Below are 70,484 nucleotides of genomic sequence, written 5' to 3' on the forward strand. Positions count from 1 at the left end.
CGCGCGGGAGGAAGCCGCCGTTCCGCTCGGGGACTCCATCTCCCGGCGTGCCTCGGGCGGCGGGGCGCATGCGCGCCGCGCGCTCCCGGGGCTGCCATCTTGGCTCCCTTCAGCTGGCGCCGCCGCCGCCAAACAAACCCCCGGAGGTGGCCGGCCGAGCTCGGGGGGTCTCCGCAGGCGACGCACCGGGGGAGGGGGTCGATGGTGGCTCCGGGGGAGGACCGGCAGGTAGGCCCCGGGGAGGGGGTGGGGAGGGGGGAGTGCCTCGTCCTCCCAGAGGGGCCCCTCCCCCACCCGGCTGGGGGGAGGGGGACAAAAACGCCCCCCACCCTTAATTCAATGGCTGCTGCCTTTTTGCATCCTTTCCCCTTTTTGGAGAGGGGGGGGAAGACTGCTTTTCTCCCCCCCCCCGACCTAGCAGTTGATACCTCTTTCTTCTTGATATGCCTTCTGACCTGATAGGGAATAATTATTGCCCTTTATATTCCTCCCCCCCCCCATATGAACTATTGCTGCTGCCTCATAGTCTTCCTATTGATATTCTTTTTTTGGGAGGTGGAGCTGCAAGAATAACGGCCTTGTAGGGGTTTTTTTTAAAGGGGGGAGGGCTGGCAATTGTCTTGTCTTAATTAGGGAATGATTTTTGCCCTTTATATCCCCCCCCCCTTATGAACTGTTGCTGCTGCTTCATAGTCTTCCTGTTGATATTCTTTTTTGGGGGGTGGAGCTGCAAGAATAACGGCCTTGTAGGGGGTTTTTTTAAGGGGGGAGTGCTGGCAATTGTCTAAATTAGGGAATGATTTTTGCCCTTTATATCCCCCCCTTATATATAGTTTTATATCCCTTTATATCCCCCTTATATATAGTTCATATTGCTGCTGCTTCATAGTTCTTCTAATTGATATTCTTTTTTGGGGGAGGGGGTGGATGGAGCTGGAAGAATAACGGCCTTGTAGGGTTTTTTTAGGGGGGAGGGCTTGGAATTGTGTTGCTTCCCCCCCCCTTTTGATTGGCTGCTGCTTGGCTCTCCCCCCCCCCAAGCATCCTTCCAGAAAGTGGGGGACGAGAAAGCAACTGCTTTCTGATGGAGGGAGTCCTGCTTCACCCCCTTTCCAGCATTCCTCTCCCCAGCCTTGATTTTTTTCGGGGGGGGGGGAGGATAGAGAGAGGGGGAAAGTAACTGTTTTCCCCTTCGTGTGTGCCCCCCCCCCCCCCGCTGATCTCTTACAAGCCTTCCTGCCTTCATTGGCAGAGAAAAACACCCCCTTTCCCCCATGATTCCTTGCTGCTTTTACATTTCTCCCTTCCTCTCCCCCCCCCCCAATCTTTTTTTTGAGGGAAGGAATTTATATTCTCCTTTATTCTCTCAATCCCCACTGATTGGCTGCTGCTTTACTTCTCTGTGCTTTGTCCCCTCCATCTGTATATATTCGCACTCCCAGGTGGAGCCATTATATATTCCTTTTCCTTCCCACCAAAGATTCTTTTGCTCCGCTTTTCACTACTTCGTTCCCTCTCTTTTTTCCCCGTCTCTCCCTCCCCCCCCCCATTGCTGGCAATGGAATCACTGCATCCGCTCTTCCTCTCCAGGTTCATGTTCGGTGTCGCTGCTGCAAAATCCGTCAGAAGATGCTGCTCGACTTCCCCCTGCCCTCCCACCCACCCCCCGTGTTTGGCGTTTCGGTCGAAGGTGGCAGGCCATTTTGAATCTCCCTCTTTTTGGTGGCAAACGGGTTGGGGGCCGCAGTCTTGTGAAATTGGGGGCGATCGACTTCGGAGAAAATACAGATGGGCTGCCGCTCACGGATCAGGAGCCGCCAACACTGGGGGCGGGGCGGGGGGAGTCAGCAATTTGGTGAGCTCCCCTTCCCTGGAGGTGTTTAAGCAGAGGCTAGATGGCCATCTGACACCAAGGCTGATTCTGTGACCTTAGGCAGATGGTGAGAGGGAGGGCATCTTGGCCGTCTTCTGGGCATGGAGTAGGGGTCACTGGGGGTGTAGTGGGAGGTAGTGAATTTCCTGCATTGTGCAGGGGGTTGGACTAGATGACCCTGGTGGTCCCTTCCAACTCTAGGATTCATGTCCAGTCCAGCCTAATATAATGGAAGTGGTTGGGCTCACTTTCGATTGTCTCCTCCGTTTGTTCGTCCAGATGCAGTTTGGTACCCTGATGCAGTCACTAATAGGCCATGGTTGCCGAAAGACAGGCAGACCTAGATTCTGCTAGCGCCTCTTCATCTTTTTATTTTGTGTGTTGGGGGAGGGTTGAAACTCTGGTGTGCTTCTTGGATCCCTTCGAAATGGAACGTCAGGGAATTCAGCTTGGCCGGGGAAAAGACCCACGGAGCTTTTCCATTGGTGGATCTAGTGAACCGAAGCTTTAGTTGATTTTGGGAGTCTGCATGTGTGTCTTGGGATACACCTTTTAATTGGTAAGACACAGAATTAAAGGCGCGCTTGTTTAATTTTGGCTGCTGTTTGAGTTGTGGTTTCTTACTGTCGTTGGAAATGGAAAAAAACCCACTACCTACGAGGTTCCCGCCTCGCTGGGAATGGTTGCTTTTATTTATTACTTATTGTCTTGCTTCCTTTTAATATCTCAAGAAGGAAGCACTGGGGAACGCGCAACTCGGTTTTGGATTTTTATTGCTTTGTGAGCGACAGTGCAGCGGCCCAGCGACTGAAATCTTTCGCCGGTTAGGCATCTCGTATTTCCTGGCCTTTGGTGCCCTGCAATTACTGTTTTCGTGGTGCCAAATCTGAAACCTTTATCCATGCCCTGTGGCCTCACGCCTGTGTTTCCAGGTTGCAATGCTCAGAGCACGCCCTGACATAAGTGGAGTCGCTTTTTGGCCTGTGGTGCGGGGTGTGTTCCTTTCTACTGGCAATGATGTGCGTGAAAGGGAAAGGCTTTAGAAAAGCTGTAATACAACGGCTATTGGGATCAAGCTGGGTGACTCCAATCAGATGTAATTTCATTATTTTATTGGCAGGTTGCAAAGCGAGATGTGTTCCGGTGTGGGTGTGAACTTTTTTGATTTGTACAGCTCTGGGATGGCTGCTGCATGCAGGACTGAATTAACTGTGCTGTTTACTCAGTGGAATAGGTCCCCTGACGTACTTGTTACAGGTTCCTGAGAACTGTGTTGCATTCATGCCTGCATAAATCAACATGAGCTGTGGCATGGATGCAGAGCGTGCATATTTGCACAGTTCTTTGCAAGGATTTAATGGTTTGTGCATAATCTTGAAATGTGCCCGGATGCCCTACTCTCAGGCAATCTGGTTGCATCCAACCCCCCCCCCCCGCCCAAATTTGGCTAGTGAGTTTTTTGAAAACATTATTTAACCATACTAACTTTTGATAACTTAGTAACAAATCATTGCTATTCCATGAGCAAAGTCATGTAATTATTTAGTTGGGATCAATAAATAGTAGTGAATCATAAGAACATAAGAAAGGCCCTGCTGGGTCAGACCAAGGCCCATCAAGTCCAGCAGTCTGTTCACACAGTGGCTAACCAGATGCTTCTAGGAAGCCCACAAACAAGACGACTCCAGCAGCATTATCCTGCCTCTGTTCCACGGCACCTAATATAATAGGCATTCTCCTCTGATCCTGGAGAGAATAGGTATACATCATGACCAGTATTCATTTTTACTAGTAGCCATGGATATCCCTCTCCTCCATGAACATGTCTACTCCCCTCTTAAAGCCTTCCAAGTTGTCAGCCATCACCACATCCTGGGGCAGGGAGCTCCTCAATTTAACTATGCATTGTGTGGAGAAATACTTCCTTTTATCTGTTTTGTGCATAATCTTGAAAGGTGCCAGGGGGTGGAGTGGGGACGGGGACCAATCATCAACCAGTTAACAAATAGTCCATCAGCAACACAATCTTGAACTATAATCTGGCTTTGGGCCGTACTTCCAGGTCTCTTTGCAATCAGAAAGGGTGAGCAGCATTTTTAAAAGACCTGAAAGTAAAGCTCAGGAGAGGAATTTTGTACCCAGACCTACTTTTTGGTTTTGAACAGAGTTGCACAACATGTGCCGTCCTTGAGTTTGGAGACAGCCTCTTTTTTACACGTTCCATTGGACTTCCTTCAGCATAACAGGAGCATGTTTCTGGTTGTCCTCTTAGTACAAAAATGTCGGCAGCCACTGCAGATTGCCCCTTTGGGGGCAAGGAAGGACTGCTAGCTTTGCTGGCTAGAGGAGGGCGTTTCGGGATGGGATGAAGAGGGCAACAGGAGACCGTGTGTGCGTGTGTTAACCTGTGCCTGTTTCAGTCCAGGGAAGGCTGGCCGTTTCTCCGGCTAGCTATGCAGCAGCTTCTGAGTTCTGCAGCCTCATTTAGCCGAGTCACCAAAAAAGCGGTCCAAGTCAGAAGACAAGTCAAATGGGGCCAAGCTTACTTTTCACATCTGATAGTTTCAAACGTCTTCTTATTTTGATGGGCTGGGAGTCTGTGCGGCTGTATATTTAAGGACTCTGATTTGCTTTCCCAGGCAATTTGCGGTATGGTAAGCGAGTTTGTTTTGCATGCAGAGGGTCCCCGGTTCAATCCTCAGTTAAAAAGGACCAGGCAGTAGGTGAGGTGAAATATTTCTTCAATCTTCAGTTAAAAAGGACCAGGCAGTAGGTGAGGTGAAATATTTCTGCCTGAGATCCTGGAGAGCCACTGCCAGTTGAGTAGGCAATACTGACCTTGAAGGACTGATGGTCTGATTCAGTAGAAGGCAGCTTCATGTGTATTCCTCCTTAGGGGAGGGGCCGTGGCTCGGTGGCAGAGTCTGCCTTGCGTGCAAAAGGTCCCAAGTTCAATCCCCAGCATCTCCAGTTAAAAAGGACTGGGCAGGAAGTTGTGACCATCTACCTGAGACTCCGGAGAGCTGCTGCTAGTCTAAGTAGGCAATAGTGACCTCAATGGACCAAGGTTCTGATTCAGTATAAGGCAGCTTCGTGTGTGTGCGTGGGGTGATTGCTTGAGGTGCGACTCGCCTGCTTAGCATTGATCCACCATTTAACTATGCGCTGTGTGAAGAAATACTTCCTTTTCTCTGTTTTGACTCTCTCACCCTCCAGCTTCAGCAGATGACCCTGTGTTCTTACGTCTCTCACCGTGAGCCCGTGAAGCTGCCTGGTTATCAGCTCAGTATTGTCCTCTCTAACTGGTGGATGTTTTCCAAGGAGAAGTCGTTTCATATCACTAAATCCGGCAATACTGGGAACTGAAGCTAGGACCTTCTGTACGTAAAGCAGGAGCTCTGCCGCTGAGGACTTTTTTTTTTTAAATCCACCTCCAATCCTGGCATCATGACATCATTAGACAGGTGTCGTTGATCTGTGGTCCTTCATTTCAGCAGCTCCCCTGCAGATCCTGTGATACTGGGCAGGATTCTAGTCATTGCCTACTTTCACAGTCCAGTGATCTTGAGGTCAACCTGACGTCTTTTCGCCCTCTCTCTGACCTAGCACCAAGAGAGATTTTTTCATAGAGTCATAGAGTTGGAAGGGGCCATACAGGCCATCTAGCCCAACCCCCTGCTCAATGCAGGATCAACCTAGAGCATCCCTGACAAATGTTTGTCCAGCCGCTACTTAAAAACTCCCAGTGAGGGGGAGCTCACCACCTCAAAAGGTAGCTGATTCCGCTGTTGAAGAACTCTTACTCTAAAACATTTTTTCCTAATACCCAGCCGGTACCTTTCCTCCCACAATTTAAACCCATTATTGCGAGTCGTATCCTCTGGTGCCAACAGGAACAGCTCTCTGCCCTCCTCTAAGTGACGGCCCTTCAAATTCCTAAAGAGAGCAGTCATGTCCCCTCCCCTCAACTTCCTCTTCTCCAGACTAAACATTCCCGGGTTACAGAATCATAGAGTTGGAGGGGACCACCAGGGTCATCTAGTCCAACCCCATGCATGCCCCTCAGTGTTTCCTCGTAGGGCTTGGTCTCCAGGCCTCTGATCATCCTCGTCACTCTCCTCTGCACCCGCTCTATCCTCTCCAGATCCTTTTTGAAGTGAGGCCTCCAGAACTGCACACAGCACTCCAGGTGTGGCCTGATCCATGCAGTGTAGAGCAGAACCGCGACATCTTGCGATTTGGATGTTATTCCCATGGTGATGCACCCCAAGATCGTATTAGCCTTTTTTGTCGCTGCATCACACTGGCTGCTCATATTTAACTTACAGTCCACCTGTACCCCTTACCCTTTTTCCTCTGGTCTGCTTTCCTGTAGCTGGTATCTCCTTTCATGGTTCTAGCGAGTTGAATCTGGGGTTCATTCTCCACATGTGATTGATCTCAGAAGGGGTCAGAATATTGTTCTGCCTTTACTTCATTTAGGAGCAAGCAGCCTGTTCTCTGTCCTATGTGGCACCTCTTCAACCTCGCCTCATCTCTTAGAGTTTTATGCATTTAATTTCCTTAAGAAAAATTCTGAAATGGTTGGTGCTTTCCAGATAAAGGTCAAGAAGAGGTATTAAGTCTGTGTGATCTTGTTTGCATCCGTTACATATTTTCTAAACATTGTTAGCTGTAAATGATTGACTATTTGCAATGTAATTTCTTGGTTTTAGAATTGAATTTAGAATTGGATTGCTTGGTTTCTTAGCAACGTCGGTTTCCGGCCGTTGCAGTTCTAATACGTTTAAAGCATTCACTGTCTGACCAATGCTTAGCCTGATAAAGTAACTGGCTCTTTTGTGTTCTGTTGTTAAATGAATGCAAGTCCGCCAGACAACTCCTCAAGCCAAGGGTGCATTGTTTTTCTGGAGAAAAAACCAAGAAGCCTTTTGGTTTGATCAGTCCCTTTCTCCAGCAGAACAAGTTAAAAAAAAGAGGGTGTCTTTGCTATCTTCCCTTTTAAAATGCAGCCGTCTGAAAATATCTTCATTAAAAAAAATTATAGATTGCCTTTGGTCTCCCAGCACGCTCAGGGTGGTTTCCAAGTCTGTGCAAATAAACATAAGTAGCATTCAGTCCGCCTAAATCATTGGTATCACGAAATCAGCATTGTTAGATGGCCGGTAAAAAGCAAACGAGACCCCTGGGTCCTGATCCACAGTCCGCACAAACGGCAGTAACGCCAGTGGAAAGTCGAGGGATCACACAGATCCTTTCACCTAACAGAGGTGCTTTCCTCTGGTGTAGAAAGTGCCTTCGTTAGGGGAAGAAATTTTGAAGGCTCAGACCCATTGAATTCATGCTTTCTTAAAAAGAGGTAAGGAGGGAGCAGCTTGAACTTTCAGCGGCGGCTGAAAAAAGCCCCAGCAGAAGCTCTGGTGACCCTTAGGGACAACCGTCCTGAGAGCCAGCGTGGTTTGGAGCGGCGGGCTCTGATCTGGAGAACCGGGTTCAATTCCCCACTCCTCCACAAGAGTGGCAGAGTCTAATCTGGTGAACTGGGTTGGTTTCCCCACTCCTCCACGTGAAGCCAGCTGTGTGACCTTGAGCTAGTCACAGCTCTCCGAACTCTCTCTCACCTCACAAGGTGTCTGTTGTGGGGGGAGGAAAGGAAGGAGATTGTAAGCCGGTTGGATTCTCCTTAAAATGCAGAGAAAATTAGCATATAAAAGCCAACTCTTCTTCTTCTTCTTCTCCTCCTCGGTAGACAATCTATGGATTGCAAGTTCCCTCCTACCGTGGTGTAGTGGCTAGGTGGTTTGGAGTGGCGGACTCCAATGTGGTGAACTGGGTTTGCTTCCCCCCTCCTCCACATGAAACCAGCTGGGTGACCTTGGGCTAGTCTCACTCTCTCAGCCCCACCTACCTCACAGGGTGTCTGTTGTGGGGAAGGGAAGGCGATTGTAAGCCAGTTTGATTCTTCCTTAAGTGGTAGAGAAAGTCGGCATATAAAAACCAAATCTTCTTCCCCACTCCTCCACATGCAGCCTGCTGGGTGACCTTGGGCCAGTCACAGTTCTTTCCGAACTTCTCTCTCAGCCCCACCTACCTCACGAGGTGATTGTGGATTTATCACGGGTTGATGTACCCATATCCGGAAGCACTGTTAATTCTGATGGGTCAAGAGTTTACATCAAGCCACCCAAAATATGAGATAAAAATATCTCATAAGATTTATTTCCGGATGTGTTTTTTAATAACTTTCTGTATTTATGACTACCAAGGCAGGTCTGTTCAAGCCGAAACGCGTCTGGTCTAGCATTGGTCATTTACATTGATTGTGTATAAGAATTTTACAATGGATATTTTTATATGTAGCCTGTATTCCAGGCCCTGTGTTTTTAACAATTTTATAGCGCACACCTCGCAATACATCTAATGATTTTGTTTTTAGCTCAACCTTGGAAGCTCTCAGCCCATTCCACAGAGCCTGACGGGCCACCCCGAACGGCGGGGTAGCCACCAGATGGCTGCTCGACGGCCCTCGGAACTGTGGTTTGGCTGGCCTGGGTTTGAGGCCGGCCGACGGCGGCTACAGCCTCGGCAGTTCAGCGTTCCGCTTTCCTCTTGACGCTTCTTTTCTCGCTTGTGCGTGTGTCGGCAGGGAGGCTGAGCTCCGCGGGAGCAGACCGCCGGAGGAACGATGCCTGTCGTGTGGCCGACCCTTCTGGACCTCAGCAGAGATGAATGCAAGCGAGTCCTTCGCAAGCTGGGTAGGCGGAGCGCCTTTGCAAAGTCTGTCTTTTCCCCTCAGGCCTGGCTGCCTTTTAATTTTGTTTCTGTTCTTCATGCTCTCGGACCCAACAGGTCATGAGCAAAACAAATTCAGTAAATTCGACAATACAAAAATAACCAAACACACGGAAATACAATATCTGAGCAGCACAGTTAAAAGGAGGTATCATTGAAAACCATGGATAAAAATTTTGCCGCAGCAAGGGTTACATTTGGATCAGCATCAGCCAATAGCTTTGCAACTGTCTCTTGTTTTAGGGCATGTCCCTGCTTCTGGATGTATACTGTGATCCATTTGTCTCTGGCGAGATCATGCTGGCCCTGAGTGCCCTGGCACCTTGTTATGAGTTGGTGGCACATGTGGAGGAGTCTGTCACCAGAATGCCAGTGTGCCATGGAAACATCTCCAAATTCATAAATGTGGGTGCAGTCACCAGTCATTTGGGATTTCTTACGGATCGCTGGGAGGGCTTTTCCTTCCCCATTCATGCTGTGTTAGAGAAAATCATGTATGTTCTGTGCTTGGCCTGTCCTTGGCTGGTCCAGGCTAGCGTGATCTCAGAAGCTAAGCAGGGTCAGCCCTGGTGATGGGAGACCATCAAGGGAGCCCAGGGTTGCTACGCAGAGGCAGGCAATGACAAACCACCTCTGTATGTCTTTTGCCCTGACCTGGATGGCCCAGGCTAGCCTGATTTCGGGGGATAAGCAGAGGCAGTCCTGGTTAGTCCTTGGATGGGAGACCACCAAGGGAGTCCAGGGCTCTACGCAGAGGCAGGCAATAGCAAACCACCTCTGTTCCTTTCTTGCCTTGAAAACCCTACAGGGTCATCATGAGTCGGCTGCGACTTGATGGCACTTTCCACCACCATTGCCCTTGAGATAGCATTTTAACCGGGCCCTGAGTTCAACCAGCGTGGTGTAGTGGTTAAGAGCAGTGGTTAGGAGCGGCGGGCTCTAATCTGGAGAACCGGGTTCAATTCCCCACTCCTCCACACGAAGCCTGCTGGGTGACCTTGGGCCAGTCACAGTTCTCTCTGAACTCTCCCAGCCCACGCGGAGGCAGGCAATGGCAAACCACCTCCAAATGTCTCTTGCCTTGAAAACCTTAACGGGGTCGCCACAAGTCAGCTGTGACTTGATGGTAAAAAAATCAGAAAAATTGTTCCTGGTGTGTGCAAACGTGGCGCCCTCTTGTGTTCGTGCATTGCCATTGCGTGCAGAACATGGCTGAAGGTTTCTATCTTTGGGAATACTTGAATCCTGCTCCGTTCTGACATCGAACTGCAGGCCTCTGGGTGGAAAGGAATCATTTCTCCCCGCAGTCTAGGATTCTGGAAGCGGGTTTGACTGAAGATTTTAATTCGCAGTTTGCGGTGTGGCGTGGGAGACACACCTCCTGTTTTTGCCAGACAGCTGCATTCACGTATTATAGCAGAATGGTGTTTGATTCAAGGGATTAGGTCTTGCAGATCTGCTCCTCTAGCGGAAGTGCTGGCAGAAGAGGTCTTCCACCAGAGGAAAGCACCTCCACCGGTGGAATAGATCCGAAGGGTACGACCCACATTTTCCCAAACCTGAAAGTTTTCAATCATGCTATGAGTGGTGAAAGGTGCTTGCTGTGCAAGCACCGGGTCATTCCTGACCCATGGGGTGACGTCACATCCTGACGTTTCCTAGGCAGACTGTGTTTACGCGGTGGTTTGCCATTGCCTTCCCCGGTCGTCTACACTTTACCCCCAGCAAGCTGGGGACTCATTTGACCGACCTCGGATGGAAGGCTGAGTCAAGCTTGAGCTGGCTACCTGAAACCGTCTTCCATTGGGATTGAACTCAGGTCGTTAGCAAAGCTTTTGACTTCAGTACTGAGGCTTACCACGGGGCTCCTTTGCTATGAGTGAGAGACATAATAAGAGCAAATTGGTACAAGTCACAAGCAAACCTCAGCTGGTCATGATAGCTAATTGCAATCATCTTCTTTTCAGAAAATATAATCTCTTTATTCTCCCCCTCCCCATGCTTCTAGAATTGGAGGCGTATGCTGGCGTCATCAGTGCCTTGCGTGCTCAGGGGGACCTCACGAAGGACAAGAAAGACCTCCTTGGGGAACTCTCCAAAGTGCTCAGGTACTTTCAGGACTGGTGTTCTGTGCTGTCTGAAACCTTCCAATCAGTAACTCAGTGGTGGCTTTCCAGGGGAAGCTGTAGTTTCCAGTTTTCAAGGGCAGTCCCATATAGAGGGCATGGGAGTAGTATAGAGGGCATGTGTGTGTGACGCCGCAGTGACAAAGTGCCTTCATGTTCAGAGTCATGGAGCGATCAGCCTCTCTCTTAGTTGTCTGATGTTAAGACTGGACGTGATCTGGTACTTCTATAAAGACAAGAATTACCACCTGGCATTGATCTGGAGACCAAGTCCTATGAGGAAAGGTTGAAGGAGCTTGGTATGTTTAGCCTGGAGAGGAGAAGACCGAGAGGTGGTATGATAACCATCTTTAAGTACCTGAAGGGCTGTCATATAGAGGATGGTGCCGAGTTGTTTTCTGTTGCCCCAGAAGGTCGGACCAGAACCAGTGGGTTGAAATTAAATCAAAAGAGTTTCCCTCTAGATCACTGGTTCCCAACCAGGGGTCCGTGGACCCCCAGGGGTCCGTGAGAACTAAATTAGGGTCCGCGAAACAAAGTTATAAACCCATAATAAATTAATATTTTTAATTAAAACTTCTCTATTATAAAAAATATATTCAAATATTATTCTAAGTTTAATGTTTAACTAACAGTTATGATTAAAGTTTATTTTCAAATTCTTGGAATTTTTCTTTTGAACCTTGGGGTCCCTGCACCAAACAAAAAAGTCCTAGTGGTCCCTGGTCAAATAATGGTTGGGAACCACTGCTCTAGATGTTAGGAAGAATTTTCTAACCATTAGAGCGGTTCCTCAGTGGAACAGGCTTCCTCGGGGTGGTGGGCTCTCCTTCCCTGGAGAGTTTTTAAGCAGAGGCCAGATGGCCATCTGTCAGCAATGCTGATTCTGTGACCTTAGGCAGATGATGAGAGGGAGGGCATCTTGGCCATCTTCTGGTCACTAGGGGTGTGGGGTGGGGGGAGGTAGTTGTAAATTTCCTGCGTTGTGCAGAGGGTTGGACTTGATGACCCTGGTGGTCCCTTCCAATTCTATGATTCTCTGACTGCAAAGGGTGATGTTTCCTTTCATCAAAGAGTGGTAGCTTTTGTTGAATTATAACCTACCTTAGAGCGCCTTTGGTATTGCAAGAAGACACCTGTGGTGTCTACACATGCTCGCTACATGGAATCAATGAATTGGTTAGCCAGCAAAGATTTTCAGTTGACTGACAGCCCTGAAAAGCCCTGGACGGCATCTCTTGTGGAGACCTAGACTTGGATCTGACAGCCATGCCCTGCATTTGCTTCGCTCCTACCGCAGCACGGTGTGTTTCCTCCACCACTGCCTCTTCCGTTTGCACACCATCAGTGGCGTTCGATGGGCCCTTGCACCAACAAAAGTTGTAAAGGAATTAGACTGAGCTGCGGCCGGAGCAACGCTCTCAGGGGAGCCAGCGTGGTGTAGTGTTTAAGAGCGGTGGTTTGGACTCTGATCTGGAGAACTGGGTTTGATTCCCTACTCCTCTGCATGAGCAGCGGACTCTAATCTGGTGAACCGGGCTGGTTTCCCCACTCCTCCACATGAAGCCAACTGGGTGACCTCTCTCAAGAATGTATTGTTGGATAACCTTTTCGGCATCTAACATTTTGGTTCTCTCCACAGCATTTCAACAGAAAGGCATCGAGCTGAAGTTCGGAGGGCGGTAAATGATGAGCGATTGACAACCATTGCACATAAGTAAGATGGGATCCCTGTTTAAAATCTTTCAATCTGGGGTTCCCACAAATGTAGCTGCATCCTTTTTTTTCATTGTTTCATTTCAGAGTGTGGCTAACTCACCAGCTCTTAAGAACAGCCCAGTCTGGCAACAGATCTTTAACACAGGGCGTACACAGACTGTGAGGCATTTCTAGCAGAGTAACATCGTTGCCCCGTGTGTGAGAATTGTAGAAGGTGTGCGCACCCCCACAAGTGCTGAAAGTCAAAACTGCTTTCAGCAATAACGAATATCCACCATGCTCTGGAAGTAAAACTTGCTGTGATGTCCGGAGCAAGCGATTGGTGCTTAGGAAAGATTGCAGAGAACTGTCCAAAATGTTTGGGGGAGGCCACGGCTCAGAGGTAGAACTTCCACTTGGCACGCAGAAGGTCCCAGGTTCAATCCCTGCAATCTCCAGTTAAAAGCACCAGGTAGTAGGTAATTTGAAGACCTCTGCTAGAGACCCTGGAGAGCTGTGGCGAGGGGCTATGGCTCAGTGGCAGAGCATCTGTTCAGCATGCAGAAGGTCCCAGGTTCAGTCCCCGGCATCTCCAGTTAAAAGAACCAGGTAGTACGTGATGTGAATAGACCTCAGCCTGACTCTCTGGAGAGCTATGGCGAGGGACTGTGGCTCAATGTTAGAGCATCTAATCGGCATGCAGAAGGTCCCAGGTTCAGCCCCCAACTTCTCCAGTTAAAGGGACCAGGCAATAGATGATGGTCTCCAGTTAAAGGGACCAGGCAATAGACCTCCACCTGAGACCCAGGAGAGCCTCACCTATTGGATATTTAGCATGCCCAAGCTGGTGGCCTCAACATGTAGGAAGAGTTGAATGGCAGTGCCTTGCGGCTGAGAAGACCCATTCAGGCTGTGACTAAATGGAGCACTGAATCAGTACCGTTGTGTTTCCCCCCTAGTATGTCCGGGCCAAACAGCTCTTCCGAGTGGTCCATCGAAGGGAGGCGGCTGGTCCCCCTGATGCCACGGCTGGTCCCCCAGACAGCTTTTACTGTCACGGCAAATGCTGTCGCCAACGCGGCTCTCCAGCATAATGCGGCTCTTCCATCTCCCGCAGAGACGGGAAGCAAAGAAAGCGAGGGTAAGGGGGCCGTTGGGTATCGGGTACGGGGAGAGAAAAGGGCTCGGTTCTTGAAAGGGATGCTCTGTTCTGGCTTTGGCTTTCCCCACTTCTGCAAAAAGGAATCCGAATACTGACCACGGGTGAATTGGGGCCCCCTGTGATTCAGGCAGTACCCCTCCGACCCCAGCCCACGCCATTTTATTTATTTGTTTATTCGTTTAAGGCATTTATGTATATGCAAAAATTCCAAAATAAGGAAGGATCAGAAATATGGACCACTTCTGGTCCCAAACATTCCGGATGGGAGATACTCGACCTGTATGTTGAATCTGTAGCGGAGCCCTCGTGTTCTTTTCTGGGGTGTTGTAGGTTTCCCCTCTCAGCCCCTGACATTTCTGTGGCAATTTGGAAAGACCCCTCCATTTCAGTGGATTGTAACATGTTTTGCGCATCATGTTCAGCATGAGGATGTCAGAGAGGAAGCCTGCGCTTTTAAAGCTGTCAGAGTAGCGAGAGGGCGGCAGGATTCTGTTCCCTGTTCACGCAGCAGACGTTTTCCCTACCTCTCTAGTGGTGGTGTGCTATTCCTACACAAGCACGACTTCCACCCCGACGTCCACCCCGGTACCAAGCGGCAGCATAGCGACGGTCAAGTCCCCGCGGCCCGCCAGCCCAGCTTCCAACGTGGTCGTCTTGCCGAGCGGAAGTGCGGTTTACGTCAAAAGTAAGAGAAAGGGGCATACAAGAAGCATTAACGTAGAGTCCAGAGAGCTTCTTTGGACACTCTCTTGCCTTTATTTTATTTATGAAGGAAGTTTGTGGCTGGTAGCCATGTGGGTCTGCAGTAGAAAAGCAAGATTCGAGTCCAGTAGCACCTAAGAGACGAACAATTTAACGCATAGTTAAACTGTGGAACTCCCTGCCCAGGATGTGGTGATGGCCGCCAGCTTGGAAGGCTTTAAGAGGGGAGCGGACATGTTCATGGAGGAGAGGGCTATCAGTGTCTACTAGTCGAAATGAATACTGGTCATGATGCATACCTGTTCTCTCCAGGATCAGAGGAGCATGCCTGTTATATTAGGTGCTGTGGGACACAGGCAGGATGGTGCTGCTGCAGTCGTCTTGCTTGTGGGCTTCCTAGAGGCACCTGGTTGGCCACTGTGTGAACAGACAGCTGGACTTGATGGGCCTTGGTCTGATCCAGCATGGCCTTTCTTATGTTCTTATGATGCATACCTACCCTCTCCAGGATCAGAGGAGCATCCAGATTCAGATTTACTATTAATTCAGCATAAGCCAGAAGGTGGTGTGGAACACAGGCAGGATAATGCTGCTGCAGTCTTCTTGCTTGTGGGCTTCCTAGAGGCACCTGATTGGCCACTGGGTTTGACTTGATGGGCCTTGGTGATCAAGGCTTTTCTTGCGTTCTTAAGATGTCCAGGTTATAAGCTTTTGAAAGTCAAAGCTCCCTTCGTCAGATATCAAAGAATGGTGATCCCAGGGACCTTCTATCCCAGTCAGGAGGGGGAGGGGTGTTGCAAAGAAGGGAGTCATAGGGTCACCATGAGTTGGAAGCAGCTTGACGGCACTTAACACACACACCCAGAAACTGAGATCCCTGAGCCCTTATAACCCAGTCAGAAGTTGCCCCGCAGCGGCTCCCGTGTAACTAAGAACTAACTGGGGGTGGGATCTTGCAGGTGTGAGCTGCTCAGACGACGACGAGAAGCCCCGCAAGCGGCGCCGCACCAACTCCTCGAGCTCCTCCCCCGTCCTCCTAAAGGAAGTCCCGAAGGCCGTCATCCCAGCAACGAAGACCATCACAGTGCCCGGCAGCCCCAAGATGAGCAGCATCATGCAGAGCATCGCCAACTCCCTGCCACCCCACATGTCCCCCGTGAAGATCACCTTCACCAAGCCCTCCACGCAGACGACCAACACGACCACCCAGAAGGTAGGGGTAGGGGGTGCTTGTGTGCGGTGGGATATGGGTGGGGATGGTGCTTTTGCCTGCCCTTCCAGCCGAGGAGAGAGTGTGGTGTTGTGGTTAAGAGTGGTGGTTTGGAGCAGTGGAGTCTGATCTGGAGAAACAGGTATGATTCCCCACTCCTCCACATGAGCGACTGAGGCTAATCTGGTGAACTAGATTTGTTTCTCCACTCCTACACGAAGCCAGATGGGTGACCTTGGACTAGTCACAGCTCTCTTAGAGCTCTCTCAGCCCCACCTACCTCATAGGGTGTCTGTTGTGGGGAGGGGAAGGTAAGTCAGTTTGATTCTTTAAGTGGTAGAGAAAGTTGGCATATAAAAACCAACTCTTCTATGATCTTCAGTGCTCCCGGACTTGAATCGAGGTCTTCCCCAATACAAGAGACTCTGAACAGTCACCAGAGCCCCATGACAAATTGCCAAAATTGAGCAGGAGAACATTACTTCTCCATTGCTGAAAACTTTCCTTAAGAAGCACTCTCGTGCCCAAATTTCAACTCATGACGAACAAACACCCCCTTTTAAAAAAAATGATTTGTTCACGGTTCTTTTCCAGGTGATCATCGTAACCACGTCTCCCAGCTCCACCTTCGTGCCAAACATCCTCTCGAAGTCTCACAACTACGCAGCGGTCACCAAGCTCGTCCCCACCTCCGTGATCGCTTCGACCACTCAGAAGCAGCCGGTGGTCATCACAGCCCCCCAGTCCACTCTGGTCAGCAGCAGCAGCGGCGGCTGTTCCACCCCCTCCTCCGCTCCCAGCACCGTGGCCGTGACCACCGTGGTGTCCTCCACCCCTTCCGTCGTGATGTCGACCGTAGGGCAGGGTGAGACACTGGTTGTCTTCGGCGGCCGTTTGCTGGCTCGAAGAGGGGAGGGGGTGCGTGGCCCAGAGAGGCAGGAGGTGGGCCTCCCTGCCCCAGGAGGTGGTGATGGCTGCCAACTTGGAAGGCTTTCAGAGGGGAGTGGACATGTTCATGGAGGAGAGGGCTTTCCATGGCTATTCGCCAAAAGGGATGCTAGTCACAACACATACCTGTTCTCTCCAGTACCAGAGGAGCATGTCTATTATATTAGGTGCTGTGGAACACAGGCAGGATAACGCTGCTGCAGTCGTCTTGTTTGGGGGCTTCCTAGAGGCACCTGGTTGGCTGCTGTGTGAACAGACTGCTGGACTTGATGGGCCTTGGTCTGATCCAGCAGGGCTTTTCTTATGTTATGAAGTTTAGTCATGATGCATCCCTATTCTCTCCAGGATCAGAGGAGCATGCCCATTATACCAGGTGCTGTGGAACACAGGCACGATAATGCTGCTGCAGTCGTCCTGCTTGTGGTCTTCCTAGAGGCACCCGGTTTCCCCAGTTCAGCAACTGCCATTCAGCTGTGTGTGTTCGGCTTTCAGAACGAGGGGACACCACCGTCTTAGCTTGCCTCCTCTCTTCCAGGCGTGTCCACGTCAGCCATTAAGATGGCCTCGGCCAGGCTGCCTTCCCCCAAGAGCTTGGTGGGGACGCCGACCCAGATCCTCGCACAGTTTCCCAAGCAGCAGGCGCAGCAGCAGCACCAGCTGACCCAGGCTTCTCCGGTCACCCAGACACCGACACCATCCCAGCCGCCGCCACCCCCACCTCCCCAGCAGTCTCCTCTGCCCCCCGGCATCAAGCCCACCATCCAGATCAAGCAGGAGTCGGGTAATGAGAGGGAGAGCACCTTGGCCATCTTCCGGGCATGGAGTAGGGGTCACTGTGGGTGCTTGGGGGAGGGAGGTAGTTGTGAATTTCTTGCATTGTGCAGGGGGTTGGACTAGATGACCCTGGTGGTCCCTTCTAGCTCTGATTCTCAGCGCAGTTTTCTTCATGCCTCAAAAGGATGATGGTTTAGAAGACGATCTGCACGTGTCTCCGTTGTGTGATGTGTGTGTGTGTTGGCACATGTCTCTTCACTTCCTGAAGCAGCTTCCCCCTCCCTCATTTCTTCTCCCAGGGGTCAAAATCATCACCCAGCAGGTTCAGCCCAGCAAAATCCTCCCCAAGCCGGTCACGGCCACCTTGCCCAGCAGCAGCAACTCTCCGATCATGGTGGTGAGCAGCAACGGGACGATCATGACGACAAAGTTGGTCACCGCCCCCACCGGTGAGTGCGCCGGGGCGGCCAAGCGGGGAAGGAAAGCCTCGTGACGGTTGTGCCACAGGTGGCGTAAGGCAGACTGAGCCAGAGTGGTGTAGTGGTTAAGAGTGGGGGTTGGAGCGGTGGACTCTGATCTGGAGAACCGGGTTGGATTCCCCACTCCTCCACATGAAGCCAGCTGGGTGACCTTGGGCTAGTCACAGTTCTCCTAAAGCTCTCTCAGCCCCACCTACCTCACAGGGTATCTGTTGTAGGGAGGGAAAGGGGAGGTGATTGTGAGCCGGTTTGATTCTTCCTTAAGTGGTGGAGAAAGTCAGCATATAAAAACCAATTCTTCTCCTCCTCCTCTTCTTCCTCCTCCTCTCGTTTTGTAGTATTCTCAAGCCAAATTGCTAACGGATCAGAAGGAACAGTTAGATTCAAGCCCACTATCACCAGGCTAGCCCCGTCTCATCAGACCTTGAAAGCTAAGCAAGGTTGGCCCTGGTTATCACTTGGATGGGAGACCCCCCAAGGAAGTCCAGGGTTGCTACGCAGAGGCTGGCAATGGCAAACCACCTCTGTATGGCTTTTGACCTGACCTGGATGGCCCAGGTAGCCTGATCTTGTAGATCTCTGAATCTAAGCAGAGTTGGCCCTGGTTAGTACTTGGATCAGAGACCACCAAAGAGGTCCAGGGTTGCTATGCAGAGGCAGGCAATGCCCAACCACTTCTGTTCATCTCTGCTTGCGCATTATTTGAATTCTGTACATATAAGTTCCCTGCAGAGGGAAAACTATATGTTAGAGAAAAGGTTTCTATCCTATCCTTCCCCCAGCGCGGTGTAGTGGTTAAGAGTGGCGGATTCTAACCTGGAGAACTGGGTTCGATTTTCTGCATTCCTCCACATGAGTGGTGGACTCTAATCTGGAGAACCGGGTTCAATTCCCCTCCTCTACATGAGTGGTGGACTCTAATCTGGAGAACTGGGTTTGATTCCCAACTCCTCCACGTGAAGCCTGCTGGGAGACCTTGGGCCAGTTCTTTCTGAACTCTCAGCCCCACCTACCTCACAAGGTGTCTGTTGTGGGGCGGGGGAGAAGAGAGGAAGATTGTAAGTCACTTTGAGACTCTTTAAAGGTAAAGAAAAGTGGAGTATAAAAACCAACTCTTTTTCTAGATCTAGTTTTCTGCATGCAGGGCCTTTTTTAAATGGAGGAAGGATTCACGTAAGAGCTCCCACTTGCTTTGGCACCGAGCATCTATTCGCAGCATTCAATGTTCCAAGCCTCTGTTGATCCCTCTCTGTATTCCTGCCCTAGGGACTCAAGCAACTTACACCCGTCCGACGGTGAGCCCATCCCTTGGGACGCGCTTGACCGGCACACCCGGTGGCGCCACGTACGTCAAGACCACCAGCGGCAGCATCATCACCGTGGTCCCCAAATCTCTGGCCACCCTGGGAGGAAAGCTGATCAGCAGTAACATCGTCTCCGGTAGGTGTCGGTGCACGGGCTTCAAAACGCAGCCGTTAAAAGCAGGGCCTGGCCAGTGTTCTGTGTGAATGAAGCAGGTCCTCTAGAACCAGTCTGAAAATCTCCCAGTCCATCCAGTATGCTTTTTATTCCACCGCGCTCCCAGGGAGCGCACGGCTACGTGTGTGGTTTCCCCATTCCCCGCTGTATCCTGGAATGGCGGATTAAGCTCAGGGCCTCTGATCTACCCAAGGTCAGCCTGTGAGCAGAGTGGGGATTGGAACTCGGGTCTCGCAGATCCTAGTCAGGCATTCTAACCACTGTACTGCGCAGACCCTTGGGAATCCGTGGAGGGTCCCGAGAGCAGAGCCGACCAGGAAAGTTACCTGCTCTCGGAGATAACATGGACGGAACGTGAGATCTCCTGTGTGCAAAGTGAGCACTCCACAGCTACCCACCTGAAGCTATCTTCGGGATAAAAATGTAAGAGGTGGGCTGCAAGGGGGAACTAGCACAGTCCCCCCTCCAGTGTAAGACCAATTGTTGACAGATTTCCCCCCCACTTATTTTTTTTTTAAGTCTTCTCTAAAACATACAGCTGCCTCAAATTAAAAATCTTAAAAAACTATTCTTTTTAAGACCTGTGATGCTTTTACCAGTGCTAGCCACAAGCTGGCTCACAGCAGCTTTGCTTCATAGCCCTAGACCAGGGAGGGGTGGGGTTGCCAACCTCCAGGTAATTGATAAAGAATATGCCGCCACTATGGCATATAGTTTTAGCATTTAAATGAGTTGTGCCAAAACATAGCTTCAATATTAAACTGAACTCCCACTGAATTATATTTTCATCAATTTCCAGAAGTGCTTAACACGATACATATAGAACCTTTCATTTACAAAAACTTGTACATGTGGCAACAGTCCAAACAAAAGGGGGGGAAGAAGATGCAATAGTCCAAAGAAGAGGGTGGTACAGGTATCCGGTAGTTTCTCCCTGTTTTCTCCCCCACCCCTTTTGTTTGGACTGTAGCCACATGTAACTCGTTTAAATTAACTATATGTCATAGTGGATGCATATTCTTTATCAATTACGATTTTGGCAGTTCGAGTTTATTTTATATCAACCTCCAGGTAATAACCTCCAGACCTGCTATTACAACTGATCTCCAGCCGATAGAGATAGGTTCACCTGGAGAACATGGCCGCTTTGGAAATTGGACTGTATGGTGTTGAAGTCCCTCCCCTTCCCAAACCCCGCCCTCCTCAGGCTCTACCAATGGCAAAGAGGGACCTGCCAACCCTAGAGAGCTGGGGGAGGGGTCAAATATATTGCCCAGGGCCTGGATCCAGCCCATTGAGAGCTCTTATCTGGCCCACGGGCCAGCCAAGGCAGCCACTCCCCAGTCCTGATCTGGGCTGGCGAGCCTGCTGTGGGCTCACCAGCCGAGGCAGCCGCACACCCCGCTCCCGATCTGGGCTGGTGAGGCGTGACCCGGTTCGGCCAAGTAACATTTAAATCATATCCGGCCCTCGTAACAAATGAGTTCGACACCCCAGCCCTAGACTATTCACTTGTTGGAACGGCATAAGCCAGCAAGTCATAGCTGCTCAGTTTGCTCTTTATAAGGTGGAACAATATTGGTGTGCCCAGGGAGCAAGCGTAGAGCTGAGAGGGACCTCCAGGGTCATTTAGTCAAACCCCCTGCACAACCCAGGAAATTTACAATTCCCCTCCCCTTCCCACTCCCCCAGTAGCTTACAGTCGCCTTCTCTTTCCCTCACCACAACAGGCACCTTGTGAGGTAGGTGGGGCTGAGAGAATTCTGAGGGAACTGTGACTGGCCCAAGGTCAGCCAGCAGGCTTAATGTGGAGGAGCGGGGAATCAAACCCGGTTCTCCAGATTAGAGTCCACTGCTCTTAACTACTACACCACAGTGGTTATCTTGTCTGTTGTGGCTCCAGTCTCTGGATTTAAGTATCCACAGATTTGGCCATGACGAGAATAGAGATACTGAATTTGTCTACACCACAGTGGTTATCTTGTCTGGTCATGGCTCCAGTCTCTGGATTTAAGTATCCACAGATTTGGCCATGACGAGAATAGAGATACTGAATTTGTGACAGATCATAGAAACATAGAGATGGAAGGAACCTCTAGGATCATCCAGTCCAACCCCCTGCACAGCACAGGAAATTCACAACTACCTCCCCCCTCCACTCCCCCAGCGACCCCAGCTATATGCCCCAAAGAAGGCAAAAACCCTTCTGGCAATCTGGCCTGGAGAAAAATTCCTTCCTGACCCCCAAGTGGCGATCGACGTTCCCCCTGGGCATGTAAGAAAGGGCCACCAGAGCCGAGCACTGGCTCATCACTTCCTGCCCTCCCTCTCGCGATCTGCCTGAGTTCGCAGCATCAGCCTTGCTGTTAGATGGCCATCTAGCCATTGGGGAACAGCAGGTCCCAGGGTGCGACGCAGGTGCACACCATTTAAGGTGCGATGCTCATAACCTCCTCAACAGATCGTTCAGGTAGATGCCAAAGGAACGTGAATCCATCCTTCTGTACTGTTGAAAAGCATCTTGGTAACAGGGACACGTGTTCAGTCTGTGGTTTTTTTGTATTAAACTTCTTTCTACCTTCCTTCCCCTCCCTCCCCACCCCTCGCCTGCAAATTGGCAAAATCCTAGCAAATACGACTGTTTGTAGACCAAACTATTTTATTTTCACTTTTTTTTAAAGGTAACTCCTTGATGAAGACCTATTTTCAACAAAAAGGTATCCAAAATGCACACTGCGCGAGAAACTTTGTCTGAACTCTACACGATTGTCACAGAATGCCCCCCCCCATTTTGTGGGTATTTCCCTAGCGCAGGGGTCATGCCTAGAGCCCTCATGCGCTTGGGACACCAGTTCTCGAAGCCATGTGCGCAGACCCACTCCCCCTCCTAGAGGGAGGAGGGAACTGCTTCTGGGCTGGGCAGTCCCCTGTTGCATATCAATAGCTTCCATACCCGGAAAAGAAAGCATGCTGCATCTGCCGCCCATGTTCTCTTGCACATGTTTTCTCCCCGCCTCCAAGTTTAGTAGGAAAAAATCCACTGAGAATTGAATGGCCTGGGGGGGAACTGTTGGATCAATGGCAGGGTTGCCGGTCTTAACCCCTAGGCCTCCTTTCCCCCCTTGTGTTTTTGCTTTCAAGGGACGACGACCAAAATCACCACCATCCCCGTGACGTCCAAGCCGAACGTGATCGTCGTGCAAAAGACGACGGGCAAAGGCACCACCATCCAAGGCCTTCCTGGGAAGAACGTTGTCACAACGTTGCTCAACGCTGGGGTAAGTGTGGAGTTGCGTTGTCGGGACTGTAAAGCTGGCCCCGAAAGGTGAAGCAGCGTCAAGGAGCAAAGTTGTTAGGGTACCGATGGGGAAGTGCTGTCATGTCTGTCTGTGAACACATGAAGCTGCCTTATCCTGAATCCCTTGATCCATCAAATTCAGTATTGTCTACTCAGACCGGCAGTGGCTCTCCAGGGTCTCAGGCAGAGGTCTTTCACATCACCTACTTGCCTAGTCCCTTTAACTGGAGATGCCGGGGATGGAACCACAGACCTTCTGTATGACAAGCAGAGGCTCTACCACTGAGCCACAGCCCCTCCCCATGGCTCTCCAGGGTCTCAGGCGGAGGTCTTTCACATCACCTACTTGCCTAGTCCCTTTAACTGGAGATTCCAAGGATTGAACCTGGAACCTTCCGCATGCCAAGCAGATGCTCTACCACTGAGCCACTGCCCCTCCCCATAGCTCTTCAGGGTCTCACACATCAACTACTGCCTGATCCATTTAACTGGAGATGCCGGGGATTGAACCCTTGACCTTCTGCATGCCAAGCAAAGGCTCTACCACTGAGCCACAGCCCCTCCCCATGGCTCTCCAGGTTCTCATGCATCAACTGCTGCCCGATCCTTTTAACTGGAGATGCTAAGGATTGAACCTAGGACCTTCTGCATGCCAAGCAGATGCTCTACCACTGAGCCACAGCCCCTTCCCCTCTAGTATGCCTTTATCCCATCCTTCTTCATGAAGTTCAGGCCAATCTGCATAGTTCTCTTTCCCGTTTTAGCACAATAACCGTGTGGGGGTAGGTAAGGCCAAGAAGGTCAGGACCAAGGTCATCAAGGGACTTCCATGGCGGAGTGGCGATGCGAACCTGGGTCTCACAGATGCCAACCACTACTCCACACGGAGTCCATTTTAAACATCTCTGCAGGACCTCTGCATTTATATCTACAGAGAGGATTCTGTGATACTTAGGGAAAATTCCAGTGGAATCGGCTGCGTAAGGGAGGTGGATGAGGCTCCCCCTCTCTGGCAGTCTTTTCAACCAGCAGCTGGACAAACACTTTTTGGGGCTGCTCTCGGCTGATTCTGCATTGAGCAGGAGGTGGGACTAGATGGCCTGCATGGCCCTTCCCAAAGAAAGCCAGCGTAGTGTAGTGGTTAAGAGCGGTGGTTTGGAGTGGTGGACTCTAATCTGGAGAACTGGGTTTGATTCTCCACTCCTCCACATGAAGCCAGCTGGGTGACCTTGGGCTGGTCACAGTTCTCGCAGCCCTACCTACCTCACAGGGTGTCTGTTGTGGGGAGGGGAAGGGAAGGTGATTGTAAGCTGGTTTGATTCTCGCTTAAGTGGTACAGAAAGTCGGCATATAGAAAACAACTCTTCTCCTCCTCCTCCTCCTTCTTCTGGGCTGTAGGCAAAGAGGGTCACATGCACGCTGACCAAATAATTACAGGTGGTCTCCCTATGGGCACCATCACCTGGACCAGCTGTGAGTCGCTCTCCACCCTCAAAGAAGGGTGGACTTTCCAGCTGCATTTACCCTTCTGCTCGAGCTGACGGAAATCAGGTTCAGAAGCAAAAGGCCTCATCGGCCAGCCTTGCCAGCAACAAAAATGGCAGCCAAGTAGAATTTCTACGAGACCACCTTTCTGCTCAAATGTACAGTGCGTCTACAGACTTAAAATGTTAAATGAGGTGAAACTTCAGGACATTCTAAAGAGGTGCAGCGGTAAAAATTTGCTGTTTAGCAGTTCTTTAGAAGGAGGAAGGGGGATTTGGCATGGTTTTGAGAGTCATTTCAATGGTACAGCCCCCCACTGTCACGGCGAGTCATGCCTCAGGAAGAGAGCAGGCACGCAGCAAAAATGTGCTTGCCGATAACTTGAGGAAGCGAGCCAAGCTGCGAGGATGACTATGGATTTTAGACTAGGGCATCTCTGCCTCTGAAAACCTCCCAGACATCACCTGTATGTCTCGTCCTCAGGGAGAAAAAACGATCCAAGCAGTGCCAGCCGGGGCGAAGCCGGCCATTATCACAGCCACCAGACCCATTACGAAAATGATCGTCACGCAGCCAAAGGGGATCGGTTCCGCCATTCAGCCGGCGACCAAAATCATCCCCACCAAAATTGTGTACGGCCAGCAAGGAAAGACGCAGGTAAGCAGAACAGGATTTTGTGTCCGGGGGGGTGGGGGCAATCGCAAGAAGTGTTGTGAAGTGTGGTACAGGCGGTACTGCCAGCTTATTCGTTCTGATGCAGCTCCTGTGCTCAGATGCCTCCTTCCATATATGCCTGGGTTGTTATAATTCTGCTTTAATACTGTTATACATGTTGTATTACGTATCTATATGCATTATAAGTTATGTTATTAGACCACTGATGAAGGCCAGGGGGGCGAAACGCGTTTGGATTGTGGTTTTAGTTTATCAACCTGTATTAGCTGCCATTTTGTGCTTTCTTTTAGAATAAAATTTTAATGTTTTTAGTACAGATAATAGCTCCTTAAAGTAAATATATTTCTTTACATAATTGAGTCTTCTTCCACCCAGCCTTTGGGTACCCAGCTTTGGTTTAAGGTTGGGTCTTTCCTTCCCCCTTTTGTTTTTTGTCTTTCCTGTTCTTGCCAATTGCTTTAAAAGCCAGGTTTTGAGGGGAGAAGAAGCAGGATAAAAATGCAAACAGTTCAAAGATCTCCATACGACGTGACAGTTCCGAAACGGGCAGATGCTCGGGCCGAGAGCTAGTCCCCGCTCGGACCGATCCGTATGCGTCAGCTTGAAGCCTTGTCGCTCAGGCGAGATTATTCTCTTTGCCTCTCAGGTGCTGATCAAGCCAAAGCCGGTGACCTTCCAGGCCACTGTCGTGAGCGAGCAGACGAGGCAGCTGGTCACTGAAACGCTGCAGCAGGCGTCCCGCGTGGTGGAGGCGGGGGCCGCTGCATTGCCGGAAGTGAAAGAAGAGCCCCAGGCGTACGCCGACAGCAGCTCTTCCACGGAATCCTCACAGGGGTCCCAAGGTGAGATCCTTAAAGATTGCCAGTGGGCCTTCGTTGACTTCATTTATACCCTGCCTGTCTTGCCCATGGAGATCCAAAGTGGCTCACGTTGTTCCCCTCCCCTCCACTTTTATCCTCACAACAACCCTGAGAGGTAGGTTAGGCTGGTAGCGTATGACTTAGCCCGAGGTCACCCAGTGACCTTCCATGGCAGAGTGAACACATGAAGCTGCCTTGTACTGGATCAGACCCTCGGCCCATCAAAGTCAGTAATGTCTACTCAGACTGGCAGCGGCTTTCCAGGGTCTCAGGCAGAGGTCTTTCATATCACCTAGTTGCCTGGTCGCTTTAACTGGGGATGCCAGGGATTGAACCTGGGACCTTCTGGCATGCCAAGCAGATGCTCTACCACTGAGCCACAGCCCCTCCCCATGGGGATTGGAACCCGGGTCTCCCGGATCCTAGTCCGATGCTTCAACCACCGCACCATGCTTTGAGTGAGGCTGGTTGCCTGGTTGTCCTGGGATGGGGTTTGGTCCCCGCTTGGACAGAACAACTCTTACGAAACTGGACTTTGGCTTGGAGAGCTAGTGTGGTGTAGTGGTTAAGAGCAGCGGACTCGAATCAGGTGAACTGGATTTGTTTCCCCACTGCTACGCATGAAGCAAGTTGGGTAACCTTGGGCCAGTCACAGTTCTCTGAACTCTCTCAGCCCCACCTACCTCACAGGGTGTCTTGTGGGGAGAGGAAGGGAAGGTGATTGTACGCCAGTTTGATTCTTCCTTAAGTGGTGGAGAAAGTCGGCATATAAAAACCAACTCTTCTTCTTTTTGGTCCTAACTGTGACTTCTGTTGGTAAAAGATGCATGAACCAGCACAGGAAAGGGAGGGCGGTGATTTTCATCAGTTCCCCTCTACCAGAGCAGGACCCCACATGCCGTCCTGCTAAGGGCTACAATGGGAGGGTTGCTTAAGTTTGCTTCTGAGCTCACTACTTCTTCTAAAAAGGATCCAGGCCTTAAGCTGTCTGTGGATAAACAGTTTGGGGTTACCGTGAGGTTGTAGCTGTCACTCGGATCCCTGATCTTCTTGGGATTCTTAACTCTCTTGCATGCTTGTGAAATGTGTTTTTTTAATTATTATGTTGGCATTCAGCCCATTCCTAGAATTCAGCCTCGTGTTCCACGTGAACACGCACGAACACACAAAGTTGCCTTTATACTGAGTCAGATCCTCGGCCCATTGAAGCCAGGATTGTCTACTCAGACCGGCAGCAGCTCTCCTGGGTCTCAGGTGGAGGTCTTTCACATCACCTACTGCCTGGCCCTTTCAACTGGAGATGCTAAAGATTGAACCTGGCACCTTCTGCATGCTAAGCAGATGCTCTGCCACTGAGTCACACCCCCTTGCCATGGCTCTCCAGGGTCTCAGGCGGAGGTCTTTCACATCACCTACTGCCTGGCCCTTTCAACTGGAGATGCTGGGGATTGAACCTGGGATCTTCTGCATGCCAAGCAGATGCTCTACCACTGAACCATGGCCCCTCCCTATGGCTCTCCAGGGTCTCAGGAAAAGGTCTTTCACGTCACCTACTTGCCTGGTCCTTTTAACTGGAGATGCCAGGGGTTGAACCTGGGACCTTCTGCATGCCAAGCAGATGCTGTTCCACTGTGCCACAACCCCTCCCTTTGAGCTAGTTTTCCCTCATGTTGCCCACAAGCATTTTTGGCATGGCATCTAAGCAGAAGTGTCAGGGCTTTGGAATCTTCCTCTTCTCACATTTGAATTCCTTATTGCATGCATTTTTTGATGTGTTTTCATCCCATTTTCTGTGGTATGTAGATCTCACCTCTGCTGTTGCCCCCACAACAGCCCTGTGAGTTTGTTTAGACTGAGGGTGGTGGTGGGGGGTGACTGGCATTTCATGGCAGAGTGGGGATTTGGGGGAATTTGACCCTGGGTTTTCCCCTCAGTTCTAGTTCAGCAGTCAAACGGCTGTACCCACACTGGGTCTCAGAGTATATAGCAGGAGTTGGCAATGTGGTGCTCGTGGTTGCCACTGCGCCCGCTGACACCTTCCTGGCCCCTCCCCCAAGTGTTTTTAGAAAGCAACCAGAGCCAGATGGGGCTTTTGCCCAGTGGGGGCTCCCGATTGTCCTTTGAAGATCTTATTGGCTGTGCAGAGTCTTTAAAAGTTGCTTCGGCGGCAGCTGCCACCGCAGCACAAAGGTTCTTCACTGTATAGAATGATAGAATCACAGAGTTGGAAGGTACCACCAGGGTCATCTAGTCCCACCCCTTGCACAATGCAGGAAATTCACAATTACCTCCCCCCCAAACCCCCAGTGACCCCCTACTCCATGCCCAGAAGATGGCCAAGATGCCCTCCCTCTCATGATCTGCCTAAGGTCATAGAATCAGCATTGCTGACAGATGGCCATCTAGCCTCTTCTTAAAAACCTCCAGGGAAGGAGAGCTCTCCCGAGGAAGCCTGTTCCCCTGAGAAACTGCTCTAACTGTTAGAAAATTCTTCCTAATGTCTAGACAGAAACTCTTTTGATTTAATTTCAGTCCGTTGGTTCTGGTCCGACCTTCTGGGGCAACAGAAAACAACTCGGCACCATCCTCTATGTGACAGCCCCTCAAGTACTTGAAGATGGTTATTATATCCCCTCTCAGTCTTCTCCTCTCCTGGCTAAACATACCCAGCTCCTTCAACCTTTCCTCACCTTTGGTGTATGACTGAAGGTGTATGCAAGAAAACATTTTTAAGCTGTATGTTCATTTTAAGAGACATCACGTTAAACAGAGCTTTCGCTTGGAAGGTTGAAGGGTTGCTATTAGAGTTATGCATGACCTCGCTCCCTGACTTTGGCTTCACCTCCTGCGGCGGCCATTTTTTGTCTGTGCCCTCCACCCTGAGTCAGAATTCCAAAGGCGCCCACAGGCTCAGAAAGGTCGGGGACCCCGCTATATAGCATTCTCCTCCTGGGGTTTCCTCTTCCCATCTGTGTAATCTTTGTTTCCTATTAGGCCGTAAATTTTCGGGGAGCATGCTCACTGCTACCACCAGAGAGCAAGCATGGCGTGAGTATAATCAAGCGGCTCCAAATGGGAGGAGCTGTTCACCTGGTTGTACTAGCAAGGGGATAGACGGTTCACTTCTCACATGATGAGACGTAGTTAATGTTACCGCAAAATGTGCATGGATGCTGTTAAAATGACGACAGTGTGAAACAGGATGGCCTGAGTCGTCCCAAAAGTCCTAGCCTGCGTTCCAAGGGCATCTGTTCACTGTGCGGAACAGATTTCTCCCTCTCTCATAATACCAGAACGCGGGGTGACATCTGCTGAAGCTGGAGGGTGAGAGATTCAAAACAGATAAAAGGAAGTATTTCTTTACACAATGCAGAGTTAAATTGTGGAACTCCCTGCCCCAGGATGGGTGGTGATGGCTGCCAACTTGGAAGGCCCTTAGAGGGGAGTGGACATGTTCATGGAGGAGAGGGCTATCCATGGCTACTAGTCAAAATGGATACTAGCCATGAGGCATACCTATTCTCTCCAAGATCGGGGAGCATGCCAAATATATTAGGTGCTGTGGAACACTGGGAGTTCACCAGGCTGGGGCCACAGCCAAGAAGGCTCTGGCTTATTTTTATTTGATTTATTATTCGACTTGTATCCTGCTCTCTTTCCTGGCCGGAGTTGAGGACGGCTGGACACTTTTTGGGCCAGGGACCCTGAGTGACTTGTTGCCAGCTGAGCGTAATGCCCTTTGTGGGGGGTGGGGTTTATCGAGAGAGGCGGTCCCACAGGTACATGAAAATAAGATGGCAGGGTAAGGGGATGGGGAGCGTACACAAGCCCGTCGTTGTACGTTCGTTGCCTGGCGATACCTGGCTGTTTTTGCCTGGGTCTTGCTTGTGTTTAAAGAACAAAGCAAAAAAAAAAGTTGGCTAAATTGGAGTAGATCAACGAGAGGTTGGGAGGCCAACACAGAGGGTCTGTCTTTCCCCCGTGTCTCAGATTCCCAACCGGTGGTCCACGTCATCGCCTCCCGAAGCCAGGACTGGGCCGAGCATGAGATCGCCGTGGACTCCAGCCCCACCATCATCTACCAGGATGTCTCCGGCGAGTCGCAGTCGGCCACGTCGACAATAAAAGCCCTCTTGGAGCTCCAGCAGACGACGGGTGAGTAGATCCGGCTCAGGCCTGGCACGGAGATGGTTTCCCTTTGGCCCGCCTGGTGTAAACCGGCTTGTATTTCTCGTGTGTTGGGAGTGAAAAAATGAACAAATGAGATTTCTTTCAGTCCTTCATTTACACCCTGCCTTTCTGTGAGAGCCAGCGTGGTGTAGTGGTTAAGAGTGGTGGTTTGGAGCGGTGGATGCTGATCTGGAGAACCGGGTTTGATTCCCCACTTCTCCACACGAGCGGCGGAGGCTAATCTGGTGAACTGAATTTGTTTCCATGATCCTACACACAAAGCCAGCTGGGTGACCTTGGGCCAGTCACAGCTCTCTTAGAGCTCTCTCAGCCCCACCTACCTCACAGGGTGTCTGTTGTGGGGAGGGGAAGGGAAGGTGATTGTAAGCCAGTTTGATTCTCCCTTAAGTGGTGGAGAAAGTCGGCATATAAACACCAACTCTTCTTCTTCTAAAATTACTCCGGGGTCTTTTTTTTAACTTGCTTTTTAAAAAAAACAAGGTGACGTCTTTTCTATTTCCCTTGCAGTGAAGGAGAAGCTGGAGTCCAAACCAAGGCAGCCGACCATCGACCTGAGCCAAATGGCCGTGCCCATCCAGATGGCCCAAGAGAAGCGCCATTCTCCAGACAGCCCCTCCATTGCTGTGGTGGAATCTGAGCTCGTGGCTGAATATATTACCACTGGTAAGTGTCCCGTGGGGCCGGTGTAGTCGCTTAAAGCAGGACCCTGGGAGAACTTTTTAAATTATTTTTATTTTACTTCATTTATTAGTCTTCAGTATTCTATTAGTGGCCGAATGGACTTTATTTAGTTCACTTATACCCCTCCTTTCTACCCAGAGGGGAGATTCAGAGCTGCTTACGTCGATCTCCTGTTCTCCATTTTATACTTGCAGCAACCCTGTGAGGGAGGCTAGGCTGAGTGTGCGTGACTGGCCCGAGGTCGACCAGAAAGCTTCCATAGCAGAGGGTGGTATTCAAACCTGGGTCTCCCAGATGCTAGTCCAGCAGTCTAATCACCACAGCATACTGACTTCTCATGGCTTGGGGGGGGGGGGGGGAATTCAGATCTTAACCTACTTAGACCTCTACGTTTCCCCACGTATTGAACGGGCCTCCCTAGGGAGTTAAAACTGGAACTCAGGGCCACTCAGCTAGACAGCTGAACCAGTGTAATGGGGTCCCCAACCTTTTTGAGCCTGTGGGCACCTTTTGAATTCTGGCACAGGGTGGCAGGCACAGCCACAAAATGTTTGTTGCAGCTTACCTCCTGTCACACAGTGCAGAGACCCTTGTGCTGTGCTGGCAGCTGCTGCCAAAGCAACCTTTTTAAAAAATCTGCACAGTCAGTTAGAAGCCTTGCTAGGCAGAAGCCCCAGCAGGAAAGAGACCTCTCTGAAAGATCATTTCTTAACAAGCTCCTTGTTAAGCCAGCGTGGTGTAGTGGTTGAGAGCGGTGGTTTGGAGCGGGGGACTCTGATCTGGAGAACCGGCTTTGATTCCCCACTTCTCTGCATGAGCAGCGGAGGCTAATCGGGTGAACTGGATTTGTTTCCCTACTCCTACACATGAAGCCAGCTGGGTGACCTTGCCAGCTAGTCAGCCTCACCTACCTCACAGGGTGTCTGTTGTAAGGAGGGGAAGGAAAGGTGATCGTAAGCCAGTTGATTCTGCCTTAAGTGGTAGAGAAAGTCGGCATATAAAAACCAAGTCTTCTTCTTCCTCCTTCTTTCTTTTTCCTCTTCTTCCTCCTTCTTTATTCCTTCTTCTTCTTCCTCCTTCTTCCTGAGACCCACAGGGCAGGGCGGGGAAAAAGCTGGGAACTCCAGATTTTTTCTCCTTAATGTTGAGAGCAGTATATTCATTATTAAGACATGAACATGCAAAACTGCTTTTTATTGAGTCAGAACATAGGTTCATCAACATCAGTACTGTTCTCTGGGGCACCTGCCGCTCTCTGGAATTTCACCCTCAAGGCAGAAATCCTGGGAAGTTTTCTTAAAACAAGAGAAGACTCCTTGAATTTGTGTGTGCGCGTATGCTGCTTTCTGCCAGATGTGAAATTATAAGGGAGGAGGTGTGTTTCTCCCCTCCGTGTCAGTAGAATTAAAGTATGCATCAGTTTTTGCATCTCCCCACCACCACCGCTGGCTTCAACGTTGAAGGTTATTTTAAAGGTTAACACCTCTAACCAGATTGCTATGATAGAAACGAGGAGTATTCTGTTCCCAGCTGCTGTGGCTTCATCCGTGTGTGTCTGCTGCATTCTGAGGTCATGGGTTTCCATCTCCTGGAAGCCTCCAAAACTCGCATTGCACCTTTCTGTTTGCGCACGTTGACCGCCACGCCCAAAAATGTGCTTAGAACGCACCTGTAGCTCCTTACATTTTTACAGTTATTGACAGCATGAAAACTGGGTTTTTTCCCCTTCTTCTCTCATCATACCCCGTAAAACCGAATAGCAGGACATTCAGGATGGACAAAAGGAAGTAGTTCATTCCACTTGCCAATGGAATCCAGTAGCTAACGCTATGTCTATACCTACAGAAGGCGGAGGAGGTGGTGGAATGTATTTGTACTGCTTCAAATTGTAGGCCGGGAAACTATATTTTAACTTCACTGCCTGATTTGTTTTTTTAAGCCACTTTGCAAGTAGAAAACTAGGGCAGTAAGGAGTGGGCTGGGCCGAAATCTTTCTCCATGACATGCTAGCTTTTTTGCTTGCAAGGAGTTGGTAACTTAACGTTGCCCCAACCGCAGTCTGAAATGGTACATTTTGTCCCAGCCTCTCATTTCTCACCCCATTTTGCTCTGGGGGTAGATCAGGTTCCTGGGCAGCTTTTAAAAAGGAACTCGTGGAGGAATAGATCTGCAGTTAATTTTATGGTGAGTTTATAATGCTGTTTTTACTGCTAAATTGTTTTTGAAAGCTTTTGCTGTGTAACAGGGAGTGATTTTGCACATGAACAGGTATCTGGGGCTTTGCTATGTTAGCTAGGAGTAGAACCTCCAGGCTCAGAGGCAGGATACCTCTGAGAATGAGATGCTGGGGACAGAGAGGAGTGGTCTATCATGTCTGGAGTTCCCCGGGGGGCTCTGGCTGGCTGCTGTTTCAGAGAGTCTGCCCATTGCGGTCTCGTCCAGGCAGTCAGGCCTCACTTTTCATTTTGTCTCCTGTTCAAAGACCAAGACGCGTTATCCCTCCTCTCAGAATTTTCGGACGGGCGACGAAAAAATAGCAGAGGGGCCCAGCAGACGAGTTCTAAGTGAAGAGCTCATCGGGCTTTAGAGTTAAACCCCCTGGCGGAGATGAGCCAAGCAATTTCTGACTCCTCTCTTAGTAACACTTCTGTTTATCTGCAGACTCAGGAAGACAGCACTGTATTCGTTCACAATCGGAAGAATACCTCCAAAACCACATAGGTTAGACATTTTATTTCTAAAAGGCCTTTTTGAAACCAAAAAAAGCCACAACATTATCTGAGGCATCCGGGTGGATCCAGCAGAGCGTTTTCCAGAAGTACTCGTGCAGGTGTTTGTGGAATCAGTGAATTTCCACTTCTGTATAGAACAGTTCACTCAACATGGGCTTAGAGGCCTCCAGGTGATGATTGCAGCTTTCAGTACTGACAGCCACCCATGGAAATCTCCCTTACAGTTCCCTCACGGTGCTTGGCTTCTTAGAGTAGCAGAGAGGAATGAGCGACTCGCTGCAATGTCATTTTGTTACGGTTCTTTGTTCCTTGCAGCTGCAAGACAAAGCCAGACATTGTCAGAGGGTGAGTAGATGAGGACACAAGCTTCCGTACTGGCAGAGGTGTGTCGGAGGCTTTCTGCGGAAGCCTGTAGCAGCTGTTACAGAGTTGATAGCTGCCACAGGCACCCGGAAGCTTCCGATCACATGGTAGCTCAATCGCACCCTCCTGTGTGAACTGGCCCAGAACCCTCAGTGCTTTTATTAGACCAGAGGTGTCAAACGTAAGGCCCTCGAGCCAGATTTGGCCCCTTTAGAGCTGTTATCCAGCCTGCAAGCCAGCCGAGGCAGCCACCCCCGCTCCACTCCCGATCTGGGCTGGCGAGGCATGGCCCAGCCCGACCAAGTGATATTTATGTCTTATCCGGCCCTTGTAACAGTTGAGTTCAACACCCTTCATTAGAACTTTTGTGCAAGAAACTGCTTTTGAGGCTAAATCCCATGAGGGTTTAATGTGAACCTGTTAGGTTTCTCCCAGTTGGCTTGAAGACTTACGGTTGCCTGCAGAACATTTTATCTGTTTTGCTTTGGGGTTTCTTCCCCCTTTCATTTGATGGGTGCACACCACCAAATTTTACCTTGTGCCTTCTCACACTTGGCCACCCGTCACTTATACACTTACGCAGGAGAAAGGTAAAGCAGGACACTGACAGCTTAGAATGCCATTGGGGCAAGATCAAAACCCACACTCGTGCCACTGTCAGAATACTGGGTGGAGAGGGACCTTCACACAGAGGGTCACGTGGGACCTTCACACAAAGGGTCACGTGGTCACACTCCAGCCTCAGGAGTTTACCCTACCTTTTAAAAATCCACACTTCAACCCCTACCTGTTCCTCCACTCTCTTCCGCACTCGTCGCATTACAGCGATCCAAGTTCAGCCAGGAGGGCGTGAGCGGCCCAGCAAATTTTCCTCCAGCAAATTTTCCGTGGCCAACTGGAGACTCGAACCAGCGTCTCACTGGTCCCAGCCGAGCCCTTTGACCTGTAGTCTTTAACCACTATATCATGTACATAAATATGACATGAATGTCACTTGGTCAGGCTGGGCCATGTGTACCATGAATTGAATGCCAGGTACCTGAGATACAAACTTTATGCAAGACACAGGCAAAGTCAATTAGTGATATTGTTTTTTTACTTTATTTTTTTTACTTAAAATACAAACATGCTTAAGACGATAACACTCTTGCAGTATTTTCTTTCATTGAACAGTCTTTGATCATTGATAGCTTGGTACTGGGCTGCCTCGGCTGGGGAGCCCACAGTGGGTTCGTCAGCCCAGATCAGGACTGGGGGAGGTGACTGCCTCAGGTGGCTTGCCGAGCCGGATAAGAGCTCTCGGGGCCGGATCCGGCCCCCGGGCCACATGTTTGACACCCCTGCTGTAATCTATCAAGTGTTCAATAGCATTACATCTAAAAAAAAATGTACACACCTTAATTAAAAATACTTAATTGCTACAAAGGTGTCACAGAAACATGAAGTGGGCACACGCTGTTGGAAAAATGGCACCGATAGACTTGCTCGACACAGGGTTGTCACAATCCTTCAATTTGTAAAAAAAAAATGCAACATCTGCGAAGCACAATCAAACGAGGTTATGCCTGTACTTTGCAGCCCTCTTGGTGCCCCCCACACTAAGTCTACAGTTGGTGCTGGTGTCTTCTGTTCCCTTCTTATTTATTGGGGAGGGTCTCTCGTCTACACACTTTGCCTTACGGGAGTTCAGCCGAGCGGGGGGCTTCGCAGAGGGTTTTGAGACGCTACAGTTGACGTTTCTTTTTCTGACTTCCTTCCCCCCCCCCCCAATTTCCAGTTAGCCATCGGTCCCAGCCCCACCAGCCATCCGCCCAGCCCCAACGGACCCTGCTGCAGCACGTGGCTCAGTCCCAGACGGCCACGCAGACCTCCGTCGTGGTGAAGTCCATCCCAGCATCCTCCACGGGTGCCATCACGCACATCATGCAGCAGGTCAGTCCGTTGCCTTCGCCCATCAGGCACCCTGTTCTGGGCGGCTGGGGCAGCTGCTCCCGATAAGCGTGGGGCAGGCCTCTCTAGGGAAGTGACGGTAAAGCAGGGGTCCCCAAACGTTTTGGTCCTGTGGGCACCTTTGGAGTTGTGGCAGAGCACAGTGGGCACAGCCACAAAATGGCTGCTGCAGGAGGCAGAATCGGCCACGAAATGACCGCTGCGGCTTTTGTTCCGCCACACAATGAAGACCCCTGTGCTGTGGTGGCAGCTGCTGCCAAAGCAACATCTTTAAAACTCCGCACCGCCAATCAGAAACCTTGCTGGACAAAAGCCCCACCAGGCCCCGCCCACTTTCTACAAACATTTGGGCACCAGGCAGGTGCCACAGTACCCACAGGTACCACGTTGGGGATCCCTGTAGCAGAGCTTGGGTAAGAGGACGGGGCGTTGGGTTCAGGACTGCCAAGAGAGGGTCTCATCTTTCATGCAACGCGTCACTGCCGTGGGGAGTTTACACCCATGAGATCTGGTCTTGGCCGCTGGCTTAGATGGCATGGAAAGGGAATTAGATTCATGGGAGGGGATGTCTACTGACCCCTGTCCATGAGATGCATACGAGACTGCCTTATAATAATAATTCAGATCTCGCTCAGTATTTTGGGGTACATTTTTATTCCGCCCTTCCGCCAAGGGCTCAATACATGGGCTTGGATCCTGCCTACAGTTTCCTCAGGCAGAAGGATTTTCATCTGTGAAAGCACAACTTTCCCACCTCTCTCTCCTTCTGCAAGCCAAAATTCGGCCCTCCTGCCACAAGCCGAAATTTGGCCCAGAATGCTTCTCCTGCCGGACAGTGCTCCCCTGGGAACAGCTAAGAGGGGGAATTGGAGGTCTCCTGTGAAAGGGAATAATTTGCGAAAATTGCATGTGTCTCCCCTTCCCCCTCGTGTGGGTGGAAACTTTAGGTGGGATACAACCCCTGGTTCTGCACTCCTCCATTTTACTCTCACAACGAACCTGCAAAGCAGGCACCTCTGAGGGAGAATAACCGGCACAAGATCTCTCCGGAAGCCCTGTCAGCTCTGGACGTGCCAAACTCTCCCCTCCCAGTCTGTTACTTTCCCGTCTCTTGTTCTACTTCGCAGTTTCGCTGTGAGAGCCAGTGTGGTGTAGAGGTTAAGAGCAGTGGTTTGGAGCGGTGGACTCTGATCTGGAGAACCGGATTTGATCCCCCCTCCTCTACATGAGCAGCAGAGGCTAATCTGCAGTCGTCTTGTTTGTGGCTTCCTAGAGGCACCTGGCTGGCCACTGTGTGAACAGACTGCTGGATTTGATGGGCCTGGGTCTGATCCAGCAGGGCCTTTCTTATGTTCTTAATCTGGTGAACTGGATTTGTTTCCCCACTCCTCCACCTGAAGCCAGCTGGCTAGTCACACTCTCTCAGCCCCACCTACCTCACAGGGTGTCTGTTGTGGGGAGGGGAAGGAGATTGTAAGCCAGTTTGATTCTGCCTTAAGTGGGAGAGAAAGTCGGCCATATAAAAACCAACTCTTCTTTTTCTTTTGGTTTTTTTTTGGGGGGGTGCACCTTCAAGGCCCTGAGCAGCCACACGGCATTTACCAAGCACAGTGAGCAGCTGGGCACCGAGGAGGGCGAAGTGGAAGAGATGGACACGCTGGACCCCCAGACGGGGCTCTTCTACCGCTCCGCCCTGGCGCCGGGGCAAAAGCCACTGAAGCTGGGCCAGCCCCCGCTGGAGCAGACGCAGCTTCAGGTCAAGACCCTGCAGTGCTTCCAGGCCAAGCAGAAGCAGACCATCCACCTGCAGGCCGAGCAGCTCCCCCACAAGCTCCCCCAGATGCCCCAGCTCTCCATCCGGCACCAGAAGCTGGCCCCTCTCCAGCAGCACGAGCCGGCGCCCCCCAAGCTGTCGGACGCCCAGCCAGCGCCGCACCACTCCATCATCCGCGAGAGGCAGCTCCCCACCTTGGTGGCCCAGCCCCAGCAGACCGTCGTCCAGGTGCTGGCCGTCAAGACCACCCAGCAGCTCCCCAAGCTGCAGCAGGCCCCCACCGCCCAGAAGATCTATGTCCAGCCCCAGCCGCCCCAGAGCCAGATGCAGCTTTCGGCCGCTCCCGAGAAGCCATCGGCGAGCCAGGTAACGGGATCTCAGTGGCGCTGAGCTGGGAGGGAGGTGGGACAAAACGGACGAGCTCGGTCACCGTTTTGCGGGAGAGATTGCCTGCCATTTTTCTGGGAGATGCGGTGGAGAAGGTAGCCCCGGTGAATTATTCCGCCGCACGTTTGCCCCTTAGGAGGCTGACGCTCGGCGAGTACAGGGCTCAGGCAACTGAGAGATAGTGGCGAGTATTGTTGACCAAGTGCCTAAGTAGCAGCAGTCAGGACACTGATCTGATCCATCCTTGTTCCTTCCTTGAGTTCAGGAGGGAGGGAACAAGAGTGCCTCTGAGGATGTGCAGAGAGCCCAGAGATGTAAGCAATGGCTCAGGGCACCGATCCAGCCCTTTTTGGGGAATAAAAATGGCTAGGCATGCTTACTTGGAGAGGAAGCCTCGCATTAGACTCAGCGGGGCTTGCTTTAGAGTAAACACAGGGTCACGGGGCACGCAGTGGCATTGGTGATGCTTGTTTCTGAGTAAACCCAGGCAGCAGTTCTCTGCATGCTTACTGGCGAGTAAGCCCCACTCATGGAATGAAATAAGGGATAATAAGGTTTTTTTAAATCCCTTTTATTTATGGAACTAACACACCAGATAGGAACAAGATGAATCTAGCTGCCTTGCTACTTGAGAGAGAGAGAGAGAGAGAGTTCTAGAAGAGCTGGATTCAAGTCCGGTAGCACCTTCGAGACCCCACAAGATTTTCGGGGTATACACTTTCTAGAGTCAAAGCTCCCTTTGTCAGATACCTCTCGGAAGCTTATACCCCCAAAACCTTGCGGCTCTCTAAGATGCTACTAGACTCAAATCCAGCTCTTCTGCTGCATACCAACAGCGCTATCCTCTGGAACCATTCTAGAAGAAAAGTCGAAGAATAGCACTCAGCAGACAGACAAGGAAAAAGCCTGTTTAGAAAGAAGGTATTTCCCCCCTACAGTCCTGTCTCGCTAGGGCTTACTGCCCCCTGCAAGATACTGTATACAAGACATTGCTGTATTCAAACAAATACCACCCTGGGGATTTTTTTGCCTGTCCTCCAGCATAGACCAAGCCCTATGAGGAAAGGCTGAGGGGACCTGGGAATGTTTAGTCTAGAGAAGAGGAGGTTGAGGGGGGACATGATTGCCCTCTTGCAGTATTTGAAAGGAGGGCAGGGAGCTGTTCCTGTTGGCAGCAGAGGACAGGACTTGCAATAATGGGTTTAAATTGTGGGCAGAAAGGTACCGGCTTGATATTGGGAAAAAGTTTTTTACATTAAGAGTTGTTCAGTAGTGGAATCGGCTTCCTAGGGAGGTGGTGAGCTCCCTCTCACTGGCAGTCTTTAAGCAGAGGCTGGACAAGCACTTGTCAGGGATGCTCTAGGCTGATCCTGCATTCAGCAGGGGGTTGGACTAGATGGCCCGTATGGCCCCTTTCCGATTCTATGATTCCTCCAGTTTTTTTTTTAAGAAACTCCCTGCAGTTAGAAAACTAGCAATTCAGGGGGAAGAGTTCATCTGTAGCCCCCTTCTCTCCAGTATACTATCCCAGTCTGAGCTGTGTTGAAGGATTTGAACCTGGGACCTTCTGCATGTCAAGCCGGTGTTCTGCCACTGAGCCACAGCCCCTCTCACTCCACGCTTGCATTTTGCCTCTGTGTACCCACGTAGGCGTTTGGTGTCTAAGCAAGGGCTGGCTTGCTTGTTAGATGAAATTGAAATGCTGAACCTCCTATCTAGAGGTCAACACTAGTCTCAGCCATCGTGTACAACACCAGCCCTAATTATTGATCAATATAACTAAATAGAAACGTTCCAGGCCCATTGGGAGCGGGGAGGGGGGAACTCCCTTGAACTTGGAAGTCTGTTCTTCTAAATGCACCTCGTTGTACGATCGATCCCTAATTCCTTTTCTGTTTGTTTGTGTCTTTTTCTTTCTGTTTTGTAGGTATAAAGTAAATTGATTTTCGTCCCTGTAATACCCTTTAAAAAAAATTTCTATGGAAATAAAGACGAACCCCCTCGGCGGCAGTCTAAGGATCTCCATTGTACGTCTTCCTTTGTAGTTTACATCACCCTCGGCTTAGTAACTTTCTCCTAGAAGAGCGATCTCATTTTCCAGGGGGGAGAGGGCAGAAAAATTAAGTAGCAAAAGTGTGCATTGACACTTCCCCCCCCCCAATAAATGCGTTTAAAGGGGGGAAACGCTTTTGTCCTTAAATGCTCTGAGCATTTGAAAGGGTGTGTGTGATGAGAGGCAACGCTGGGGGGGCTGTAAATCCCAAAGGAAAACGGGGCTGCTGTGATTTCTACTGCAGAAATGGACACCTGGCGATCTCTCTTTTGACTTCAACATCTTTCTAGTCTTCCCACACCAGCTCCTTCTAGCTGGTGATCATTCTGTGTTTAAAATCCAGAGTTTCCAAACTCTCTTCCCCATCGAAGTTTACGCTGGTGGCTTTGTTTTTTTTTCTTTTTAATTTTAGGCTTTAAGTGATATAATAGAGAGAAAGGACTGACCTGCCTGTAACATGCACAAACCCAATTTGATTTTCAGGTTCACCAGCCCATAATATCCCAAGGATCCTCTGTTACAAAGATAACTTTTGAGGGGCATCAGCCGCCTACCGTGTCCAAGGTGGCCGGCATCAGTGCGGCTCCCAAGCTGGCCCCGCCACCCCCGAACCTATTTCCTGGCCAGGTGCCCACGAAGACAGCCGTCGCGGACATCTTGAAAATGTCCATGATGGAAGCTCAGATCGACCCGAGCGTTGACCGTGCGGCGGCAGACCCCCCCGGTGGCAAGGCTGCCCCCACTGGCAGCCTGGCTGGCGAAGCGGACTCGGCGCCCGCCTCTGTGCTGCGGGTGGCTCCGACTGGGGTGGGCGCCACTGCTGTGGCGACGTCAGTCCTGCAGCTGCCGAAACGCTTGGACTCTGCCCCTGCGGTCGGGCCATCTCTGCTGGAGAGGAAAGCGGCGGTGCCGGCCCCACCCACAGCCAGCCAGTTCATCCGAATCCAGAACATCGCCCCGAAGAAAGCAGAGGAGATGCCCACGGAGATCTTAATTCAGGTAAGCAGTGAGAAGATCGTTCTGGAGAATTATAGAGCTGGAAGGGGGTATGCAGAAAGTTGGGCCGCTGTGGAAGGTGCTGTGGCGCTCCCGGCTCGCGCTGGCAGAGCCGCACTCAAGGGGCCAAAGAGCCGCATGTGACTCGGGAGCCGCAGTTTGCCAACCACTGGCCTAGAGCATCCCTGACAAGTGTTTGTCCAGCCGCTGCTTGAAGACTGCCGGAGAGGGGGAGCTCACCACCTCCCTAGGAAGCTGATTCCACTGCTGAACAGTTCTTTACTGTAAAAAAACATTTTCCTAGTATCCAGCCGGTACCTTTCTGCCTGTATTACTGCATTGCTCAAAGCACATAAGAACATTATACAAATTGGGCTTCCCTCCCTCCCAAGGATTTAGAATCATAGAATCCCTTTAACTGGAGATGCCGAGGATTAAACTTTGGACCTTCTGCATGCCAAGTAGATGCTCTACCACTGAGCCGCAGCCCCTCCCCTAACCCCCTCCTTTCTCTCTGTTGGTTATTGGAGGGACCCCTGACAAACAGATATTTTAACTGCTGATTGTATGATAGATTGGGATGGACTTCGGCCACAAACAATAAATGTTATTATTTTTATAACTGCTGATGTTTTTAGTATTTTAAACGTGCATCAATTGAATTGTATTGCACTGTTCATCTTCATTCTTCTGTGCAGGCACACATTGGGGACTGCGCATGTGCAGGCAGGCCCGCACATGTGCAGTCTCCAATGTGTGCCTGCACAGAAGACACTCGGTGAACATCAGTTACAGGTAAGTGCAACTGTTGTTTTTTCATTGTATTGTGTGATAGTACGCCCTGAGCCCGGCTTGGCCGGGGATGGGGGGGCGGTAAAAGCTTAATAAATAAATAAATCTTCATGTGCGGCGTTCCGTTCTCGTTTTTCCAGACTATCCCACAGTATTCCGTGTCCTGCCACTCCACCTCCAACGTGGTCGTGGAACCCAGCGGGCTCCTGGAGCTCAACAACTTCACCAGCCAGCGTCTCGACGATGAGGAGACCGTCATGGAGCAGGACGTGGACAGCAGCAACGAGGAAGGCGCCGAGCCCAGCCCCGGCCAAGTCTCAGAGCAGTCCTAGCACCCCCCTGGGGGCGCCGGCACGCACTTCGTACACGCGGGAGGAACGCCGCCTTGGCGGTTGGCACCTGGTGGCGCCCTTGTGTCCTCACCAAGCACTTTGCTCCGCCAGGGTGTTGGGCGCGGATCCTTCACACACAGGAGTGTTAATTCGACAGTATTGGCGGATCTGTATCGTGAAATGGTTTCCGGCCGAGAGGCAGAGAGCCAATGTACCAGGGTCGACCTTTTAAAAAGCAGCCGAATGTGTTACTTTAAGTAGAGGAGAGAAAGCATAGTGTGGGTCTCTCTTTCTCTCTCTCTCTCTCTCTCTCCCTCCCTCCCTCCCTCCCTCCCTCAGCTACTACAACCTCTTCAGAGTCCCAAAAGGTGTGTGTGTGTCTGTATAAGCAGCAGAACGAAGCTCCATCACAAAAAGACTTTTTTTGTTTTTTAAAGGGCAGGAAGTTTTCTGAAAACAGTCCTTTATGGGGCCGGGAAATCACCTAAAGAAATTCCGACGGTGTGGCTTTTTTGTTTCTGAAGAAGCTGGAGGAAGAATTGGCCTTGTTTTTCTTCTGTTTTTGTTTCTGTTTTAAATACCATTGGCTAATAGTCAGAAATAAGGAGAATTAGGGGAGGGGTTTGCTCCCTCCAAGAAGAGTGTTTTTCTGTCTACCACGTGCAGTTGAAAATGTCAAGCTGTCCTACCTTGCAAAGAAGTTTTATTTATTTAAAAATAACAGATTGAGGCCCAGCCAAGGGTCTGGATCCTGTTAAACAGGCCAGTACGCTTAAACTCGGGTTATCGAGACAAACAGTTTCACCTTTTTAAGCTGCAGAGGATGGAGAAAATGTGTTCTCAGCTTAGATCATTCAAAGCTCCAGGGAATTGCTAGTATCTCAAACTAGGATTTGGGTTGATCCGTGGAATTCCACTCCCTTCTTACACTTTTTTTTCTTTCTTTTTTAAAGTTGATTGTGTCTGGGGACTTTAAAAGTTAAAACAGCGCATCTTTTTATAGGTTTTTTTTTTAAATTTTGTTTTTTAGGTTTCCCTTCTCTGCCTTATTTTGATTTGCACAAGCAATAGATTTGGGAGGTGGGGAGGTTCTGCCGGTTAAAGCAAACGGATTTAAGAAAAGGAGCAACGAAACAGCAAAACAATCTCTTGTACATTTTGGTAATGAAGAACAGTGCTTTTTTAAAAAAAGAAACAAAAGGAAAATTGTATATAGGAACAAGGTTTTTAACTGTTTTTTGTATAGGTTTCATTATAAATAAGCATTTTAAGGCTTTCGGGGATGTATCCTGTAAATACACATTTATCAGCGTAACTGCCCGTTTTTGGTGCTGAAAAGCTACTTTTAAGTAGAAGGTTCTCAGAAGGCTCTAATACAGTTTTTTCATCAATATTTTCTAAGCTGTGGTTTTACTATTTCAAGGGCGGGGTGGGGGCATAGTTACCATTAAACTACTAGAGAGAAACATTCCAGAAGGTCAAGTATGATACCAAAAAGGGAAAAAATAAAAATAAAATTTGTTGTTCTTCAAAGCATCACATGGTGCAACACTCAACTATCCTACAGGTGGCACTGTTGACCATTTTTAGCTGCTGTTGGACCTTATGTATAAAAACTCTTGTTGACTTTCTCTATTCCTTCTGTCTCTCTCCAGCTCTGGGTTGGAAAATACCTGGAGATTTTAGGGGTGGAGCCTGGAGAGGGACCCCAGCAGAGTACAGTGGCATAGAGCCCACCCTCCAAAGCAGCCATTTTCTCCAGGGGAACTGATCTCTGTCATCTGGCGATCAGTTGTAATTCTGGAAGCTCTCCAAGCCCCACCTGGTAGTTGGTAACATAAGAAAGGCTCTGCTGGATCAGACCAAGGCCCATCGAGCCCAGCAGTCTGTTCCCACAGTGGCCAACCAGGTACCTCTAGGAAGCCCACAAGCAAGATGACTGCAGCAGCATTACCCTGCCTATGTTCCACAGCGCCTGGTATAATAGGCATGCTGATCTGATCTGGGAGAGAATAGGTATGCATCATGACTAGTATCCATTTTTACTGTTAGTCATGGATAGCCTTCTCCATGAACATGTCCACTCCCCTCTTAAAGCCTTCCAAGTTGGCAGTCATCACCACATCCTGGGGCAGGGAGTTCCACAATTTAACTATGCGTTGTGTGAAGAAATACTTCCTTTCATCGGTTTTGAATCTCTCACCCTCCAGCTTCAGCAGATGACCCCTCATTCTAGTATTATGACAGAGGGAGAAAAGCTTCTCCATGTCCACTCCATACCATGCATACTTTTATAGCCCTCTATCATGTCTCTCCTTAGTTGCCTTCTTTCCAAGCTAAACAGCCCTAAGCATTTTAGCTGCTCCTCATAGGGCAGTTGATCTAGCCCCCTGATCATTTTGGTTGCTCATTTCTGCACCTTCTCAAGCTCTGCAATATCCTTTTTTAGGTGTGGTGACCAGAACTGTACACAGTATTCCAAGTGTGGTCTCACCATAGATTTGTACGATGGCAGTATGATAGCAGCAGTTTTATTCTCTATTCCTTGTCTAATTATGGCCAGCATGGAACCCTATACTTTTCCAAGATAATTTGAATAGACCAAGAAAGAGGTTGTTTTATGGGTTGTGCTGCGCATTTTCCCATGCCTTTCTTAAAGCAGGGAAATGCCTCCTTCACAATGCCCAGCAGAGATTGAGTCGCCCGTCGTAGAAGTGCATGTCAGGATCCCTTTAAAGTGTTAGATGTACGCAAATTTCCTGTCCCTCTAAGGTTATGTGTGTGTTCAGTGCCATCAAGGCGCTTCCGATTCATGGCGACCCTATGAATCAATGTCCTCCAAAATCTCCTATCTTTGACAGCCTTGCTCAGATCTTGCAAATTGAGGGCTGTGACTTCCTTTATTGAGTCAATCCATCTCTTGTTGGGTCTTCCTCTTTTCCTGCTGCCCTCAACTTTTCTTAGCATGACTGTCTTTTCTAGTGACTCTTGTCTTCTCCTCTAAGGTTATAGGAGATTTATAATTCCTATAAGAGAGATCAAACCAGCTTAAAAGCACCTTCCCTTCCCCTCCCCACAACAGACACCCCGTGAGGCTGAGAGAGTGCGACTAGCCCAAGGTCACCAAGCTGGCTTCGTGTGTAGGAGAGGGGAAAACAAATCCATTTCACCAGATTAGCGTCCACTGCTCATGTGGAGGAGTGGGGAATCGAACCTGGTTCTCCAGATCAGACTCCACCGCTCCAAACCACCACTCTTAACCACTACACCACGCTCACTGCACCATGCTGGCTCTCTAGTGGGGAAAGCAGTAAATGGCTAGATTGGCCTGTACAAAGTCCAGCCCGAGAAAGAAAATCCATGTTAATTCTTTTTTATTAACACGGTTCATCATTGCATGAGATATTTAAGTGCTAGAGGTGTTAGTTTCCAGCATTCTGGGAAGACAGTTTCGGGTGGGTAGCCATTTTGGTCTGCGGTAGAAGAGCAAAGATCAGGGTGCAGGAGCCCCTTAACAGACCAACGAGATTTCCAAGGTACCAGCTTTTGAGCGTCAAACCTCCCTTTGTCAGTTACCAGATACATATCTGACAAAGGGGGCTTTGACTCTCAAAAACCTATCCCCCGAAAATCTTGGTGGTCGCTAAGGTGCTACTTGACTTGAATCTGCTTGGAAATCTTGTTGGTCTTCAAGACAGCGACAGACCCAAATCTTGCTCTACGTTCTGGGAAGAAATAAACCACCGAGGCGCCTCTCAAGTGAGAAGACGACTTCTTCCCAGAATGCAAGTGCTGAAATCGAACTCCTCCAACAATTAATATCTTGTGTCGTTTTGATTAGTCCTAATAAAAACTAGGTACACGCAAGTGGTCATCCACTTAGCTTGGTCATGAATGACTCAGCGGTTACAAGCCATGGATGTAGGAAGCCAAGTATGAATCAACCAGACCAAGGGATTAATATTTCCTCCTGCAGGGAGATTCTGCTCAGCCCTGATGAACATGTAAAGTTGCCAAATCCGGCTGGAGAAATTCCTGGAGATTTGAGGGTGGGATTTGGGGAGGGTTGCCAGGTCCCTCTTTGCCACCAGTGGGAGGTTTTTGGGGTGGAGCCTGAGAGGGGGGGAGGGGCTTCTATGCCATAGAGTCCAATTGCCAAAACGGCCATTTTCTCAAGGGGAACTGATCTCTGTCGGCTGGAGATCAGTTGTAATAGCCGGAGATCTCCAGCTAGTACCTGGAGGTTGGCAATCCTATATTTGGAGAAGGGGGACCTCAGCTGTGTATAATGCAGCGGATATGGCATAAATGTCACTTGGTTGGGCCATGCCTTGCCAGCCCAGATCAGAACGGGGGGGGGGGTTAGGTGCTTTGGCTAGCTCGTGGGCTGGATACGAATCCGTTGAGTGGAAACTCACTTCAGCATCTCCAGTTAGAAAGACTAGTCAAGTAGGTGATGGGAAAGACCTCTGCCTGAGACCCTGGCATTATCGGGGTTGGGAAGGGGATTGCAAACTAATATATCCCAAGATCCCTTCTGAATTTTAATGAAAGTAAAGGGTGAGTCCCTTTCACCATCCACACAATTTATGGCAGGGCCCTCACAGTGAGTTGAGTGGGCAGGCCATTGTTTTGGTTTTTGTCTGTTGCAACATTTCCCAGAAAAGAGGGATTGTGGCAGCCAAGTCTACACACACACACACACACACACACACGTGCTGTCCCGGCAAAGGCCAAGCTGGGTTATCGATACAGCACCGAAGACGGAGGATCGCTCTTAAGGAATGGCATCTGTCTTCCACGCCAGCTGTAAAACTAAATTTTATGACTTGGCTTTTATCACTTAGCACTTCGCAGATATATGCAGAGGGAGAAGGAGATCCATTTGTGTCCTCCTGATTAGGAAATTCTCTGGCAAAGCTCAGTGCAATCGGTGGTTTTACTTGGGGGAAAAAAGGCTTGGCTTGGCCAACAGGGCAAAGAAGAGGGAAATGATACTGGAAAAGTTCAGGCTGTGTTCTAGGTCAGAGGTGAACAAGTTCCCCAGTTCCGTTGGTCGACCTTTTTCAGAGCTTTGCTCTGCGGCCTACGTTCCAGTCCTCCTGAATTTAACTTTTAATAAGGAGAATTTCTCAAATTAACTCCAGAATTGTGGCCAGCGTGATTGACCACAACTCTCAGTTCCTTTTGCTCATTTCCCTCCACCCCCTTACGTTAAGGTGCACACGTGGATTAATGAAACTTTTTTTTAAGGAACTTGGATCCTACATTTAAATGCATGGTTGCTGGGCCATGCGCGTATGCACATTTCGCATGGCTGCAATGCTGGACCAAAAAAAAAAAAAAAGGATACAACTCTACATGTAGAAAAGAGCAAAAGTCCAGTAGCACATTAAAGACGAGCAAAATTTCTGCCAGGGTACGAGCTTTCGTGAGTCACAGCTCACTTCTTCAGGTTCTTCAGGTATCTGAAGAAGTGAGCTGTGGCTCACAAAAGCTTGTACCCTGCCAGAAATTTTGCTAGTCTTTAAGGTGCTACTGGACTCTTACTCTTTTCTACTGCTACAGCCAGACTAACATGGCTCCCCATCGTGATCTAACACTACATGTGATTGTCTCTGTGCTGTTGCTGTGTTTTAGCAAGATGCAGAAGTGTGTTTGTGACAGAGAATAAAAAGGCAAAGTACAAAGGAAAGCTACAGGAACCACATGTGCCCAGAAATCTCTGCCAACTTTCGAAAATGACCGAGATCAGTTCCCCTGGAGAAAATGGCCACTTTGGCAATTGGACTCCCCTCTCCAAGCCCCGCCCTCTGCAGGCTCCACCCCCAAAATCTCCAGGTATTTCCCAACCCGGAGCTGGCAACCCTATTGCTAAAGCATTGGTTACACCCAGGAAGCAAAAACATGTAATTTACAGATAGGCTGTGGCTCAGTGGCAAAGCATTGGCTTTATATTCACAAAGCCCCAGGTTCCATCCCCACCAACTCCTGTTAATGAGTGGCCATTTTCTCCCGGTGGACTGATCTCTGTCGCCTGGAGATCAATTGTAATCCCAGGAGATCTCCAGCCACCACCTGGAGATTGGAAACCCTAGATATAATTCCATAGCATTCGCCTTCCAAAGCAGCCATTTTCTCCAGGGGAACTGATCACTGCTGTGGGGAGATCAGTTGTAATTCCAGGAGATTTCCTGGCACCACCTGGAGGTTGGCCTACGGTTGCCAGGTCCCTCTTCGCCACCGGCGGGAGGTTTTTGGGGCAGAGCCTGAGGAGGGCAGGGTTTGGGGAGGGGAGGGGACTTCAACACCATAGAGTCCAATTGCCCAAGCAGCCATTTTATCCCGGTGAACTGATCTCTATTGGCTGGAGAGCAGTTGCAATAGCAGGAAATCTCCAGCCAGTACCTGAAGCTTTGGAAACTGGCACGGGAAAAATTCAGTACAATGATACAAAATATGTGTATTGTGTTTCAAGACATTTCAACAAGTACGATGGACTACAAAAAGTGACAATAAACAATATATATACAAAATATACAAAACGTGTTTGATACAATCTATAAATAGTACAATCTTAGTATATATATATATATATATATATATATATATATATATATATATATATATATATATATATATATATATATATATATATATATATATAAAAATAGTTTAAAAGGTCCATCAGCTAAGCTGTTGCCTACACTTTGGAGTATACTACGGGAACTGGTGAATTGACTTCATGATATATAGAATTTAATTAAGCTTGGATACTTGATTGGAAATGGGGCTGAAGAAATATTCTTGAAACGGCCGTCCCCCACCATCATGCTTAATGAAGACTTTGTGATCATTTTATACATGTACCTGATGGACCTTTTAAACTATTTATATATTTATATATATATATATACACACACACACACTAAGAAGATTGTACTATTTATAGACTGTATCAAACACGTTTTGTATATTTTGTATATATATTGTTTATTGTCACTTTTTGTAGTCCATTGTACTTGTTGAAATGTCTTGAAACACAATATACATATTTTGTATCATTGTACTGCATTTTTCCCGTGCCAGTTTCCAAACCTAACGGTATGAGCACGGAGGTGCTCTCTTTTTTCTTGTTTTGCTAGTACCTGAAGCTTGGCAACCCTAGGTTGGCCAGCCTTCGAGGTGCAAAGGCAGCCACTGGTCACCACAGAAGGTTTCCACGGAGCAAAGAATTCAAACCCCACCATGGGGAAATCCAGCATAAATTCCCCTCCCCAAACCGTGTGGTGCTAATTTGAGAAGCTCGATCCCCTTCTCGTGTCTAATTATAGCTGTCAAATGTGATTTCCTCCGAGCGTATTCTGACGTCGTCTCTTCTTTTCGGTGGCAAGTTCCCTTTCCTGGCTTCTCGCGGAGGAGGGTTCCGCTTCCTCCCGGCTTTCTCTGAACCCCTCAGGCCCACGGTGGTGCGGTTGTAGCCTTACCTAAGTCTCTCTTTTTTTTTGCTCTGTCACTTATGGTCAGGTTGACTTTTGAACAGCCCATCTTTGGGCTGTGGGAGACAAACCACATCCGGGCGCGTTCTCAGTTCGGGTGTTTTCCACTGCAATATTAGAACGTCAACCCCTTCAAATAACACTGAGCCGACGTGAGAATTTCCCACAAGGTTACAGCGGCGTAAATGATTTGTGCTGAATTTGCCGTACGGTGCGCCCATTCACAGTAAATTGGCAAATTTCTTGGTGGGGATTCTGAAGAAACAAACTACAGGCTGAGTGTCCTTTATCTGGACTGCTTGGGGCAAGAAGTGGTCTGTATTTTGGATCTTTCTGTATTTTGGAAGAGGAGGAGGAGGAGGTTTTTATATGCCGACTTTCTCTGCCACTTAAGGAAGAATCAAACTGGCTTACAATCACCTTCCCCTCCCAACAACAGACACCCTGTGAGGTAGGTGGGGCTGAGAGAGCTGTGACTAGCCCAAGGTCATCCAGCTAGCTTTATGTGGAGGAGTGGGGAAACCAACCCAGTTCACCAGATTAGCCTCCACCGCTCAAGTGGAGGAGTGGGGAATCAAACCCGGTTCTCCAGATCAGACTCCACCGCTCCAAACCACTGCTCTTAACCACTACACCACGCTGGCTAAACCCTACTGGCACTACACCATGCTGTATATTTGCATATACATAATGAGCTATCTTGGGGATGGGCCCCAAGTCTAAACACGAAGACGGCTAATGGAAGACGGTGACAGAAAGGGATGGATAAGTATCTTTGGGGAGAGCTTTCCAGCAATTTTGCTTTGACGGCATTTAAAGGTAACTAGACATATTTCATGGAGGTTGGGTCTATTGGGGAAGGGAAGGCAGCATTGAATAGCCTGATCTCGTCAGATTTTGGAAGCTAAGCAGGGTCAGCCCTGGTTAGTATTTGGATGGGAGACCACCAAGGAATACCGGGTTGCTGTGCGGAAAACGGCACCGGCAAACCACCTCTGTTAGTCTCTTACCTTGAAAACAGCACAACGGGTCACCCCTAAGTCGGCTGTGACTTAAGTGCAATTTACACAAATACACACAGGTCCATTGGGGGCTGTTAGCCTGAACACAGGACCTGAACATGTGAAGCTGCCTTATGCTGAATCAGACCCTGGTCCATCAAAGTCAGTATTGTCCATTGAGATTGACAGTGGCTCTCCAGGGTTTTGGGCTGAGGTCTTTCACATCACCTACAATCAGGATTGCCAGGCCACTGGCAGGGGATGGGGGGGGGGCGGTAGGGAACTGATATCTGTAGAGAGATGTAGTGGTTAAGAGCAGTGGACACTAATCTGGAGAACCAGGTTCGATTCCCCAGCCCTCCACATGAAGCCTGCTGGGTGACCTCGGGCTAGTCACAGTTCTCTCTGAACTCTCTCAACCCCACCCACCTCACAAGGTGCCTGTTGAGGAGAGAGGAAGGGACTGAGATTGTAAACTGCTTTGAGACTCCTAATGGTAGAGAAAAGCCGGGTATAAAAGCCAACTCTTCTTCTTCTGGAGATGAGCTGTAATTCTGGGGGATCCCTAAGTCCTACCTGGAGTCTGGCATCCCTGCCTACAACATCATTTTTTAAACTGGAGATGGCTAAGGATTGAACCTGGGATCTTCCTCATGCCAAGCAGGTGCTCTGTCACTGAGCCACAGCCCCTCCCCATGGCAGACCAGGGTCTCAGGCAGAGGTCCTTCACATCACCTACCGCCTGGCCCTTACTGAAGATGCTGGGGATTGAACCTGGCACCTTCTAGCTCTGATGGCTAAATTGAACCTCCATGTTCAGAAGCAGTATACCTTTCAATACTGGTTGCTAATGTGTAGCCATAAGGGAAGGCTGTTGCCTTCAAGCCCTGAAGAAGAACTGGCTTTCCCCTGTTGGAAACAGGATGCTAGAGAGGATGGATGCTAATTCAGCAAAGGTTCTTCTTCTTCTCTTAGGGAAAATTGTGCAGATCTCTCCAGGTTTTTTTCCCTGGTGCAGAACTGTATTTATTTTTAGAGCAGAGAGTACACAGCCCTGTGGTGTAGCCTGATCCTACGCACATTTATGTGGAAGTAAGTCCCACTTAGTTCCCTGAATCTGAACTGCCAGGGAAGAATGCCCAGGACTACAGCCTTTGTCAAAATAATCTGTATTGGGGGGGTGGGGGGAACCCTAACCATTCATTTCTTGCCCTTTGAGAATTTTATTTTCAAGCTGATGATAATATCCTTTTAGGTCCCTTGCCAAATTACCACTTCAGTGCTTATTTGCACAACTAGCACATCTGGGAGATTTTTCCGTGAGGTTGTTTTGTTTGGAAAAACTGACGTAAAGACTGCTCCTTTTTAACATTAAAAAAAATGCTTTAGAATGGGGGGGGAATGCATGCCTTAGAGTTGCCAACCTCCAGATGGTTCCTGGAGATCTCCCAGAATTACAGTTGATCTCCAGGCTACAGGGATCTGTTCCTCTGCAGAAAATGGCTGCTTTGGAGGGTAGACTCTATGACATTACACCCTGTTGAGGTCCCTCACCAAGCTCCAACCCCCAGATCTCCAGGAATTTCGCAAATAGGGTTGCCAGGTTCCTCTTCACCACTGGCGGGAGGTTTTTGGGGCGGAGCCTGAGGAGGGCGGGGTTTGGTGAGGGGAGGGACTCCAATGCCATAGAATCCTATTGCCAAAGTGGCCCTTTTCTCCAGGGGAACTGATCTCTATCGGCTGGAGATCAGTTGTAATAGCAGATCTCCAGCTAGTACCTGGAGGTTGGCAACCCTACTACCAGGTGATTTGATCTGCGTCGCCTGGAGATCAGTTGTAATAGCGGGAGCTCTCCAGCCACCAACTGGAGGTTGGCAAGCCTATCCCTCATCCTGGCAGCCCTTACTGCCTGAACAAGAGGGGGGAAACTGGGAGAACGTGTGGGGCCTCAGTCCGACGGGATGGCTGGGAACTGCCCTCTCTGGGGAGAGCAAGGCTCATAGAGTGGGAGCTTGGACTTGCAAAAGCCAGCCCGAAGGAGAATGCATCACTGGGAAGTTCTGCCAAACCAAGAACAGTCTTTGAAGCAAAGTGTATTCTCAAGGGGGGGGGGTTGAATTTGTAGGAAACTGAGACAAAGATGTCAGACGGAGGCCTTTCCCCCCTCCCCAGCAAAAATATGGACAGCCCCCCAGGGGATCTGTAGCCACAGCAAACAGTAACACTGCACAAATCCTTTCCCTTTCAGAAGAAGAAGAAGGAGAAGAAGAGTTGGTTTTTATATGATCTCCAGACAACAGAGATCAGTTCCTCCGGAGAAAATGGCAGTGTCAAGAGGGTTGCCAACCTCCAGGGGGTTCCTGGGGATCACCCAGTGTTACAGCTCACTACAGAGATCCATTCCCCTAGCGAAGATGGCCACCTTGGAAGATGGTCTGTATGGCATTACACCTCTCTGGGGTCCCGCCCCTCCCCCAAAACCGCCCTCCCCAGGCTCTGCCCCCAGATCTCCAGGAATTTCCCAACTGAGAGCTGGCAACCATAAAATCCAGCCTAGCAAGGACGGCTGGCTTCAGCCCCGAGCGGGCGTTCAAGTCACACTGCAGTAGGCGCCAGATGAAGTTGCATTGGGGAGAGAATTCCACACATGGGGCTCCCCCACAAAGAAGACCCTCGTTTGGATAGCCACCCACTTCACATTCAAAGAAGACCCCCCCTTGCAAATTCTCAGCAAGAGGTGGTCACAAACAGCAGCTTTGCTTGGGAACAAGATGGAACTTATTCAGATGATTTAGTAGGGTCGCCAACTCTGGGTTGGGAAATTCCTGGAGATTAGGAGGATGGAGCCCCAGGAGGTGGGGTTTGGGGAGGGGAAGGACCTTAGCAAGATATAATGCCATAGAGTCCACCCTGCGGAGCAGCCATTTTCTCCAGGGGAACTGATCTTGGTTGTCTGGAGATCAGTTGTAACTCCAGAAAATCTGCAGGCCCCACCTGGAGGCCGGCCACCCTATGTTTTGGTCCCGGGGCAGTGAATTAATTAAGAGCTCATAAGACTCTTCCTTTTCACTGGGCCCATGAAATTTCACATCACTGCTGTGAAGCGCAAGTTCTTGGTTTGGAGTTGTCTGCATCTTGTGAATATGTGAGGGAGGGGAATCCTCTTTTGGAAATTTAAGATCTAAGACAAGCAAACATGTCTGGAAATAGAAAGCATCAGCCTGGGAAACAGGACTTCGCAGCAGGAATCTTAACTTCCTGGTACACTGTTTCTTATCTGCTTTGAAGACACAGAAGGATGGTTATTTATTGATGCTGGATTTGTGACTCCGGTTGAATCTCTGAAGCTATTTATACAACATTTTTTGGCATCTTCTCCAACCCAAACAAGGAAGGCGCTGGGCTCCAAAATACGACGTGAACTCTGACAAGAATGCCCAAGTGATTTTGGAACCACGACCAGCCGAGAAAAAGCCCAAAGGGGTCATGAGTTACTCAAAGACAGGAACTTCTAGTCTCATCATGTCTCGCAAGCGCTGGATTTGATTTATTTTTGTATTTTCAGCTTTCAAGGTGTGTGTGTGTTAAGTGCCGTCAAGTCGCTTCCGACTCATGGCGACCCGACTCATGTCCTATCTTTGACAGCCTCGCTCAGATCTTGCCAATTGAGGGCCATGGCTTCCTTAATTGAGTCAATCCATCTCTTGTTGGGTCTTCCTCTTTTCCTGCTGCCCTCAACTTTTCCTAGCATGATGGTCTTTTCCAGCGACTCTTATCTTCTCATAATGTGACCAAAGTACGACAGCCTCAGTTTCGCCATTTTTGCTTCTAGGGTCAGCTCAGGCTTGATTTGATCTATAACCCACTGATTTGTTTTTTTGTCGGTCCAGGGTATCGTAACACTGTCCTCCAACACCACATTTAAAAGGAATCTACTTTCTTCCTATCAGCTTTCTTCAATGTTCAGCTTTCAAGGTATCTAGCAACAAAACCTTAAAATACATCCACATACCATAGAGTTTCCAGTGATTCCTACAACTACCTCCATGACAACTGGGTTTTCCCCAGAAGTGACATAATGGCATACACTGGAAATGATGTCATCGCATCACCAGTGACATGGGATGCTCTGCTATTTGGGCAAAAACTCTACGGTAAAAATGGCTTCGACCATAGAGTGTTTGCCCAAATACCAGACAGAGCATCCTGTATTGCTGGTGATACAATAATGTATTGCTGGAGATCTCAGGCTAAGGTATCCGTAGAAATTCCTCATATTGTAACCGCTGTAAAAAAACGAAAGGGTTATACACAGAAGTTAGGGTGCTGTTCTGCATGCAGATATCTTTCGATCTGGACTCCTCCTGCATTCCTGCCGTAAAGCGGCATCTCTATTTCCAAGGAGAAGCATAAACATTGGCCCGCAAAACGTTGTCCGTCGCCAATCTGTTTTGGGAAAGATAAGCAGGAGCAATTCATTTGGAATGCTGAAATGAAAACATCCCCCCCCCCCCGAATAAACAGTGACCACCATCCTCGAGCCCCCAGGTGGCTTCCGACATGATTTTTTGTGCACACGTGGAAGATACTAAAAAAAGATCAACATCGGAAAGCGCAGACCAAATTTTCCGTAGAAATCAAACAGCTGTCTCTCAGTGGTAGCAAACCCTTAGATATACACAGATGAAAACCGGGACGTCATGTAGACAAACAGCTCTCAGGTTCCTACTAAGGAGAGCCAGCGTGGTGTAGTGGTTAAGAGCAGTGGTTAAGAGCGGTGGACTCTGATCTGGAGAACCGGGTTTGATTCCCCACTCTTCCACATGAGTGGCGGAGGCTAATCGGGTGAACTGGATTTGTTTCCCCACTCCTCCACATGAAGCCAGCTTTATAGGGTTGCCAACCTCCAGGTAATAGCTGGAGATCTCCTGCTATTGCAACTGATCTCTAGCCGATAGAGATCAGTTTACCTGGAGAAAAGGGCCACTTTGGCCATTGGACTCAATGGCATTGAAGTTTCTCCCCTCCCCAAACCCCACCCTCCTCAGGCTCCACCCCAAAAACCTCCCGCCAGTGGTGAAGAGGGACCTGGTAATCCTATAGTTAGGTGACCTTGGGCTAGTCACAGTTCTCTCAGAACTCTCTCAGCCCCACCTGTCTCACAAGGTGTCTGTTGTGGAGAGAGGAAGGGAAGGCGATTGTAAGCCGGTTTGAGACTTCTTAAAGGTAGAGAAAATCAGGGTATAAAAACCAATTCTTCTTGTTCTTCTTCTTCTTCCTCCTCCTCCACCATCATCATCATAGTCTGATGATCAGTTGTAATTCTAGGAGATCTCCAGCCTCCGCCTGGAAGCTGTCAACCCTGAAGCCGTCATACCTTGCAACACAGAGACGGACTCATAATACAAGCAGCCATGCCGACCCTTGCCTCTCGTAAACCTTCCTGCAAGCTCTCGATTCATGTAGCGCCCTTCTCCGCGACGCCGCAGTGAGGGCAGGTCTCGCCTCGGTTTCCGAATGAACCTCTGGAGACGGAGCTCGCACTTGACTAACCGCGAAACACACTCTGACACACCGGCCCCAAACCACAGACCCAACCCGATGGTTTAATGTGCAGGGAAACGGCCTCCAAGACCTCAGCATGAAGTCACTCTTGGACTGACAGACAAGGTTTACACCAGGGTGACAGGCTCCACAGAGGTTCAGGGGGATGCGTCCTTTGCCAAGAAAAACAGATTTTTTCTTTAGCAACCAGACCTTCCCGATCAGGCCCGTCTCAAGCAGTTCTGATTGCCCCATATCCTGTTTCTAAGCCATGCCTAGCACAAGGTAAGGCATAGGAAATCAAAGGACCATATATGGGAAGTTTGTGTTCCTCTTAAAAGGGTTTAGACAGGTTCATGGAGCATAAGTCTATCGGTGGCTACTAGCCATGGTACCTAAAGGGAACCTCCACATTCAAAGGCAGTCGGCCTCTGAATCCCAGTGCCAGGAGGCAATGGCCTCTGAGGCAGGATGCTGGACTAGATGGACCCTCGCTGGTCTGATCCAGCAGGGCTCTTCTGAGGTTCTTATCAGGGGAAGGCCTTGGCCTCTGCGCCCTGCTGTTGGCCCTCCTAAGGAATCCATGAATCCATGAAGTTGCCTTTTACTGAATCAGACCCTGGGTCCATCCAAGTCAGTATTGTCTACTCAGACCAGCAGCGGCTCTCCAGGGTCTCAGGCAGGGGTCTTTCACGTCACCTACCTGCCTGGTCCCTTTAACTGGGGATGCGGGGATTGAACCTGGGACCTTCTGCATGCCAAGCAGAGGCTCTGCCATTGAGCCATGGCTCCACCTGTAATAAATGAAGCTGCCTTATACTGAATCAGACCCCCCCTTGGTCCATCTAAGTCAGTATTGTCTACTCAGACCGGCAGCGGCTCTCCAGGGTCTCAGGCAGGGGTCTTTCACGTCACCTATCTTCCTAGTCCCTTTAACTGGAGATGCCGGGGATTGAACCTGGGACCTTCTGCATGCCAAGCAGAGGCTCTACCTTAGCCACTGCCCCTCTCTCCCCCCCCCCAGTTGGCCACTGTGTGAGACAGGATGTTGGACTGGATGGATCACTGGCCTGATCCAGCAGGGCTCTTCTGATGTTCCTGTACTGTCATGCACATTTTTTAATTGTAATTCTTTAGTGGTTTGTATTAGGATAGTATAAAATTTGGTAGGTGAATATTTGTGCCTTTTTCCTGACCTGAAATGGTCCTGAAGGAGTGGCCGGTTCAGGAAACCCATGTGTGGTTAACTATTTCTTTTATTAATGCCTAGTCGGTTCTTTCCCTGGAAGTGCTCGAAGTGATTTGTTGGTGGTGGAAAGTACTGTCAAACTGCAGCTGACTTATGACGACCCCCATAGGGTTTTCAAGTAGGGTTGCCAATCTCCAGGTGGTGGCTGGAGCTCTCCCGCCATTACAACTGACCTCCAGAGGATAGAGATCAGTTCCCCTGGAGAAAACGGCCACTTTGGGAATTGGACTCTATGGCATTGAAGTCCCTCCCTTCTCTAAACCCCGCCCTCCTCAGTCTCCACCCCCCAAACCTCCAGGTATTCTGCCTTCTGAAGTATCTATTTCCTCCAGGGGAACTTATCTCTGGACATCAGCTATAATTTCAGGAGATCCCCAGGCCCTGCCTGGAGGTTGGCAACCCTAGACTTCCTCCAGCCAAGACATTTTCCAATGTTCTGCCCTTTACTGATTCAGCCAGATTGGCATTTCCTTGTGAAACCCACAGCCTTGACGTGGTTTCCAGTCCTCATATTCCGTTTCCTGTGAGGACGACCACCCCTTCCGTGACTTTCAGGCACGGGCAGTTTCAAATAAACCCAGCCAGACTTTCTGTTTCATGTCTTTCCAGACGGCTTCGCTGATATTGTGTACCAGCCGATTAGAGGAACTGCCTCCGCTCACAGTTTACATGAACAAATTTTCCAACTGCAGTTGCCGCGGATTAGATAAGCTTTTCTCCGTCTCCTGCAAATCGCCCAGAGAGCCATGATGTACCTCCAGATCCTTATCGAGGACAACATGATCTTTTCTAAGGCACCTGAACCTGACCTTCTCTCTAGCAGTAGAAATAGGGTTGCCAGGTCCCTCTTCGCCACCGGTGGGAGGTTTTGGGGGCAGATCCTGAGGAGGGCAGGGTTTGGGGAGGAGAGGGACTCCAGTGTGATAGAGTCCAATTGCCCAAGCAGCCATTTTCTCCAGGGGTACCGATCTCTATCGCTAGAGATCAGTTGTAATAGCAGGAGATGTCCTGCTAGTACCTGGAGGTTTGCAACCCTAAGTAGGAAAAGGCCAGAGTCCAGTAGCAAATTAAAGACTAACAAAATTTCTGGCAGGGTATGAGCTTTCGGGAGTCACAGCTCACTTCTTCAGATATCTGAAGAAGTGAGCTGTGACTCCCGAAAGCTCATACCCCGCCAGAAATTTTGTTAGTCTTTAATTTGTTACTGGACTCTGGCTCTTTCCTACTGCTACAGACAGGCTAACATGGCTACCCATCCTGACCTTCTCTCTAATTTTCTCCTTACGAATTTGAAGGGAGCTTTCAAGCATACAGTTCTTTTACTCGGATCCTAAAATGTTGCAATTCCCAGAAAGCTCCATTACAAACCCCATCCCGCTGGGAAGATCAGCTCTTTAGCTCCAGGAATCCTGGCAGTGGTCCCCTCTGAGGAGAGCAATTCTGTGATGGAATCTCTTCAGCATATCTCTGCATGATTCATAGTGATGTAAAACTCGGGGAAATTTGTGATTTTTTAAAAAAAGGTTATACCACCAAATTACAACACCCACAAGGTTTTCGATGTTCACACTTTCCTCTGATTTTTTTTCCCTTAAGCATGAATCAACTGCTCTCTGATTGGCTTTCACGTTCTCAACCTTTAATGGAACTTCTTCCAATTCACACTCCATCATTCATCTTCAGATAGCCGTAGAAATGGATGCCTGTGCGTTTTTCTTATAAACATCTCCATTCCACCGGCATATTTCTGCAGTTTATTCTCCCCTACTGGAGTTTCCACAAAAGCCCCCCTAAAATTATAGGAGTAGAATACCTGCCTTGTAAAACTCCCAACTGTGCAAGACCCTTTCGTACCTGGGCAGCAGTGTGGTGCAGACCAAAATCCAGTACCAATAGGGTGGTCTGGTTCCTCTTCGCCATTGGCAGGAGGTTGAGGAGGGCGGGGTTTGGGGAAGGGAGGGACTTCAATGCCATAGAGTCCAATCGCCAAAGCAGCCATTTCTCCAGTGAAACTGATCTCTATCAGCTGGTGATCAGTTGTAATAGCAGGCGATCTCCAGCTAGTACCTGGAGGTTGGCAACCCTAGTGGGGTAGAATGCCACCGATGCCACCCTTTAAAGCAGCCATTTTTCTCCAGGGGAAAATGCAGTCTGGAGGACTACCTGGAGGCTGGTATCCCTAGTGGGTGGAGTCTCGGGGAGGGTGGAGTTTGGGGAGGGGAGGGAGGGACCTTAGTAGGGTAGAATGCCATAGAGCCCACCCTCCAAAGCATCCGTTTCTTCCAGGGCAACTGATCTCTAGTTTAGAGACGAGCTGCAATTCCAGGTCCCACCTGGAGGATGGCATCCCTATCTCCGGGCCTGATCTGGAGGTTGGCAACCCTAGTGGGAAGGGAAAAGATTACCCTACCATTTCCCTGCCCTGCTCTTTTGACTTTGATCAGAACTTTCCAAGGCTGTTTTTAATTACAAATAGAAAGCGGTGCCTGTGGTGGTGGTGGGGGGAAGCACAAGTTTAGCCATTAGTCACAAACTGCAAAAGATCTGGAGAAAGTGCCGAGGGGGGCGGGTAGCCAGACATAATTCCTCCAAAGGGCTTTCATCCCTGGCAGAGGGGTTGTCTTGTAAACAGCCTTCCCTGCTTGATTCCAGAAGGGAGGGATTAATGGACATCATTGCCTTGGGAAGCGTATTTCTCTTTTAAAAAAAATTAAGGGGGCATGGTTGCATCTGCTCCATCCCGAGGGTTGCCAACCTCCAGGTGCTAGCTGGAGATCTCCCGCTATTACAACTGATCTCCAGCTGATGGAGATCAGTTCACCTGATATATACGCTGACTTTCTCTACCACTTAAGGAAGAATCAAACCGGCTTACAATCGCCTTCCTTTCCTTTCCCCACAAGAGACACCCTGTGAGGTAGGTGGGGCTGAGGCAGCTCTAACAGAGCTGTGACTAGCCCAAGGTCACCCAGCTGGCTTTGTGTGTAGGCGTGGGGAAACAAATCCAGTTCACCAGATTAGCGGCCACCGCTCATGTGGAGGAGTGGGGAATCCAACTTGGTTCTTCAGATTAGAGTCGACAGCTCCCAACCACAGCTTTTAACCGCTACACCACACTGGCTCTCAAAAGGTAGAGAACAGTGGGGTATAAAAACCAACTCCTCCTCCTTCTGCTATTAAGCAGGTGAGCTCCGAGTCCAGAAAAGCCCCAATTCAAATCTCACCTCCACCTGCCTCCCTAGCCTCTGCTTCCAACTATCTGCAGCGCGGTGATGCTAATAATCCAGGCCTACCTTCCATGGCTGTTGTCAGTGATGTGCTTTGAATGGCACAATGCTCCGGCACCTTGCCTTGCGGGTGGCAGAGTTTCCTGCTTTTCAATGCTCTCTTTTGAAGAGGTCATCTTTGCTTCCGAAGGAACAATTGGGTCCAGATGCTGCTCACCCGCCCCCCCGGGCAGTTTGTCTGCATCCTGTCCTCAAAAAACAATCTCTGGATTCCACCCTTAACTGTGTTCTTTCCCCTGGCAAAGATCTCAGACGGTTTCCACATGTGGCTGCCCCAGAGATGCTTCTTGGAGAGGCAGTTCTAAGTACACAGCAATTGGGGTCTCAGTTTCACTGCACAATGTGCAAAATCAGCTAGGTTTTGAAGTGTGTGTGTGTGTGTGTGTGTGTGTGTGTGTGTAGTGCTGTCAATAGGGTTGCCAACCTCCAGGTACTAGCTGGAGATCTCCTGCTATTACAACTGATCTCCAGCCGATAGCTATCCGTTCCCCTGGAGAAAATGGCTGCTTTGGCCATTGGACTCTATGGCACTGAAGTCCCTCCCCTCCCCAAACCCCACCCTCAGGCTCTGCCCCCAAAACCTCCTGCCGGGGGCGAAGAGGGACCTGGCAACCCTAGCTGATAAATCGCCTCCGACTTATGGTGACCCTATGAATTAATGTCCTCTAAAACATCCTGTTAACAGCCTTGCTCAGGTCTTGCAACCCGAGAGCCGTGGCTTCCTTGATGGAGTCAATCCATCTCCCGTTGGGTCTTCCTCTTTTTCTGCTGCCCTCAACTTTTCCTAGCATGATTGTCTTTTGGCTTTGAAGGGAGGCTGGCAAACTCTTTTAGGGTAAGTGTTAAAAGGCAGAACAAGCTGGACTTTACCCCTTTCTTTTACTTTGCTCTTTTTATTTACAAAACGCTCAATAATTTTGGTTGGGCTTGCCTCCACAACAGAGTTGCCAACTCCAGGTTGGGAAACTCCTGGAGATTTTGAGGACAGAGCCTAGGGAGGGCAGGTTTTGGAGAGGGGAGGGACCTTATGGTATAATGCCATAGAGTCCACCCTCCAAAGCAGCCATTTTCTCCAGGGGAACTGATCGCTGTAGTCTGGAGCTCAGTTGTAGTTCCGGGAGATCTCTAGGCCCCACCTGGAGGTTGGTATCCCTACTCCACAAGAACCCTGTGAGGTAGGTCATGACACCCCCATGGGCCTACCTGTGAGACATAAGCCCCTGCTTCCTTATGGCTGGCCAACTCGTCCATGTTCCTGGTCACAAAAGCAGACAAAAAGGCTTTTAAAAAAAATTATGATTTCTATTTTACATCTTGTCCTGCCAACCAAGCATCTGCCCCTGTTTTATCCTCACAACAACCCTGCGAGGTAGGTTAGGCTGAAAGACAGCGACTGGCGCAAGGTTGGACTAGATGACCCTGGTTTCCCTTCCAACTCTATGATTGTATGAGTCTAAGATCAGATGGAGGTGAATTGGGTGGGGGGAGAGTTCACCGATCTCTTGCTTCTGCCCACATTTGGGGTGAGGCCCTGCTAGGCCAGGGCAAGTGGAGCCCTTGGGGGCCTCAGACTTCCATGCTGCAGTCCATCCCTGGTGGTGTTACTGCTGAGGTTGGCCTCAGTGCATGCCCTTGAGTAACTGAGGAGCCTTGGAGCTGTTTCGCACATCCAGTGACATCTTCCATGTGCGAACCGGCCATTACAGTTCTGGCACCAAAGACTGAAGTTCCACCAAACGCAAACACCGTTCCACAGAAGCCCGCTTACATGCGCAAGTGTTGGTCATCACACCGGCAAAGGCAGCAGTGAACCAGCTCCCAATCTAGGCCAGGGGTCCCCAACCTTTTTGAGCCTGCGGGCACATTTGCAGTTCCGACATGGCACGGCGGGTGCAGCAACAAAAGGGCAGCCACAAAACGGCTGCCACAGGAGCCGGAGCCAGCCGCAACGTTGCGGCCACAGCTTAACTTCAGCCGCGCGGTGCAGATCCTTATGCGGTGGTGCCAAAAAAACATTTTTTAAAAAATCTGCACAGCCGATCAAATCTTCAGTAGTCATTCAGAAGCCTTGCTGGGCAGAAGCCCTACCTGGCCCCGTCCACTTCCTATAAACACTGGGTGGGTGCCAGAAAAGGTGTCGGTGGGAGTCAGGCACCCATAGGCACAACGTTGGGGACCCTGGGTCTAGGCCTTAAACTGCCGCCCAAACTTGTGTTTGCGATAGCAACAGAAGAGGCCCACCCCGACGACCAGCAGCGACAGGGCCAGCAACGCCGCGAGCAAAATCAGCATGCTCATTTTCTTGAGGTCCTCTTTCTCGCAGTCCTCAGCCCTGACGTCCCTCACGGCCATTTCTTCTTTGTCGTACCCAAAGCTCTTGGCGTACTGGCATCTGATGAAGTCTAAGTTGGATATCTCCACGGTCGCTCTGTGGATCATGTGAGAGAGCCAAATGTTTCCGCAGCAACTGAGCGGATTCCCTGCCAGGTACAAGCTCCGAAGGGTTCTCTCTAAGGCCGGGATCTCGCTGCTTTTCAAATCGCTGAAGCTGTTGTTCTGCAGGTCCAAAATTTCCAAGGCACAGCAGTCCTCCGACCAAGCTGGCAGCCAGCTGAGCCGATTGTCCGACAAATTTAGATACCTGAGATGGGTAAAACGAGGCAAATTGACATTTAAAGTCGTCATGCCGTTCCCGTTCAAATCCAAATGTTCGAGAGAGATTTCTAATCCTGACAATGACTTGGCCTCAATCTGAAGTCCCCTGTTCATCGAAAGATCCAAGGCCGCGAGCTGGGTCTGGTGAAAAACGTACGGTGGGAGGCTCTGCAAGTTATTGTCTGCGAGATACAAATGCCGAAGTTTGGGGAGGTTGACAAACGAGACGCAGCCGTTTTCCTCCCCTATGAGCCTTCGCCTGGCTAACCCGGAATACAAGCTGCAGAGTCGGAGGCGGTTGCTTCGTAGGTCGAGCAGTCCAACTTGCGGGAGGTATGCAAATATGTCTGACCGTAGCCCTTGGAGACTGTTCTCTTGCAGATAGAGCTCTCGCAAGTCACTCAGAGCATTGGTGTCCAATTCCAGGTTCTGCAAAGAGTTGGAGCTGAGGTCAAGGATGGTCAGCGAGATCAATTTGGAACTTGCCACGAAGGACTGGAGGCAGTTTTTGCTCAGGTTCAGGAACTGCAGGGCAGACATGGAGGCAAAGAACTCCGGTGGGAGGGATTTGATTTCGTTATAACTCAAGTCCAAATACAGCAGCTGAGACAACTGAGAGGGGGAGCTCTCATTGCTCTTTGGATTTGGAGCCTGAAGACCAAAAGGGACATCCAGCCAGTCATAGTCCAAATCATCACTAGGAGAGTTCACCATAAATTGCATGATATTCTTTGATAAATTCAGGTAGGCCAACTTGTTCTCTTGGGGGAGAACTGGGAACCGAAGTAGTTTGTTCTCGCTCAAGTCCAGCCAAACCAGGCTGAACTCTTCTTTAGATTCAGTGGAATGGAAGGTCTCGATGCTGTTCCGGCTGAGATCCAGGATTTGCAGCTGTTTCAGGCTGAAACCGGCGATACAGGTGAGTGAGTTCATGGAGAGATTGAGTGTGGAGAGATGGGACAGTGTCTCAAAGGCACCTTCTTCTATCTCCATAATCATATTGCTATGAAGGTCTACTTCAATGAGTCTTGGAGACCCTTGAAACATAGTCCATGATATTTCTGTGATACTGTTCTCTGCCAATGAAAGATACTCAAGCGACGGTGCTTGGTGGAGGAACCGTTGAGCGATCCCATTGTACAGACTGTTGTGAGACAAGTCCAATATTCTGACCTGGGGTAGTAACCCGACCCAAAGGTTGTGCTGAGCCAACTGATAGAGTTGGTTGTTGGCTAAATCGATCTCCACCAAACCCACCATATCTGAGAAGATTCCTGGTTCTATGTAACTGATATGATTGGAACTTAAGTCAAGATAGCGGAGGGACGTGTAAAAGCTCAAAGGCGTCTTAGTGAGGTTTTGAAGTTTATTTTCAGAGAGGTCAAGTTTACGTACATGTGGGTGAAGCTCTGAAGGTACCTGGTGAAAATCTTTCCTGTGACAAAACGCCACCATGTTTTTCTATGGGAAAGAGAACAAGAAACACACATTAAGGAACTCTCGCAGCATATAATACGCAAAGAATGGCACAACGTGACATATCTCATCTCTTAAAATTTTTCGAAAGTGTTTTTAAGAATGTAAGAATCCAGTAGAGGTGCGCACTGAGAAAATTTTTGTTAGGGTTCAGATCCGGGCTTCATTTTACGCCCCCCTTCCCCAAAGTAGTTAATTTCTGTGCATGTACACTGCAACTGGAAAATGGTAAGCGGCCACAGCCACCTTAAAAATTCTCTCGCTGCAGCTTGACGGCAAAGGTGATTGGCTGGAAACGCTCTTTGTGCTTTCCTTGCTAGAACCTGATTGGAAGGAAGGATGCTGTTGACCGGGGAAACAAGCAGAATCAAAGAATAACACAGCAAGTGCGGGCACATACTCCTGCTGGCTTGGTATACACCTGAACTGGAAACAAAACGGATTTTTTGGAGAGGGGTAGTTTTGTTTCAGTAAGAACCCTGGATTCCTAATACTGGGAACCTGAAATAACAGCCCCAAATAGCAATTTTCACATATATTTTCAGCCCAGGAGTTCTGTTATGCACAACCCCAGAATCCAACCAAGGTTACATCTAATCCAACATAATGTTTCCTACAATGCCTCTGGAAAATTTACACATATTGGGCATGAAATTGTTGTCCCCCTCCTGACTTTTGCCTCAGTCTTCACCAAATATAAAGGTTCTCCTGAACTATCATATTTTGGAAGACTTTTTTTTACCTTTTTACCCTCTGTTAATAGTATTGTAGTGTATCATCGCTATAGCTTATGCTAAGAATTAGAAGGGACCTTGGAGGTCATCATGTCCAACCAAACCTCAATTCAGGTCTACCACTATTGTTTTGTGATGATACGGGTTAGAAATATCATGCGATCACCATGGGTACATGCTGTAGGAGCAGGCATGGAGTGGGAAGTTGAAATTACCCCAAGGGAGGAGGAAGAAGAAGAGTTAGTTTTTATATGCCGGTTTTGTCTACCTTTTTCATAGAATCATAGAGTTGGAAGGGACCACCAGGGTCATCTAGTCCAACCCCCTGCACAAGGCAGGAAATTCACAACCACCTCCCCCCACACCCCCAGTGACCGCTACTCCATGCCCAGAAGATGGCCAAGATGCCCTCCCTCTCATCATCTGATAAAGTCACAGAATCAGCATTGCTGACAGATAACCATCTAGCCTCTGCTTAAAAACCTCCAGGGAAGGAGAGCTCACCACCTCCCGAGGAAGCCTGTTCCACTGAGGAACCGCTCTGTTAGAAAATCCTTCCTAATTTCTAGATGAAAACTCGTTTGATTTAATTTCAACCCGTCGGTTCTAGTCCTACCTTCCAGGGCAACAGAAAACAACTTGGCACCCTCTTCTATATGACAGCCCTTCAAGTACTTGAAGATAGTTATCATATCCCCTCTCAGTCTTCTCCTCTCCAGGCTAAACATATACAGCTCCTTCAACCTTTCCTCATAGGGCTTGGTCTCCAGATCCCTCACCATCTTTGTTGCCCTCCTCTGGACACCAACCCAATTCACCAGATTAGAGTCTGCCGCTTTCATGAGTAGTGATATCGGTGCAGTCTGGTCCCAATTTTGTATCATACTTGAATTAGCTATAATATAGTCATTTCCAAGTGAAACATCTGTGGCTCTATCCTTATCAAGGCAGCGGGAGGGTCTTCCACTCCCCCCTTTTCCTTCCTGTCCCAGTTTATCTTTGAAGGCCTTCCAGTCAGCCTGCACTCTCTTCCTTTACGCTCATGCTCTTACAGCACTAATATAGTTCCTTTCTTCTTGGCCCAATGACCATGGTCTATTAAGAGTATTCCATGCGGAATAGAAAGAATGCATAAAGAAAACAGGATGTGTGGAATTCGCATAGACTGCAGGAACAGCCTCGAGAACCTTTGGGGCTCAGTAACGCTCTGGACCTGTCTTAAAGTTCCATAATTTATTAACTTACTCATGTTCTTTGGATTGGCATCCCTCTGATTTCATTCCCTACGGGAGTGTTTCAGGAGGAGGAAGAGGAGGAGGGGCAGATTCAAGCCACAACTTCAGACGCGGCAGCTTTCCATGGGAAGATGGACATAGGATTTTAAGATCAGAAGGTTCTTCATTTAACCCCTCTATCTTGCCCTTTTTATCCTGATGTTCATCTTTCCTTTTTACTCATTAGCACAGTTCGTATACAGTTATTTATCTGTCCTTCACCATGCAATTCCTCCCCCCCTACACACTGATCTTTTGAAATCTTGCAAAAGCATTCTTCAGAATTGACCCCATTGGTGATTGCACAGGTGCTGGCCAATTAGGGTTGCCAAATTTGGGTTGGGAAATACCTGGAGATTTGTGTTACAGCATGGGAAGGGCAGGGTTTGGGGAGGGGAGAGACCTCAGCAGGGTATGATGCCATAGAGTCCACCCTCCAAGGCAGCCATTTTCTACAGGGCAACTGATCAGGGGCCTGGAGACCAAGCCCTACGAGGAAAGGCTGAGGGACTTGGGAATGTTTAGTCTGGAGAAGAGGTGGTTGAGGGGGGACATGATTGCTCTCTTTAAGCATTTGAAGGGCTGCCACTTAGAGGAGGGCAGGGAGCTGTTCCTGGTGGCAGCAGAGGAGAGGACTCGCAATAATGCGTTTAAATTGCGGGAGGAAAGGTACCGGCTGGATATTAGGAAAACGTTTTTTACAGTTGTTCGACAGTGGAATCACCTACTTAGGGAGGTGGTGAGCTCCTCCTCACTGGCAGTCTTTAAGCAGACGCTGGACAAACACTTGTCAGGGATGCTCTAGGCCAGGGGTGTCAAACTCATTCATTACGAGGGCCGGATATGACATAGATGTCACGTGGTTGGGCCATGCCGTGCCTCACCGGCCCAGATCGAGAGTGTGTGTGCGTGGGGGGGTGGCTGCCTTGGTTGGCTCGCGGGCCGGATAAGAGCTCTCAAGGGGCCGGATTCAGCCCGTGGGCCTTATGTTTGACCCCTGCTCTAACCTCTACGCCACACTGTAAGAGCTGGCAAAGACCATTCTCTCCTTCGGAGTGGTGTTGCTAGTTGGATATTTATCGGCAAGGGTCATCCAAAGGTCCTGCTTTATATTTACATAAGAGATTTCAGGTGGGTGGAAACCATATATGACACAGAATTCCAAGCAGCTTAATATATCTCCTGTACTCTCTCTCTCCCCAGCCTGACTGACCCTGCGACTTCCTACGGTTTGGAGGAAAGCACGATCTGAAACAGTGTCTTTCCTAATGTGTCCACATGCTGCTTGACCCACAGTTCCTATGAACAGTCGTATGAATGATGAGCAGAAAGGACCACGACGCCCCCTCGTTCCTGCGAACCAGTGTCTCATTTCTTTTTTTCCAGAATGATGCTTCTTTGAGACCATCTGTGAAGCAGACGCTTCTAGGACTCAAACCGGGTCAGCATGATGCATCCAGCAAACTGGACGAGGTCCAGGCGACTCGTGCCTGTGAGTAACGCAAGATGTGTACGCATCTCCAGATGGACGGCGTGTCGAATCATGCCAAATGGACGAGAGCTTGGATCTGAAAGACGAATCTCAGAGGGGGTGAGATCCCCGACAGGGGGGTGGCTTGGCAAGCCATCCAGGAAAGGCGGGTCCAAGATTTTTGGAGGGAGGTGCCTTCCACAGACATGACACCCTTTGCTTCCAAACAGATTGCCAGTTGGGAGAACCCAGACTAGTCGTAGAACCATAGAATCATAGAGTTGGAAGGGGCCAGACAGGCCATCTAGTCCAACCCCCTGCTCAATGCAAGATCAGCCTAGAGCATCCCTGACAAGTGTTCATCCAACAGTTGCTTGAAGAGTGTCAGAGGGGGGAGCTCACCATTTTCCTAGGCAGCCGATTCCACTGCTGAACTACTCTTACTGCAAAAAAAAAATGCTTCTTTTATCCAGCTGGTAACTTTCCACCTGTAATTTATACCCATTATTACAAGTCCTGTCCTCTGCTGCCAACAGGAACCTGAGATTGAACCTGAGACCTTCTGCATGCCAAGCAGATGTTCTACCACTGAGCCACACCCCCTCCCCAAACATATATTTGGGGATTAGCCTTTAAAAGACCCCACTCACTAGCTCAGTGTGGCTTGGAGTACAGGGAGGGGAGGGGCTTCTGCCTTCCCTCCCATTCCATTTTCCCTAGAGGAAACTTCCATGTGGGCTGTTTGCCCCTTCCTTAGGCCCTGCGTGTCCTTAATTATATGATCCCAAAACACACGGAGCCTGAGGAAAGGGCAAACAGGGGTTCCTGTGGCTGTTTCCACTAGGGAAACGGCATGGGAGGAAAAGCGGAAGCACCTCCCCTTCACAGTGCTCCCAGAAGCTCTTCTGCTTCCAACTCTATGACTCTACAGCATGGCTTACAATTAGGGTTGCCAGCTCTGGGTTAGGAAATACCATGAGATTTGAGGGTGGAGCATGACATGGGCAGGGTTTGGGAGGGAAGGGACCTCAATGGGGTAATAATGTCATACAGTCCACCTTCCAAGGTGGCCGTTTTCTCCAGATGGACTGATCCCTACTCCTGGAGATCAGTTGTAATCCCAGGAGATCTCCAGCCACCACCTGGAGGTTGGCAAACCCTAGTTGCAATCCATCAGCGAGCCGTAATGAATGGAACGAGGGCTTCCAGAGCCGACATCCTCTCCTTGCCCCACGTTGTAGCTGCCTTTAGCATCCAGAATATCCTGCTTAAGAAAACTCAGATTTTCTGACCTCTCTGTATCCTTCCCAAGTATCTTAATCAGAAAGGAAAGAGGAGAGGGGTTCAAGTGTCCTGGCTTTGCTCAACTTTTAATTTGCTCCTGACAAAGAGCCGTTAAAGTGTCCTGGCCTGGAATGAAACGCTTTCCGAGCAAAGCCAGCCCGGAGGCTACGAAAAATCTGGCAGCCCTCATCGTCTGGAAGCCGGAGAGATTTCTTGAGAGCAGATGACGACAGGCAAAAAACTGATGGCAATGGCCAACTGGTATGTTGTCGAGTTGATTTCACTCCAGGCCAGCGTCGAGCATCAGCAGCAAAATTTTGGAGGCCCAGCTTCTGCGGACTGTCCCATTTCTGTCTGCAGATGGTGGCGGTGGATTGCATCAGCGGATGCTCCCACTGGAACAAAGGAAAATGTCCCTGCATGTAGGTTCCTAGAGTATGGTGGGAAGGCACACAATGCTTGTGGAACTCACTGCCACAGGATATAGGGATGGTCTCTAGCCCAAGCTACACGTTATGTTTTGTAATGAGTCAGTCTGGGTTCTTGGACCCAACTCGGGTTTCTCAGCAGCCACACAGCAGCTGTGGGGAACTGCATTTTTAAAATCTGCAAGGGTCTAATTAAACTCAGGACTGCTTCATGGGGGGAGGAGAGAATCCTGCCTTCCCCCTGTGTGGTTTGCCTGAGTCTAATCAGGTCCCTGTGGACCTTTAAATTCCATTCCCCACCGCAGAGCGGTGGACTCTGATCTGGAGAACCAGGTTTGATTCCCCACTCCTCCACATGAGCAGCGGATTCTAATCTGGTGAATTGGGTTGGTTTCCCCACGCCTCCACATGAAGCCAGCTTGGTGACCTTGGGCTAGTCACAGCTGTCTTAGAGCTCTCTCAGCCCCACCCACCTCATAGGGTGTCTGTTGTGGGGAGGGGAGGGGAAGGGAAGGTGATTGTAAACCGGTTTGAGTCTCCCTTAAGTGGTAGAGAAAGTTGGCATGTAAAAACCAACTCTTCTTCTTCTTCAACTGATGTGTGGCTGTGGGAAGCCTGGACACAACTCGTTGAAAAACATAAAGTGTAGTGTGTTCTGTTTTTTGGAAAAGTTGAGGGCAGGAGGAAAAGAGGAAGACCCGACAACAGATGGATTGATTCAATAAACGAAGCCACAGCCCTCAATTTGCAAGATCTGAGCAAGGCTGTCA

The 70,484-nt window shown here is 49.5% G+C and overlaps 2 protein-coding genes across 3 annotated transcripts in view; one reads left to right on the forward strand and one right to left on the reverse strand.

The window, feature by feature from the left end:
- The first annotated feature begins 8,509 nt into the window (after window positions 1-8,509).
- On the forward strand, window positions 8,510-41,812 carry EMSY (EMSY transcriptional repressor, BRCA2 interacting). 2 transcript variants are annotated; one of them, XM_056858265.1, is made up of 21 exons: window positions 8,510-8,628; window positions 10,674-10,773; window positions 12,434-12,508; window positions 13,449-13,630; window positions 14,184-14,336; window positions 15,313-15,566; window positions 16,158-16,428; window positions 17,047-17,292; window positions 17,585-17,734; window positions 19,031-19,204; window positions 21,925-21,960; window positions 22,385-22,521; window positions 24,510-24,683; window positions 25,348-25,543; window positions 29,552-29,716; window positions 30,260-30,415; window positions 33,095-33,154; window positions 35,306-35,460; window positions 37,055-37,618; window positions 40,176-40,691; window positions 41,621-41,812. In XM_056858265.1, the coding sequence occupies exons 1-21, from the start codon at window positions 8,559-8,561 to the stop codon at window positions 41,810-41,812; spliced, it is 4,026 nt and encodes a 1,341-aa protein (XP_056714243.1). In that variant the 5' UTR covers window positions 8,510-8,558. The 2 variants fall into 2 exon arrangements, with proteins under 2 accessions (XP_056714243.1, XP_056714244.1); XM_056858266.1 differs by lacking the exon at window positions 33,095-33,154.
- A 20,764-nt stretch (window positions 41,813-62,576) lies between these two features.
- The window catches only part of LRRC32 (leucine rich repeat containing 32), a 9,558-nt gene continuing 1,650 nt past the window's right edge, over window positions 62,577-70,484 (reverse strand). The window contains exon 2 of the mRNA XM_056858267.1: window positions 62,577-64,508. Coding sequence (XP_056714245.1) covers window positions 62,577-64,508 — 1,932 coding nt within the window. The remainder of the gene's footprint in view (window positions 64,509-70,484) is intronic.

The sequence above is a fragment of the Euleptes europaea genome, chromosome 12, assembly GCF_029931775.1.
Source record: "Euleptes europaea isolate rEulEur1 chromosome 12, rEulEur1.hap1, whole genome shotgun sequence".
In the NCBI taxonomy this organism is placed as follows: Eukaryota; Metazoa; Chordata; class Lepidosauria; order Squamata; family Sphaerodactylidae; genus Euleptes; species Euleptes europaea.

Bases quoted from the DNA above. Each gene is read 5' to 3' on its own strand.
- EMSY (XM_056858265.1), top strand. From the start codon at position 8,559: ATGCCTGTCGTGTGGCCGACCCTTCTGGACCTCAGCAGAGATGAATGC. The intron at 10,774-12,433 runs GTACTTTCAGGA...TTCTCTCCACAG, and splicing joins GAACTCTCCAAAGTGCTCAG to CATTTCAACAGAAAGGCATC. The intron at 12,509-13,448 runs GTAAGATGGGAT...TTTCCCCCCTAG, and splicing joins TTGACAACCATTGCACATAA to TATGTCCGGGCCAAACAGCT.